Source organism: Neovison vison, chromosome 8 (genome assembly GCF_020171115.1).
Source record: "Neovison vison isolate M4711 chromosome 8, ASM_NN_V1, whole genome shotgun sequence".
NCBI lineage: Eukaryota > Metazoa > Chordata > Mammalia > Carnivora > Mustelidae > Neogale > Neogale vison.
In genome coordinates, this window is record NC_058098.1 from 29347323 (window position 1) to 29418622 (window position 71300).

A 71300-nucleotide genomic window follows, 5' to 3' on the forward strand; every position below is an offset into this window, starting at 1 on the left:
TATCACACCTTCCCCACCCCAGGCTTCATTATTGCCACTCATTGTGGATGCTACTATTGGCTTAGTGACTTTTCTGAACTAACTTTGTCCAGTCTGTGCTCTTTGCTGCGTGTGGCCACTGAATCCCTGTGCTGTTAGCTTAGTGGTCAACCAGCGGCTGGGCAGAGAGGTCACTTGTGTTTCTGAGCTATGGCTACAGATTGGAGGGCACCACAACCTCCTCCTCGGGTTCAAATAGTCTGCTGGAGTGGCTCATGGAATGTAGAGAAACACATTGCTTACTGGATGACCAGTTCATTAAAAGGACAGAACTCAGGACCAGGCAGCTGGAGGCGATGAGCAGGGCAAGGTGTGTAGCAGAGGCTCAGAGCTCCCCTGCTCTCAGAGTGAAAGAGGCCTTTACCCACCTTCACTCTGACCTTCGTCTGTACGTCCTAACTGATGACGTTCCTCCTTCAGGCTCATCTCTTAACTCAAGTCAAAGACCCAGCGGGCACCAAAACAACCCTTCAAGCAATAACCATTGCCTGACAACCAACAAGACCCCACGTGATGGACCTCAAAACAATGATTGGCTGAAACGTTACTGACCTCCTGCACCTGCCCACCAACTTTTGTCCTAGATTTTCCTCCTATAAAAGCTCAGGAGTGTTTTCAACACCTTGAGACCAGGCCAGTCCTCGGCCTTCCGGTGTCAGCTGCACTGAAATACATTCCTTTCCTGTGTCACCACCATTCGTCTCTCTGCCTTTGGATCTGGGACACTGAAGAGTGCAGTGCAGCAAGTCAAATGCCAGTTGTTCCCGTCCCCAGGCTTCACTGCTACTGCTCTCCCTGCAGTTCTGCTGTTGGCTTAGTGACATTTCTGAACTGATTTTGCCAAATCTGTATTCCTTGTTGTGTGTGGTCAAAATAGTGTCTGGTCTGTGAATGCAGCGGTCAATTGTCCACTGGGTGAGATTTCCTTAAACATCTGGAAACTGCCCTCCTTCTTAAAAAAACAAAACCAAAAACAAACAAACAAAAAACCTTCCAGTCTTTGCATATTGGGAGGAGGGCTCTTGGTGTGTGGGTGTCAGGATACACCTTCAGCACCAGCCAGGCCTCTTAGCACTCTGTCTTGGCCTTCACTTCCTACTTACCAAGACTGAGAATCAGCAGAGGGTAGAGCCTAGGGCCTTCTTAGATCAGCCCTGAGCAGGCCCCCAGCCCATGCATGCAGTGTCCCAGGGGCTTGGGAATAGGTCAGAGCCTCCAGGCCCTTCTTCCCTAAAGCTCCTCATCACTCAGTCTTTCTTCCAGTTATTCTGCTTGCTTTCTATTTGCCCCAACTCTTACCCATTGCCCAGGCAGTAGAGACTCGCATATGCCTTTAAATGGTTTGGATATCAAATGTCCTCCAGTAGCCACGTCACTACTGGGAAAGTTGGTGGAGAGCAACAAGTCACAGAGGAATCCAAGGGTCTGGACTTGGTGTTTCCCTCTCCTGAGATGGGGACATCTGTGAGAGGAGCAGGTGGCCAGCTGATTGGGGAGGGGGTGCAGGCACCTGACATGGACAGGACAGATGGGGTAGGTGAAGCCAAGACCCCTGAGGTATGTTCCTGGCATCTGGACTGAACTTGTCATCAAAGCTGCAGATTGCTTGGGATAATCTTCAGGCTGAGGAGGAAAATAAGGGGAGCAGAAGAGACTGAGGAGGCTCATAACAGACACACAAAAAATTGCTCAACATCCCTCAACAGGAGGGAAATACAAATCAAAACTATAATGAGATATCACCTTACCCCAGTTAGAATGGCTAAAATTAACAAGACAGGAAGCAAGTGTTGGCAAGGTTGTGGAGAAAGGGGAACCCTCTTACACTGTTGGTGGGAATGCAAGCTAGTGTAGCCACTCTGGAGAACAGTATGGAGGTTCCTCAAGAAGTTGAAAATAGAGCTACCCTACAACCCAGCAATTGAACTCCTGAGTATTTACCCCAATGATACAGATTTAGTGAAATGAAGGGCCACCTGCACCCCAATATTCATAGCAGCAATGTCCACAACAGCTAAACTGTGGAAAGAGCCTAGATGTATCCCTCGTTGTGTGTGGCCATTGGCCCATTAGCCACGTTGATCTCCATCACCTGGTGACAGGCCAAGGTCAGTCACTGAACCTCCACCACCAACCCCCTAAAAAAGGTCCCCATGTAGTAAAGGTTGCCCTGGTCCCTGGGGATGTGGGCCTGGAACTGTGGCCAGCACTGGTAGCTGAAGTCTTCATGGGACACCTGGTAGAAACTGGGTTGCAGGGTGCCAAAGAGGGGGGACAGGATCTCCATGCCCGCATGGTCACAGAACTTCATGTCCACCTCTGAGCACACCAGGTCGTCCACCTCATGGAGGAAGTGCTGCTCACAGAAGCAGCTGACCATCACCATGTGCTGCATGGACACGTCCTGCCAGTGCAGGGTACCAGGGACCTTCAACAGATGGGATAAAGAAGATATCGCCCATATATACAAGGGAATATTTCACAGCCATCAGAAAGGATGAATACCCACCATTTGCACTAACATGGGTGGAATTGGAGGGGATTATGCTGAATGAAATAAGTAAAGCAGAGAAAGACAATAATCATACGGTTTCACTCATACGTGGAACATAAGGAATAGAGCAAAGGACCATAGGGGAAGGGAGGGAAAACTGAATGGGAAGAAATCAGAGAGGGAGACAAATCATGAGAGACTTTGGACTCTGGGAACCAAACTGAGGGTTACAGAAGGGGGGCTATGGGGTAGCTGGGTGACAGGTATTAAGGAGGGCACATGTTGTGATGAGCATTGGGTGTTACAGGCAACTAATAAATCACTGAACACTTACATTAAAATCTACTGATGTACTATATGTTGGCTAATGAATTTAAATTTTAAAAATTAAATTAAATTAAAAAATAAAAAATAAAATCAAGGCAGAAACCATACATAACTCAGAGGGCTCCATGCTCTTAGAGGCTGAGCTAGTGGCCACAGCCAAGGCCTCTAGTGTTCAGGGGACTGAAGGTCTGGGAGGTGGCTCGGTGCACCCCTGCCCCTGAAGCCCCATGGCCATGGCAAGGCGCAGGGACTAGGAGGGAAGACATGACCAGAGGCCATCCTGGCTCTATGGCCGCTGCAGGACCACTCCCAGCCCCACCAGGCAATGTCTGTCTAGAACCAGGAAGAAAACCTTTTCCCTTGATTGTTCTTTTTAAAGATGGTCGCTCAAGTGGGTCAAAGCCTCTGCCTTCGGCTCAGGTCATGATCTCAGGGTTCTGGGATGGATCCCTACGTCGGGCTCTCTGCTCGGCAGGGAGCCTGCTTCCTCCTCTCTCTCTGCCTGCCTCACTGCCTACTTGTGATCTCTGTCTGTCAAATAAATAAATAAAATCTTAAAAAAGGGGGGGGCGCCTGGGTGGCTCAGTGGGTTAAAGATAGTTGCTCAGCATTGACACAGAAAAACATCTGACATAAAACTGGAGCCGCTCACAGCTGCAAATGACCCAGAAGCTATCAAAATGTAGTGACCACAAAGAGAGGACCTTTTGTCCCCAGGCAGGCCTCCTGTGCGCGGGTTCAGCTGGGGGCCCTGGACATGCCTGTGCAGGCAGGGCTGGGCTCCATAGTCTCCCTCGAGGGGACAGAAGTAGAAACATGCTCTGACAGCTCTGCTCAGGACAGCACCCCCTGATGGAGATGGGGACAGCCCCTTATGAGTCCCAGATGTCCTGGTTGATTCTTGGGCACAGCCTGAATCTCAGCTTCTTCATGAAGAGCGGGGAGGATAGCCCAGCCACTGCAGATCCCATATGTCCTCTAGGGATAGCACCTTGGTGGGCTTGTGGTCCAGCGGGTACCTGTTCAAGTGACTCTCGTCAAACCACACAACCTCGATCCCATTGGCCAGGTTGATCCCCATCACCTGGTGACAGGCCAAGGTCAGTCAGTGAACCTCTACCACCAACCCCCTAAAAAAGGCCCCCATGTAGTAAATGTCACCCTGGACCCTGGGGATGTGGGCCTGGGACTGTGGCCGGCACTGGTAGCTGAAGACTTCATGGGACACCCAGTAGAAACTGGGGTGCAGGGTACCAAAGAGGGGGGACAGGATCTCTATGCCCACATGGTCACAGAACCTCATGTCCACTTCTGAGCACACCAGGTCATCCACTTCATGGAGGAAGTGCTGCTCAGAGAAGCGGCTGACCATCGCCATGTGCTGACACGTCCTGCCAGTGTGGGGTGCCAGGGACTTCGAGGACCACCACCTTCAGCCCTCCCATGGGGGTAGACGGGACTGGCAGCCCACTGGTTGGTGATGACCTAGTAGGCGACCCTGTGTCCTACTATGATGGGCTTCTCTGCCCTCTGCAGGAACAACTCCAGGAAGACCACCTGTCGACAGGGACAAGGGACAAGGCAGGAGGAGGGTCACTGTCAGAGGTGGTGGAAGGACCCCAGAGCTGTGGGCCATGGATGTGTGCACCTTCTTCAAGGGGACAGGCCCTGGGCTGCTTTAAGCAACAGTCTGTCCAGAGCAAGTCTGCTTGTGGGACCTCCTTTCCTTCTGCTCCCAGAGAGGGAGGCCATCAGCACCCCATCATACAAAGGGGCCTGAGGCTTCAGAGGTGGGAAACCAACCCCACAGTCAGAATACTGGAGCTAGGAACACTCCCCCTGTGCCGAGCTCCCAGGCAAACCCAGCAGGTGCCCTCTCCTGGCCAACCCCCTGCAGGTCCTTTCCCCATCTGCAAGGAGTAGAGACCTTCAGGCACAGGCCTCCTTTCTGTGGCCTACAGACTGGCTAGAATTAGCAGGGCAGGCCTTCTGCCCCACTTTGCTTTAAGTGGACTGTCGCTGGTCCCCACAGAGTTGTCTCCAACTCCATAAGGTTCTCCCTTGAAGGCTACTGGGACTCTTGCTGACAAGGTCCATCAGTCAACCCTGCTATTCCTAGGAGTGATCACCCTCGAACTCCCCCAGATCAGGAATCAGGTCCAGCCCATGGGCAAGGAAGGAGAAAGAGGACCGCTGGAAGAAAAGGGGGCTTGCTTAGGCCCCAGCCATGAACTCAAGAGCGTAAGCTTCCAGGTCCAGGTCTACATCTCCTGGGGCCCAAAAAGTTGGAAGTCTTGTCTCTCTGAGGGGACCACCTGTGGGGACAACAGCTCCCCCATTGTCAGCAAGAGTGGTGAGCCCCCTGAGACTGATTTTTTAAAAGATTTTATTTATTTGACAAAGAGAGAGACAGCTAGAGAGGGAACACAAGCAGGGGGACTGGGAGAAGGAGAAGCAGGCTCCCCACTGATCAGGGAGCTCAACATGGTGGGGTTCAATCCCAGGACCCTGGGATCATGACCTGAGCCAGAGGAAGACGTTTAATGACTGAGCCACCCAGGTGCCCTGAGATGGATTTTTTCACAGACATTAAGGCTACTTCCCTGTGCCTGCCCCATACCTGGCAGCTTAGTAAGTTGCTCACACAGGGAAAGTGAGCACTATATTTAAATTGGGAGCAAGGCCAAACACAGCCAGAAGACATGAATCAGGTCACCAGGGGGCAAGTCCAGGTCCAGACAACAGGGTAACAAGCCAGGCATGAAGCAGGGGGAGAGAAGAGTGTTCCTGGCAGAGGGCAGAGAGAATGTAAAGGCCTGGGGTCAGGTCCAAGGCACATGTGGGATGACCACACACCTGGGAGGCCCACAGGGGAGGGGGGATATGGTGGGAGAGGAAAGGCTGGGAAGAACAAGCAGCTGGGGAGTGGATCACATAGAGGTTCAACGTTTATGTCTTGAAAAGATCACTCTACTGTTACTGGAGAAGAATGGGCTCTGTACAGCTGAGGACAGGAAAACCCTAACCATAAGCCCTAACCCTAACCCTAACCCCACCCTAACCCTAATCAAACATCACACTCAATTTTGAGGACTGACAGCTCTACTCTGTCCATCATGCTGGCTTTCACTCCTTGCTCAGTATTGTACTGAGAGTTCTACCCAGAACAATATGGCAAGAAATAAGGAATCCACATGTGAAAGGAAATACTAGAACTAGGTCTATTCAGAGACCAGAGATGGCATCATCTTATATACAGAGCTGCCTAAAGAATCAACAAAAAATGATTACAACCAGTCCCCTAATTCTGCAAAGTTACAGGACAAAATATCAATACACAAAAATCTCTTATTTGTATAAGCTAGCAATGAATCATCCAAAAAGGAATTAAAGAAAATAATTCCATTTTAAGGAATATCAACATTGACAATGTACATAGGAATAGATGTAATCAATGTGTACAGCTTGTACACCAAAAATTACAAAACATTGTGGAAAGAAAGTAAGGGAAACCTAAATAAATCTGAAGACACCCCATGGTAATGAAAAGACATACTACTGATAAGATGGCAGCAGTACACAAAGCAATGTGGAAATTCAATGTGTCCCCAAGAAATTTCACAAAGGCCTTTGGGAAGAAATGCACAAGCTAATCATAACAGTCATATGGAATTTTAAGGGACTGCAAGATAGCCAAAACCATCCTGAAAAAGAAAATCAAAGGTGAAAGGTCACATTTCCAAAGTTCAAATCTTAATACAAAGCAACAGTAAACAAAACATTGTGATACTGTTGTAAAGGTATGCATACACCCTGAAACAAATAATACATTATATGTTAATTAATTGAATTTAAATTAAAAAATTTTTAAATAAATAAAATTTAAAAATGTTTTAAAGTATGCATACAGATCAGTGGAATTTAACTGAGAGCCCAGAAATAAACCCCTTCATCTATGGTCCACTGAATTTTGACAAGGGTGGACAACATTACACTGGGGGACAGAATGGTCTTTTCAACAAAGGGTGGTAGACAATCCACTATCCATGTACAGAGGAACGGCACTGGACCCTTACCTCACACCACATATAAACATTAATTCAAAATAAGTTAAAGGCTTGGGCGCCTGGGTGGCTCAGTGGGTTAAGCCGCTGCCTTCGGCTCAGGTCATGATCTCAGGGTCCTGGGATCGAGTCCCGCATCGGGCTCTCTGCTCTGCAGGGAGCCTGCTTCCTCCTCTCCCTCTCTCTGCCTGCCTCTCTGTCTGCTTGTGATCTCTGTCTGTCAAATAAATAAATAAAATCTTTAAAAAAAAATAAGTTAAAGGCTTAAATGTAAGAGGTAAAATTATAAACTCTAGAAGAAACAAATGGGGATAAATCTTCATAACCTTGGATTTAGCAATGTTTTTAGATCTGACACCAAAGAATAAGAATGGAAAGAAAAAAATAGATAAAACAATATCCTCAAAATTAAAAATCTGTCCCAGGCGCCTGGGTGACTCGTTTAACCATCTGACTCTTAATTTTGGCTCAGATCATGATCTCAGGGTCATAAGATTGAGCCCCACGTCAGGCTCCACACTGAATGTGGGGCCTGCTTAAGATTCTCTTTCCTTCTCCTTCTGCACCTGTCCACTTGCACACTTTCACTCACTCTTAAAAAAGAAATATAAAAAAATTAAAAATATTTGTGCATCAGAAGATACTATCCAGAAAGTGAAAAGACCCCAGAATGGAGGGAAATATTTGTAGATTATTTATCTAATAAGACTCTGTTGCCCAGAATATGTAAAGAGCTTTTACAACTCAACAAAAAGACAATCCCATTTTTTAAATGGACGAAGGACTTGGATAGACCCTTCTCCAGAGAAATCATACAAATGGTGAATAGCACATGAATAGATTTTAAGCATCTTTACTCTTTATGGAAATGAAGATTTAAACCAGTTAGATGCCCTTTTACACAAGTAGAATCACTATGATCAAGAAAACTAAAAATAACAAGAGGATGTTGAGAAACTGAAACCTTTAAACTCACTTGTAAAAAATGGTGCAGTCTACATGTAAAATAGTTTGGCATTTACTCAGATAGATCAAAGCAGAATTACCATATGGCTCAACAATTGTACTCCTAGATATATACTCCCAAAATTGAAAACACTGGTTCAAACAAACAAACAAAAATGTACAGGAATATTCGTAGCAGCAGTGTTCACAATAGGCAAAAACCAGAAATAATGTAAATGTCCATCCATGGGGAAAAGATAAACAAAATGAGGTAGATCCATAAACGGCCATCTTGTTCTGCCCTATGAAGGAATGAAGTAAAATAGTTCATTTGTGGGGAAAAAACATGGTGGTTCCTTAAAATATTAAACACAGAATTCCACTGCAGCCTATATGGCCCCAAAAATTGAAAGTAGAAGTACCCATATTCAAAGCAGCCTTTCTCACAACAGCCAAAAGGTGGAAGCCACCCAAGTGACCACTGATAGATGAATGGATAAACAAAATGTGGTTTATAACCATGGAACATGATTCAGCCTTAAAAATGAAGAGAGTTCTGCGGTGCTTGGGTGGCTCAGTGGGTTAAACCTCTGCCTTCAGCTCGGGCCATGATCTCAGGGTCCTGGGATCAAGTCCCACATCAGGCTCTCTGCTCAGCAGGGAGCCTGCTTCCCTCCCCCCCACCCCACCTGCCTCTCTGCCTACTTGTGATCTCTATCTGTCAAATAAATAAATAAAATCTTATAAAAAAAATGAAGGGAGTTCTGACACAGACTACAACACAGGTTGAACCTGGAAGCCATTACACTGAGTGAAACCAGCCAGTCACAGAAGGAGAGATACTTGTGATTCCACTTGGATGAGGTGTCTGGGACACAAAACTGGATGTGGCTGCAGGAGACCAAGAGGAAAGGACAATAGGGAATTGGTGTTTCACACATACAGGCTCCCCCAGGGAGAATGAGAAAGTTCTGGAGAATGATGTACAACCGTGGGAGCTCAGCTAAGGTCAGAATTGTGTATCTGAAATGTTTTAAGGCATCAATGTTCTTATGTTCAGTCACCGTGAAAAAGTGATTGAAGGACTGACGCACATCACAATGTGGATGGACACTGAAAACAGCCCCAGTGACATAAGCCATATTGAAATACCACTCTAACTGGAGCCATCTGTGCTCCTTAAGTCCATCAAGGTTACCCAAATAAGGGAGAGTCCTGGAAGAAGTTCCAGAAGAAAACTGGATCTGAATGGAGAAGACATTTCAGACCATCCGGGCAGGTGGTAACAGTTGAAGTGGGCCTGTGCTCTGGGTTCAAATGTGGAAACCATCACGATTTCCTCACTTGGGTTTCCATGGTGGTTCCGCAGGACAGTGTCCTTATTTGGGGTAAAATGAACCAAATAACTTGGGCGAAGTGGCAAACGTGGTAAAGAAATGACAGCTGGGGAGTCTGAGTGTGGAGATAAAGCATATTTGTGTTGCTGTGACAAGTTACAGCAGATTTGAAATCACCGCAGAGTAAATGACTCTTCGAAACATCCACATTAGCACCACATTACAGAAGCAGAGAGGACATCAGACTCCAGGATGGAGGCCAAGCCCTCCCAGATCCAGTTCACCCACCATGGACAGGCCACTCGCCCTTGGAGAAGGCCACATGTTAGCAAGAGACTCGTGGAAGGATTAAATCAGGCGCCCCCGTGTCTTGGGTGCAGTGGAAGCAGTGGGATTTGGAATTCCAATTCTCCATAATGCTCAACCACAACCTGGTCAGAACTGTGAAAAAGCAGGAAGGGAAGCCTCAGTAAAGTGGACTGGGGATGCCAGAAGGGGTGGCTATAAGGGGGCACCTGGCGCTCAGTGCCCGTTACAGACCCCACATTAGAATCCCCCAATGGAGAAACTCATCCATTCCCAGGCCCCACAGGGGAAGCTGGAGGGTCCATCTCCTACAAGAAATCCTGCAGCTTGGCCATTGAGAATCCTCCATCACCCCGAGCCCCTGCCTTTCTCCAGTGGACTTTCCTTGCAAGCAACCCTTCCAACTTCCTCCTCCTCCGTGAAATAATGTTCCTCTCCTTTGTTTCTTGCACTTGTCTGTGATGGGACTAGCTTGCTCAGCCCAGATTGCCGTTCTCTGCTATTCCCAAATAAACCCATTTTGCTGGTCAACTAACTGGCAGTTTGAGTTTAAAGTGAACAGAACTAGTAAGTCCAAGAAACTTGCAAGGAATAAAATCAATCTACATGAATCAACTTGCAAGGAACAAAATCAATCTACATGAATCAATTGCATTTCTATGTGCTCCGAAGGAACCATCAGAAAGAGACTATGAGGGCGCCTGGGTGGCTCAGTGGGTTAAAGCCTCTGCCTTTGGCTCAGGTCATGATCTCAGGGTCCTGGGATCAAGCCCCACATTGGGCTCTCTGCTCCACAGGAAGTCGGCTTCCTCCTCTCTCTCTCTCTCTCTCTCTCTCTGCCTGCCTCTCTGCCTACTTGTGATCTCTATCTGTCAAATAAATAAATAAAAATCTTTAAAAAAAAGAAAGAGCCTATGGAGAACAATCCCATTTACTACTGCACCCAAAAGAACAAGATACCTAGGAGTCCCCTGAACCAAGGAGGTGACAGACTTGTCCTCTGACAGCCATGAGACACTGATGACAGACATGGAGGGAGACACACGGAGATGGGAAGACAGTCTGTGCTCAGGGAAGAACCAACACTGGGAAAATACCTGCTCTCCCCAAAGGCGTCTACAGGGTCCACGCTGTTGCTCCCGAACTTCCAGACTCTGGACCAACCCTGAAGCGGGTGTGGACACAGGAAGGACCCTGCAGGGCTGAGGCGAGGGGAGCAGAAACACCCAGCTGGCATCCACTCCCTGACTGCAGACTGTCTGAGGAGCCCCACGAACCGAATCTGCGTGTGTGCACACAAACACAGACGTGGGATTCAGGGCGCACATCCAAGCCCAGAAAGAAGAGACCCCACAGACCCGCTCATAGCACCGTGGGAGGCCACATCGCCACACACAATACCACAGAAGTCCCAGTGTCTACACAGCGTGCCCTTCCTCCGTGGGGTCCTGAGACCATGCACCCCCTCGTCAGTCCCTGCTCAGCCTGCTTCTCCTCACCTTCTCCTCCAGCAGCCAGTCCTGGGGGGGCTGGACTGCTGTCGACGTGGACGCAGCCCCACATCCTCCACAGTAGATCCTGTCAGTGTGGATGTGAACGCACATCCTCCCCAGCTTGTCCTATCAGCGTGGGAGCGACCCCACCTCCTCCAGAAGTCTCCACAGTGGGTCCTGAGGAGGCCAGGCTCCTGCCCCACCTACGGCTGCGCAGGCCAGGCTCAGGGCGGGAGCTGGGGTCTGGCGCCCTCTGCGGGCGGTGGAGACAGTGCAGGACTAGGGGAGCTCACCCTTCAATGGAAGCACCTGCTCCCTCCAGGGGTCCCGCTGAAGCCATTTCATTCTGGAAATTCAAGCTGCATGGAGCCCAGTACCCCCAACTTCTCCAAAAATAGCTAAAGAACAATGAATTTGAAACAATATGGAACAACAACAGTCCCTGGCACAAACGGTGGCTCCGAACATGACCCTGGCTCTGACGCAGACCCACACTCTGACCTCAACTTGTTCTCAAGCCTGGCCCTGTCCCCAGCCCAAGACCCTAACCCTAGCCCCCAACCCAAACGGTGTTCATGAGAATAAAAAGGTAGAAACTGCAAATATCCATCAATAGTGAGCGCATAAACAAAGTGTGGTGAAGGGTTTGAATTTGGGTTCATGTTCAGGTTTCAGTCAGAATTCTAGATCAGTCTTTGGGTTTAGGGTCAGGGTGAGGACTTAGAGTTAGGGGCAAGGGAACAGTTAGAGTTTAGGACTTTAGGTTTATGATTTAGGGTTTAAGACTCAGGGCTTCTGGGATAAAGTTCAAGGTCAAATTTGGGGTTTGGGTTCATGCTGGGATTTGGGTTCAGTCAGGGTTCATGGCTCAGAGCTCTGGTTTAGAGTTTGGGTTCATGCACCAGGGCTTGGATCCAGGGCTCAGGTTCAGAGTCAAGGCTTTAGGTTCAATTTCATATTTGGGATTCAGGGTTCCAGTTTGGGCTTTAAGGTCAGGTTAGGTTTCAGCATTAAAGTTAGAGGTTAAGGTTAGGTTTAGGAATGACACATTCTTTTCAGTTGTCATCATGGATACAAAATTTCTATCGGAAGTTTCTAAATCTGAAATGTATTTCATCTGGGTGTCAGGAACTGGTTTAGAATTTAAGATCTTAGTAACTCCCTACCAACATCATTCTGATCCTAGGGTCTCCCAGTCACCCAGAATTCACTTTTGTCTTGGCTCAAACATACCCTTGGCAAAGAAGGGCGAGCTGCTGCCAAATTTGAGATGATTTCACAGTGGTGGAGGTGAGAAAACAAATATTGTGGAACTGTTCATGGAAAATGAAACAGAAGACAAATAATTGGTTGACTCCTGATTCTTCCACAATAACAAAGACCAAACTTCCAATAGAATCTGATAATCTTCCCTAGGAAGGCCTATGGTACTCATTACCAGTACCAAAAGAGGGCCCCTTCCCCTGCTTTATTATTTTTTTTTTAAAGAAATTTTTTACTTATTTGACAGACAGAGATCACAAGTAGGCAGAGAGAGAAAGGAGGAGGCAAGCTCCCTGCTGAGCAGAGAGCCCAACTCGGGGCTCAATCCCAGGACTGTGGGATCAATACCCAAACCGAAGGCAGAGGCTTTAACCCACTGAGCCACCCAGGTGACCTCCCCTGCTTTAAACTAAGAATCACAGCAGGATACTTCCTACTTTGTGTCGAAAATAAAATTTTATTATTTGGCTGTTCCAGTACAATTTGTGGAAGCACTGACATTTTCCTTCCTCAAATCCTCATCGACACACGGGTAAAATGCAGGCAATGTTGTAATGCATGAATACCAAGTACAAGGAGGGCTATTAGAAGCAATAAAAAGATACTGAATATGAAACTCAGAAAAAGCGCACTTTATGGGCAGTTAATGAGGACCCCTAACCATAAGATCTAACATCTCATCCTATAGAATTCACCCGTAAAAATCATTAATAACTGTGACGCCTGGGTGGCTCAGTCAGTTAACCACTGCCTTCGGCTCGGGTCATGATTACAGGGTTCTAGGATTGAGTCCCGCATCAGGCTCCTTGCGCCGCAGGGAGCCTGCTTCTCTCTCCACCTCTGCCTGCCACTCTCCCTGCTTGTCCACGTGCTCTCGCTCGCTCCTTCTCTCTGATAAATAAATAAAATCTTTTTTTAAAAAACTCATCAATAACAATAGCCTGTGGACCACTGTTACCACCTCACCGGTGACCTCTAGGCTTGTAATACACACTCTAACCGCTAGAGACACACTTCTCAGCAGCAGAATGAGACTTGCCCACGCCGGGTGAACCAACTCTTACAGTAAAGCCAAACACATCCCATTCTTTGGAAATCCCAGCCATTAGGACAAAGTCACAGAAACCACACCCAGAACTCAATAAAGGACAGACACCTCATGAAGCGGATGCTGCAGATTACCACCACTCCCAGGAAGTAACACTACAGTGGATTCCAGATCTTTTCCCTTCCCAGGATTACACGGAACCCTGCTTTCTTCCAATACTCTATCCTCAGAACAAAACCATGAACTGTTCTCATCAGTCCTGTGTGCAGGCTCACAGTGAGCCTGTGAAAGCCAGACACCTTCTTGAGAGCACTCAGCCTCTCACGCCTATCCTAGCAGATGGAGGGTGCTGCTCTCTCCGACTTCCATATCAACTAGAGAATACTTGGAACAAGTCTTGCCATACTCCATGCAATGGGTATATTCTTCTTCTGCAAAATGGCAGATGGTGAAACACCATAGACTCCCCGCACCTTCTTGAACCTAGATAAGCTGGAGATACAGTTTGGCCAGAGCTATTATCCCCAATCACCTACACACACACACACACACACACACACACACCCTTCCCTTGTGCACTCCAGACCAGTTTCCATCCACTTTGTTCATTCTCAGCCATTGTCTCTGCAGAGTAGTACAGTAGTACCGAGGTGCTGGGCTGATGTGCTAGGCGCTAAGCCAGCACCTTGAATCCAATTACTATCAGAAATTAATATTCATTTTATTAACAGATGCATCCTAGAAGATCTTGCCACCATGGCCATTAGAAAAGTCATTACAGGGACGCCTGGGTGGCTCAGTTGGTTGGACGACTGCCTTCGGCTCAGGGCGTGATCCTGGAGTCCCGGGATCGAGTCCCGCATCGGGCTCCCAGCTCCATGGGGAGTCTGCTTCGCTCTCTGACCTTCTCCTCGCTTGTGCTCTCTCTCACTGTCTCTCTCTCTCTCAAATAAATAAATAAAATCTTTAAAAAAAAAAAAAAAAGAAAAGTCATTACACCTGAAAAAATGTTCATCATCATTAGCCATCAGGGAGATTCAAATCAAAACCACATTGACATACCTTACACAAGTTAGAATGGCCAAAATTAACAAGACAGTAAACAACATGTGTTGGAGGGGATGTGGAGAAAGGGGAACCCTCTTACACTGTTGGTGGGAATGCAAGTTGGTGCAGCCACTTTGGAAAACAGTGTGGAGATTCCTTAAGAAATTAAAAATTGAGCTTCCCTATGACCCTGCATTTGCACTATTGGGTATTTACCCCAAAGATACAGATGTCGTGAAAAGACGGGCCATCCATACCCCAATGTTTATAGCAGCAATGGTCACAGTGGCCAAACTGTGGAAAGAACCAAGATGTCCTTGAACGGACAAATGGATAAAGAAGATATGGTCCATTTATACTATGGAGTATTGTGCCTCCATCAGAAAGGATGAATACCCAAGTTTTATATCAACATGGACAAGCCTAGAAGAGATTATGCTGAATGAAATAAGCCAAGCAAAGCGAGTCAGTTATCATATGGTTTCACTTATTTGTGGAGCATAATGAATAACACGGAGGACATAAGGAGATGGAGAGGAGAAGTGAGTTGGGAGAAATTGGTAGGGGAGACAAACCATGAGAGACTGTGGACTCTGAGAAACAAACTGAGGGTTTCGGAAGGAAGGTGGGTATTAAGGAGGGCACGTATTGCATGGAGCACTGGGTGTAGTGCATAAACAATGAATTCTGGAACACTGAAAGGAAATTTTGAAAAAAAGAAAAAAGAAAAGAAGAGTCATTACAACGGAGGTCCTAATAACCTGTGCCAATAACCTGTGGACCACCCAGGCCAGGGGCTTTTCCATTGCCACTGCAGAAGTGGCCTAGGCCAGGCCTGTGCCAGTGCCACAGAGGGTCCAGAAAGCCAGGTGGTCCATAACATTGCTGAGGGCTGTTGGACTCATCTTGAAGCCCGCACATGCTAAATCCTCTGCTAACTCAAGAGAACCCTAAGTATGCTCATGGTCTTGAGCCACAGATGGTCTTGACCATCTGTGTGGTATATAACCGGCAAGATATACCTACCAGCCAATGGGGACATACTCAGCCAAACAATACCTACATGGAATTCAACCACAGACAAACATCTTGTGGTAAGCTCAAGGCATACAGAGAAAGGTGGGAGAATTTCTGAGGCCTTAATTGTTAGCCAATCTCACTATCATCTTTTTTTTCTTTCAAGTGGAGGGGCCAGGGTTAGGCAGGATAGATCCCCGTGAACACCCACCCTGCCATTGGAAAGGAAGAAACCTCTCCCCCATCATCCATTTTGTTGCAGATCTGGGGTGTGGGAAACTACCGCCCATGGGCCAAATAGACCTCCCCGCATATTCTCTTAATCAAGTGTGACTGGAACATGAGTTATGGACAGTCTGTGGCTACTTTCATGCCACAAGGCAAGAGTGGAGTCATTGTTGAGACACCACATGGACTGCAACACCTAACAGAAAATTTTTACAGAAGACTTTACAGAAAAGTCTGTGCCGATCCCTGGTCTCAAAGATCCTAGGATTATATCACTTCTTTGAGTGGAATGGAGTGCCTTCTGGGTAAAATCTATTTTCTTCACCCCAGAGGCAAAGACTTCCATCCTTTTAGCCAGAACTCCATATCTATCCTCCTCCATTTATACCTTGAATGGCACATCTACATGTTTGCAGTCCAACAGGAATTCAGTGTAGTTTACATGGTAGTGATGCCCAGAAATGGAGGTGTAAGTGTGCACTTATGAGTGTGAGTGTGTGTTTTGTCTTTGTTAGCCACAGTGTTGAAGGAGAACACAACACAGTGGCATGCTTTCTGTCCCACAAAAACAGCTACGCAATGTGGTTCCATAAGGATCTCAGAAGGAATCCACCTTCATAGAACAAACTTCATCTGGGAGGACTCCCAAATCCCTTGTTCTGGACACTATATTCCACCAAGGCTGGGGGCCCACAGAGGAACAGAGACTCCCCTTGCTCATCGGGATTTTGAAGGATGCCTGCTGTTCCAGGACAAAAGATGCTAAAACCTTTCATCCACCTGTCATCCAGCCAGGCATCTGTGAGAGAGATCTACTCCAAGCAGAAAAAACAGACCAAGAGACAACAAATGACAGCCTTGTGTGACAAGTGCCATGACAGGGGAAACTCGGGAGGACTGGGGGTGTACAGGGTAGGCCAGATAGGAGGGCAAGGGGACCAGGAGTACTTCAGGAGGATGTCGCAGTTGTGTCCTTGTGTGGCTACACGTGTCAGTGTGACCGGGCATTGGCCAGACTGGAAATGACAGGGTGGGCAAGAGGTGGTGTCCCTAAACTGTCTTCTGCAAGGCAGAAGTTCAGTAATATTTATTTCAGTACAATTTCATTTCACATGCATCTGTGAGTCCCAAAAGCTGATTGTGTAGAACATAAAGTATGTAGTTGGCCATTGCTTTCAAGCCTGAGGTGCCCGGGGCAGAGGACACTTGATATTTCTTTTTGTTGCTTTCAGAGTATGATGACTTTTCACACCATCATCTCTGACCCAAGGACAGGGAACAAAGGCAAGACAGATCTACACTTAGACATGCCAACAGAAATCTTCAAACCCAAGTTCTCTTGGGAGCTAAAGGTTCAGGACCAGGGTGACAAAAAGAGGAGGGAGATAGCAAGGAACTAAAAGATCACGTCCTGTGCATGTGAGCTGGTCCACTCCTCCACCACGTGCTATCTGGAGAGTGGCCACACGGGGGCACCAATGAGTAAACATTGCCACAAATCCTACTGCAAAGCCCATTCTTCCTTCATCCCCTCAAACCTTGTTCATTCAATGTTTATAGACCATTGTTTAGATTATGAAAAATGTGACTTTGCTGAATTTTTTTAAAAACCAAACTAATTCTTTCAACTTTTTAAGCATAGAAGATGTTTTCAAAAATCTCAGAGTTGGCAAGCATATGAAGGCCCAGGGGCCTGGGAAAAGGCTATGACTATCGAATCTATTCAGGTCTACTTAGGAAATAAGGATGACTTCTATTCCACTTCTTTTCAGGAAGAATTTGTGTCAAGTAACAGCACTGAATCCACACAAAATAGTGCAGCTCAGAGGAAAACAAAGGGGAATCAACAGCCTCCAGAAGCAGAGAAAGAGCCACATCCAGGAACAAAGAAGACATACCACAGAGGCTCTGCTCAGGCCAATTTGCAGTCTGCAGATCCTCTGGAGCTAGACTGCCCCCAGTGTCCCTGGGGTCGTGGGCCAGGCAGAGCACAGACCCTGATGCTGCAAAGTTATAACCCATGATGACCCTCCTGGTCCCTTCCTCCACGAGACACACTTACCTCCTGATAACTCTGGCCTGCTTCTTGGAACTCCCATTCCCCTTTCTGACCCCATCATTCACTTCTCCCATCACTGCCAAAGTACAGAGTACATTTAACTACATATTATTCTGTCATTTAAATGTGTTTTTTTTTTGTCATGTTGCTGTGAAACTGTACCTTGCATCAGCTACCCTGATGTAGAATCCCTTGTTGCATTGCATGACTTAACCTTGGACTCCAAGTGCCCTCACAGTGTCATGGGGCTAGTGTCCTGGGCAAGGTCCTCACTAAGCTGGATCAGCTGTTGCAGTGAAGGCCTGATCCAGACACCATTATTTTTGTGCAAAAAATGCAGCATCTGTACCCCAATGTTTATAGCAGCAATGGCCACGGTCGCCAAACTATGGAAAGAACCAAGATGCCCTTCAACGGACGAATGGATAAGGAAGATATGGTCCATATATACTATGGAGTATTATGCCTCCATCAGAAAGGACAAATACCCAACTTTTGTAGCAACATGTACGGGACTGGAAGAGATTATGCTGAGTGAAATAAGTCAAGCAGAGAGAGTCAATTATCATATGGTTTCACTTATTTGTGGAGCATAACAAATATCATGAAGGACAAGGAGTGTTAGAGAGGAGAAGGGAGTTGGGGCAAATTGGAAGGGGAGGTGAACCATGAGAGACTATGGACTCTGAAAAACAATCTGAGGGGTTTGAAGTGGCGGGGGGGTGGGAGGTTGGGATACCGGGTGGTGGGCATTATAGAGGGCACAGATTGCATGGAGCACTGGGTGTGGTGAAAAAATAATGAATACTGTTTTTCTGAAAATAAATAAATCAATTTAATTAAAAAAATAAAAATAATAATAATTTTTTAAAAGGATAACAATTAATTAATGTTATAAAATAAATGTTAATGTTATAAAATAAAATAAGTGTAATAGTATAAAAAAAAATGCAGCACAGCCAAAACCTTGGTTTGGATTCAGAATTGCTCATGGCCCCTCAGCTACATCAGATGGCATGGGGGGCACCCTGAAGACACTTGGTTGTCCAGTGTTGTCCTGGGGACTTCCCCTGGAATAGCCACTGTGTCCAGTGGGGGAGCTCAATAGGAGTGGTGAGGATGGAAGTCAAAACTCCTGAGATAGAATCCATCTTGGAAACTGCCCAGAACTTCCTAGGAGTTCATTCTATAGTCTTGAATGAATCAATTAATCTAAAATCATTTCCTCTTTTTATTTTTATTTTATTTTGTTTTTATTTATTTGACAGAGAGAGATCACAGTAGGCAGAGAGGCAGGCAAAGAGAGAGGGGGAAGCAGGCTCCCCGCCGAGCAGAGAGCGCGATGCGGGGCTCCATCCCAGGACCCTGGGATCATAACCTGAGCCGAAGGCAGTGGCTTAATCCACTGAGCCACCCAGGTGCCCCTCATTTCCTCATTTTAGAAATGATGAGCCTGAAGCTCCAATGAAGTGACTCTCCTAGGTTGTATTGGAAATCAGCTAAAGAGCCAGACTGGGATGGGAGATGGTCCCCAGCATGATACCCCAGAGAGGCTTTAGCTAAAGCTGTAATCACCCATTTATCTTTCCTGGCCTCCCAGACTCTCATGAGACTCTTCATAGGTCATATTCTGGGAATAAAGGTCATTCAGGGTCATGGAAACCTCTGACCCTGGTTATAATGAGACTCTGTGATGTCAGTGGAGTCCCAAGCCATAGGCCATCTCAGAGACTGTCTGCAAAGATACGGCTTGTAGGAAACCCATATGCTGACAGAGGATAGAGGAAGATGGAAGAAGCTAGGGAAAGAGAGGGTGCTCACATCACATCTAGTTCCAAATGACATGGTGATGTCTAGCAGGACAAGCCTCCCAAATGCCTCCTAGCACCTTCACAGAATTCACCCTTAAGTTTTGAAGGTGAGCTTCATACATGCGTCAGGAGTGTTCTGGCTAGCTCAGGGAAGCATGATACAGAACATAATAAAGCCACAACCTTGACAGATGTTTATTCATGGAGCAATAGCTTTCTCCAAATATATTCTGATATGGTAAAAAAAAATTTCACTGATAAAACATGGATATTTTTTATTAAAAAGAAAGCTATACTTGTTCAATTAATACATATTATGGAGTATCTACTTAGTGCAAACATATATCTCTAAGAGCTTGCAAAGATATGGGATATCATCAATGGATCATCAATAGGAAAGAATGTAGGTTAAGGACTAAGAGAGACATTCTATGCAGACATTAAGGAAGCCCACTGAGAAGATGCTTTTAGCCAAGACCAGAAAGACAGGGCCAGTGAATCCATCTGGAAGATTGACCATAGAACATAAATGTCAAGAAATATTGTCTTAAGTATTGCTTTGGTACATTTGGTTTTTCTCGGTAACTATTTGGGTTACATGCTAACCTTTACTCACTGTAAAATACTCTAATAAAATGTCTAATTTAAGCATACACATCTTCTATTAAAGTCAAATAAATTAACCCTAGCAAGCCCCTAAACCCTAACCCTAACCCCTGTCCCTAACCCGTGACCCTAAGCCTGACCCTAGGTTGGGCTCGGAGGGGTCTGCCCCAGAGACCTGGTGCCAAAGCCCTAGGGACTGGGGACACTGAGCAATTCCAGAGGACTCCGCCTGCCTCCCAGAAGTAAACCATGGCATTTGGAACTCGAGAAACAGTTCAGAGCAGGAGAAATCTGCATGCTCACCTGAGGCCACCCCTGCACTCAGTGGCCTGCTGGACAAAAGCCTGAGGCCTGACATGCACCCTGACCCATGCCCTCAACTCAGCCCTCAGGGAGTCTTGCCACACAGCTGGCAGGTTGAACCTGTCATGACTCTAGGTCCCAATCCTAATCCTAGGTTGGCTTTTTAAAGGACCATTCCCAGAAGCCTGGCTCCAAATCCCCAGGGAATGGGGACACCTAAGCAAAACAGAGGACTCATCTTAAAACAAAGTCAGATATCATGCCTTTTAGAACTCCAGAAAGGATTTAGGGCAGTAGAAATCTGAATGAAATCTTGAACCAATCCCTGCTTATTTATACTTTCATACCATACTGAATGCAAACCCTGAGCCTGATACGCTCCTTAACTCTAGCCCTCAATTCAGATGTCTCTGAAATTCTCCACAGCTAAGCAGATCACAACTTCCTTGCTCCTGGGACTACCCTTATCCTAGCTTAAAACATAGGTGAAAACATAAACACGTCTTTCTATCAAAAGGACAAACTAGAGACCAAGAGACATACGAAAAAGTGCTCCACATCAATAGCCATCAGGGAAATACAAATCAAAACAACAATGAGATACCACCTTACAAGAGTTGGCATGCCTAGAATGATCAAGGCAGGGAAAAACAAATGTTGGCAAGGATGTAGTGAAAGGGGAACACTCTTACACTGTTGGCAGGAATGCAAGCTTGTACAGCCACTCTGCCAAATGTTACTGAGTTTCTTCAAGAACTTAAAAATAGAGCTACCCAGGGTACCTGGATGGCTCAGTGGGTTAAGCCTCTGCCTTCAGCTCAGTTCATGGTCTCAGGGTCCTGGGATCAAGCCCTGCATTGGACTCTCTGCTCAGCAGGGAGCCTGCTCCCCACCCCCCAGCCTGCCTCTCTGCCTACTTGTGATCTCTGTCTGTCAATAAATGAAATCTTAAAAAAAAAAAATAGAGCTACCCTATGACCCAGCAATTGCACTACTAGGTACTTATCCCAAAGATACAGATTGAGTGAAAAGTAAAGCCCCCAATGTTCATTGCAGCAACATCCACTCTGGCCAAACTATGGAAAGAGCCCAGATGTCCAAGGACAGATGAATGGCTAAAGAAGATGTGGGTAATATCTACAATGAAATATTATTCAGCCATCAGAGAGGCTGAAGATATACCATCACATCCACCTGGATGGAACTGGAGGATATTACGCTGAGTGAAATAAGTCTGTCAGAGAAAGACAATCAGCACATGGGTTCACTCATATGTGAAATAGAAGAAACACCATAAAGGATCAGAGGGGAAGGGAGGGAAAACTGAACGGGAAGTCATCAGAGAGGGAGAAAAACCATGAGAGACTCTTCATAACAGAAACAAACTGAGGGTTGCTGGAGGGCAGGTGGATGTAGGAAGGGGTAAGTGAGTGATAGGCATTAAGGAGGGCACATAATGCAATGAGCACTAGGTGTTATACACACCTAATCTATTATTGAACACTACATCTGAAACTAATGATGTACTATAAGTTGGCTCATTGAATTTAAGTTAAACAAAAAGAACTCAAGCAAACACTCCTAAACATTTGTATGGAGCCACCAAAGATACTGAATAGCCAACACAATGTTGAGAAGAAAAACAAAGCTGGAGGGTCACAATTCCAGATTTCAAGTTATACTACAAAGCTGTAGTCATCCTAACAGTATGGTATCGGCACAAAAATACACAGTGACCAAGGGAACAGGATAGAAGCTCAGATATAAACTCACAATTATGTGGCCAATTAATCATCCACAGAGCAGGCAAGAATATTGAAAAGGAAAAGGACAGTCTCTACAGCAAACAGTGCAAATAGTGACCATTTGGACACTGGACAGTTACCCACAGAAGAATGATATTCCTCTGCTTCCTTATGCCACACACAAACTCTAAACAGTTTCAAGACCTCAGTGGGGGGTCTTGGGTCCTCTTCTATGGGTAACTGGACAGTTACCCATAGAAGAATGATATTCCTCTGCTTCCTTATGCCATACAGACAAACTCTAAACAGTTTCAAGACCTCAGTGGAAGACCTGATACCATATGGATTGTTACAATAGATGCAGAAAGAACATTTGACAAGATTCAATATGCATTTATGATAAAGACTCTAAACCATCTGGGTATTGAGGGAACATACCTCAACCAAACAAAGGCCCTACATGAAAAGCCACAGCTGACATTATACTTGAGGGTGAAAGGCTGAAAACTTTTCCATTAGCAAGAACAAGATAAAGATGCCCTCTCTTACCACTTTCATTCATCATCGTATTGAAAGCCCTAGCCAAACCATTTAGACCAAAAAAAAAAAAAAGATATGAAATCTAAATAGGAAAAGAAATGGTCACTATTTGCAGATGACATGATCCCTAAAAGGCCACAAAAAATGAATTTTTATTAACAAATAAATAATTTGAATAAATTAGAATAAACAAATTCAATAAAGCTGCAGGATACAAAGTCAATATACAGAGACACGTTGCATCTCTTTTTTTTAAAGAACGTATTTATTTGACACACACACACACACAGAGCCAAAGGAGGGGGAGCAGCAGAGAGTCAGGGAAAAGCAGACTCCTGGCTGAGGAGGGAGCCCAATGCTGGACTCATTCCCAAAACCCCAGGATCATGACCTGACCTGACAGCAGACACTTAACTGACTGAGCCACCCAAGTGCCCCAACTTGTATTTCTATATACTGATGACCAACTTTCACAAAGAGAAATTAAGAAAGCAATGTCACTGACAAGTGCATCAAGCAAAAAAAAAAAAAAAAAAAAAAAGAAAAAAGAAAAAAAGAAAGAAGAAAAAACAAAAACAAAAACAAAAAACCTAGGAATAAAAGTAACCAAGAATGAGATAGACCTGGTATACTGAACACTTGGTGGAAAAGGAAGGAAAAATATGCACGTGTTGATGGGTGAATGTATGGGCCAAAGATTTGGAAGATGACACAAATAAACTGAAACATACGCCATGCTCATTAACTGGAAGAGTTAACAATGTTAACAGGTCCACCGTACCCAAAGAAATCTATGAATGAAATGAAACCCCTATCTGAATTCCAATAGCATTATTCAAAGAATAAAAGTACTAAAATTCATATGGAATCAAAAAAGGTCAGGTTCTTATAAGAACATAGGATGGGAACTCTATGTCAACAAATCAGGCAGTCTTGAAAAAAATGGATGCATTCCCAGAAACATAGAAATCACCAAAATTGAACTGGGAAGAAAGAAAACTGAAGAGACTCATAAATGGCAAGGAAATCAAAGCAGGCATCAAAAATCCCCCAAGAAATAAGAGCCCAGTGCCAGATGGCTTCCCAGGGGAATTCTACCAAACATAAAGAAGATTTAATACCTCTTCTTCTGAAACTTTTCCAAAAAATAGAACTGGAAGGAAAACTTCCAAACCCTTTTGATGAGACCAGTATTGCCTTGATCCCAAAACCAGATAAAGACCCCACCCAAAAGGAGAATTATAGGCCACTATCCTTGATGAATATGGATGCAAAAATTCTCACCAACATACTAGCCAATAGGATCCAACAGCCCATTAAAAGGATGATTCACCACAACCAAATCAAATTTATTCCTGGGCTGCAAGGGTGGTTCGACAACCACAAATCAATCAAAGGAACCCACTACCTTAATAGAAGAAAGAACAAAAACCATAGGATCCTCTCAAAAGATGCAGAAAAAACATTTGACAAATTAATGTGTCCCTTTTTTAAAAAAAATTTATTTATTTATTTGACAGAGAGATCACAAGTGGGCAGAGAGACAGGCAGAGAAAGGAGGAAGCAGGCTCCCTGCTGAGCAGAGAGCCCAATGTAGGGCTCCATCTCAGGACCCTGAGATTATGACCTGAGCCTAAGGCAGAGGCTTAACCCACTGAGCCACCCAGGTGCCCCTAATGTGTCCCTTCTTGATCCAAACTCTTCACCGTGGAGGGATAGAGGGTACATGCCTCCACATCATAAAGGCCATCTATGGGAAACCCAAAAGAACATCATTTCCAATGAGGAAAAGCTGAGACCTTTTCCCTTCAGGTCAGGAACACGACCGAGATGCCCATTCTCACCACTATTGTTGAACATAGTACAGAATTCCTAGTCTCAGCCATCAGACAACAAAAAGAAAAGAAAAGGCATCCGAATCTACAAAGGAGTCAAACTCTCACCCTTTGCATACAATAGGATACTTTCTGTGGAAAACCCAAAGACTCTAACCCAAAATTGCTAAAACTCATCCAGGAATTCCATACAGTGGCAGGATATAAAATTAATACATAGAAATAACTTGGGTTTGTCTACACAACAGTTTGACAGAAGAAAGAGAAATTAAAGAGTCCATCCCATGTATAATTGCACCCAAAACCATAAGATATTTAGGAATCCATCTAAACAGAGGCAAAGGATCTGTACTCAGATAACTATACCATAGCCATGAAAGAAATGGAGGAAGACACAAAGAAATGGAAAAACATTCCATGCTCATGGATTGGAAGAACAAATATTGTGAAAATGTCTATGCTACCCAGAACAATCCACAGATTCAGTCCAATCCCTATCAAAATACCATTCACACTTTTCACAGAACTGGAATAAATAATCCCCAAATTTGTATGGAAGCATAAAAGACTCTGAATAGCCAAAGGGATGTTGAAAAAGAAAGCCAAAGCTGGTGGCAACACAATTGCAGACTTCAGGCTCTATTACTAAGCTGTAATGTCAAGACAGTGTGGTATTGGCACAAAAACAGACACACAGATAGAAAGAAAGAAAGAAAGAAAGAAAGAAAGAAAGAAACCAGAAATGGACCCTCAACTCTAGGGTTAATTAATCTTCCTCAAAGCAAGAAAGAATATCCAATGGGGAGAATAAAATTGTCTTCAATAAATGGTGCTAGGAACATGGGATAGCCATATACAGAAGAATGAAACTGGACCATTTCCTTATACCACACACAAAAAAATAGACTCCAAATGGATGAAAGACCTCAATGTGAGACAGGAATTCATCCAGGTCCTTGAGGAGAACAGAGGCAGGTCCTTGAGGAGAACAGAGGCAGCAACCTCTTTGACCTCAGCCAGAGCAACTTCTTGCTAGACATGTCTCCAAAGGCAAGGGAAACAAAAGCAAAAATGAACTGTTGGGATTTCTTCAAGATAGCAAGCTTTTACACAGCAAAGGTAAGAGTCAGCAAAACCAAAAGACAACAAACAGAACAAGAGAAGATATTTTCAAATAATATATCAGATAAAGGGCTAGTATCCAAAATCTAGAAAGAACTTGCCAAACCCAACACACACAGAACAAATAATCCAATCAAGAAATAGGCCAAAGACATGAACAGACATTTCTCCAAAGAAGACATCCAAATGGCCAACAGACACATAAGAAAGTGCTCAACATCCCTCAATATTAGGAAAATACAAATCAAATCCATAATGAGATACCATCTCACCCCAGTCAGAATGGCTAAAATGAGCAAGTCAGGAAATGACAGGTGTTGGTGAGGGTGTAGAAAAAGGGGAACCCTTTTATACTGTTGGTGGGAATGCAAGCTGGTGAAGCCACCCAGGAAAAGAGTGTGGAGGTTCCTCAAGAAGTTGAAAACAGAGCTACCCTAAACCCTGCAATTACACTACTGGGTATTTACTCCAAAGATACAAATGTAGTGATCAGAAAGGGCACCAGTGCCCCAATGTCTATAGCAGCAATGCCAGAAGAGCCAACGTATGCAAAGAGCCCAGACGTCCATCAACAGATGGATATATACCACTGAATATTATGCAGCCATCAAAAAGTGAAATCTTGCCATTTGCAATGACATGGATGGAACTAGAGGGTATTATGCTAAGCGAAATAAGTCAATCAGAGAAGGACAATTATCATATGATAATTCCACTGATATGTGGAATTTAAGAAACAAGACAGAGGATCATAGGGGAATGGAGGGAAAAAGGAAGTAAGATGACACCAGAGAGGGAGTCAAAGCAAAAGAGACACAATCCAGGAAATAAACTGAGATTTTCTGAAGGAGAGGAGGGTGGGGGAATGGGGTGGCTGGGTGATGGGCACAGGGAGGGGATGTGCTGTGGTAAGCACCGTGTGCAATGTAAAATGGAAGGATCTCGGGGCACCTGGGTGGCTCAGTGGTTAAGCCTCTGCCTTCGGCTCAGGTCATGATCCCAGGGTGCTGGGATCGAGTCCCGCATCGGGCTCCCTGCTCAGCAGGGAAGCCTGCTCTCCCCTCACTCTCTGCCTGCCTCTCTGCCTACTTGTGATCTCTGTCTGTCAAATAAATAAATAAATAAATAAATAATCTTTAAAAAAAAAATGGAAGGATCTCAAACCTGAAACAAATAACACATTATATGATCATAATAAAAAAAGAAGTGAAAGAAAAACATTTAGGATACAAATGTAAACTAAGTAAAAATAAATAAATAATCTAACTGATAGAAAGAAAGAAGGAAAGAAAGAAAACAAGCGACTAAGTGACCTGGAGTCAGCACACTCCAATTTCAAGCTAGATTATAAAGCTGTTGTCATCAAAACAGTATGGGACTGGCATAAAAGCAGACACACAGGTCAATGGAACGAAACAGAAAGCTTGGAAACTGAGGATCATAGTACTTTTGACAAAGTTTATTCATTCATATATTAAAGGAATATTTAAACTTAGCTCTGAAAGAATTATTAACTCTGAATGGGAATTAATATTTAAGTCTTTTTCCAATGTTTGCTTCCAATAAATACATTTTTAAACATGCTGTTTTATATAAATATATATTATAAAATAAGGATTATTTAGAATCCAAACTTCTAGGAAAAATCAAATTCACTTTAATAAACCTCTCACAGAAATGGAAATATAGAAATCCATCATCACAACTGAGAACATCACAAAAGAAGACAACCAAACATAAGAAGTATTATATTCTTCCATCTGGTATCTGATGGAAGAATATAATACTTGGGTCTGCCCAAATGTTCAACCTTTTGAAAGCTATACATCCAGCTACTCATTTACAAAAACACAGATTTAAGAGAAATGTCCTAACAAAGAGTATGAAGACGTCACCAATGAAGTCCACCATGCCTATATTCCGACAAGAATAATACTTTCCCAACAAATAAACTGTAAGATCGGAAGGAAGGAAGGAAGGAAGGAAGGAAGGAAGGAAGGAAAAGAAAAGAAAGAAAGAAAGAAAGAAAGAAAGAAAGAAAGAAAGAAAGAAAAGAAAGAAACCCACACATGTATGGTCTTAACTTATGACAGTAGCAGAAAATATACAATGGGGAAAGGACTGTCTCTTTTGTGAACGGTACTGGGAAAACTGGACACTAAACGCAGAAGAATATAACTGGGTCACTGTCTTACACCGCAGATACAAGTCATGAATGGATGAATGACTTGAACATAAGAACTGAACCCATAAACCTTCAAGAAGAAAACACACGTAGTAAGTTGCTTTCTACTGGTATTGGGAAAGAGACTTTTACATCAGACACTGAAAGCAAAGGCAACAAAAGCAAAAATAAGTGGAAGGACACCAAACTGAAATTTCTGCATGACAAAAGGGACCATCAAACCCTTAAAAGGCAACCCCCCCCAATGAGAAAAAAATATCTGCAAACTGTATGTGTGAGAAGAGGCTAATATCCAAAATACACAAAACACTCCTTCAAATCCAAACAAAAACTGAGTAAAAACTGGGAGAATTTGTGAATAGATACTTTCCAAAGATGGCAGACAGGTGGCCAGCAGACACAGAGAAAGTTGTTGAACATTACTAATTGTTGTCAGGGAAACAGAAGTCAAAACCAGAATGAGCTATCACCTCACAACTGTGGGAATAGCAATCGTCCCAGAGACAGACATCAGGTGTGGTCAAGGGTGTGTACACCCTTGAGCACACCAGGGGACCAGGGGACCTGTGTACACCAGGGGACCCTGTGCACTGCTGGTGGGAATGGAAATTGGTGCAGCCACTGTGACAAAAGCTGTGGAGATTCTGGGAAAAATTAATACAACTGCCACATGGCCCAGTATTGCTCTACTGATTATTTCTTTGGCGAACACAAAAATGCTCCCTCCAAAAGAGTGATGCACTCCCGTGTTCATGGCAACCTTTATCACAATAACCAGACATGGAAACATCAACCTTGGGATCCTTATGCTAAGTAACTCAGACACAGAAAGAAAACATCAGAGGCTCTCATGGACATTCCACATGGAAAAAAAAAAATACTGAATGCATAGATAATGAGAACAGATTGGTGGTTGCCAAATTTGGGCATAGTGGGGGGAAACGGGTAAAGGTAATCCAAGGTGCCATGTGATGAAATCCATAAGTCATGGAATGTTCTGTGCAGCGTGGAGACAAAAGCTAACTCTGCAGAATGGGGTACAGGCTCCCCCACTACTTAAAGGTACAGTGTTCCTAGGAAACCTTTCACAGCAGAAATGGTGTAAATAGAAAAAGGAATAACCATTCATTTCTACAGAAAAGTGACTGAGCATGCTCAGACACCATGAGTTTCTTCTCTTTGGCTTTTCTTATCCCTCAGGACACAACATCCTAATGGATTCCCAAAACAAATGGAGATAAAGCACAGCAGATGCTCACAGACACAGGAACAGTGGAGGGGAGGGGCAGGGGTGGCAGCTGTATGTAAACTTCCCTTCACCAGGGCTCACTTGACTGCCATCTGCCCATAGCCTAACCAAATGGCAGCAGGGACCACTGCCAGCGCCGACATCCAGGGACACACTGGACATCCAGCAGGATGGGGAGCCCCCTAAAGTGCCTGTGGTCCAGGAACTCCCTCTCTAGGAAAAAAGGGCCATGGACTGTGTAGTCTTACCATGCTCCCATCCATGCAGTGGGGCTCGAAGAGCCTACTGCAGGCTGCCTTTGGTGCCGCCCCAGAGACCGCCCCAGGGATGCATTCACTTCTGAATCTGCACCAGTGTGCAGGCTGATCTCCGCACCATAGTGGCAAGCCGAGACTGATTGGTCTAAACTAAGAAGAGTCACTCCCGAGCCATTAGGAGAGAAGGGAGCAGCTGCTCGCTGGGGCTGCTGTGGTTCTTGGTCGCTGAGCGATTTCCAAGGCAGCTTCTGCCTCTTAGACCAAGGTTATGTGGGACACCCACGCGCACCATCTCCAGATCCTCTCTGTCCTGCCCTTCCTCCTGCCACTGCTGGGGGTCCCTGCAGGCCAGCTCCCAACCTGCGCCACCAGGCAGCCCTTCCACTCATGTGGAAGGTGACATTGCTCACCTGTGTTTGGTTTGGTTTTTGAAGATTACTGCCCTATAGCATTCTATTTCTATTTTATCTTTTTTTTTTAAGACTTTATTTTGGGGACACCTGGGTAGCTCAGTTGGTTAAGCAGCTGCCTTTGGCTCAGGTTATGATCCCAGAATCCTGGGATCGAGTCCCACATTGGGCTCCTTACTCAGTGGGGAGCCTGCTTCCCCCCCTCCCTCTGCCTGCTGCTCCTCTGCTTATGCGCTCTCTCTGTCAGATAAATAAATAAAATCCAATGTTTTGGGGAATCTCTACAACCAATGTGGGACTCAAATTCACAACCCCGAGTTCCAGAGTCCCATGCTCCACTGAATGAACCAGCCAGGCACCTTTATTTTTTCTTTATTTTATTCCAGTATAGTTAACATACAGTGCTCTATTAGTTTCAAGTACACTATATAGTCATTCAGTAACTCTACATATTCCTCAGTGCTCCTCATGATAAGTGTCATTTTTATTTCAAGATTTTTATCTATTCCTTTGAGAGAGAGAGAGCACGAGCAGAGGGGAGGGTCTATTCTCTAGATCCAGCCATGTTGTTGCAAACGGCAAGATTTCATTCCTTTTCAGGCCTGAGTAATAGTTTATTGTACATATTCACATTTTTTTATCCATTCATCTCTCAGTGGACACTCAGGCTACTTCTGTAATTTGGCTCTTGTAAATAATGTTGCAATAAACATAGGGGTGCATATATTATTTTGACTTAGTGTTTTCATATTCTTTGGCTAAATATCCAGTAATAGAATTACTGGATCACAGGGTAATTCTATTTTCAATTTTTTAATACTATTTTTTAAAGATTTTATTTATTTATTTGACAGAGAGAGACAGAGGAAGAGAGGGAACACAAGCAGGGGGAGTGGGAGAGGGAGAAGCAGGCTTCCCTCTGTGCAGGGAGCCCAATGCGGGGCTCGATCCCAGGACCCTGGTATCATGTCCTGAGCTGAAGGCAGATGCTTAAATACTGAGCCACCCAAGTGCCCCTCTATTTTCAATTTTTTGAGGAACTTCCATACTGTCTTCCAGAGGGCTGTACCAGTTTGCATTCCCACCAACAGTGCACGCGGGTTCCTTTTTTTCCACATTCTTGCCAAAATCTGATGTTTCTTGGAGTTTTGATTTTAGCCATTCTGACAGATGTGAAGTAATAACTCATTGTGGCTTTGATTTGTATTTCCCTGGTGCTGAGTGATGTTGAGCATCTTTTCATGTGTCTGTTGGCCATCTGGATGTCTTCTTTGGAAAAATGTCTATGTCTTCTGTCCATTTTTAAATTGGATTATTTGGGGTTTTTTGGTGTTGAGTTTGATAAGTTCTTTATATATTTTGGGTACTAACCCTTATCAGATGTGTCATTTGCAAATATCTTCTCTCAGTCAGTAAGTTGTCTTTTAGTTTTGTTGATTGTTTCCTTAGCTCTGCAGAAGCTCTTTATTTTGAAGTAGTCTCAACAGTTTATTTTTGCTTTTGTGTCCCTTGCCTTAGGAGACATATCTAGGAAAATGTTGCTACAGCTGATGTCAGAGAGGTTACTGCCTGTGTTTTCTTCTAAAATTTTTATGGTTTTAGGTCTCACATTTAGGTCTTTAACCCATTTTGAGTTTATTTTGGTGTATGGTGTAAGAAAGTGGTCTAGTTTCATTATTTTTCACATAGCTGTTCAGTTTTTCCACCCATTTGTTGAAGAGACTATCTCTTTCCCATAGCATATTCTTGCCTCCTTTGCAAAAATTAATTGACCATATTATTGTGGGTTTATTTCTGGGCTCTCTATTCTGTTCCATTGATCTACGTATCTGTTTTTTAGGCAGTACCATACTGTATTGATTACTATAGCTTTGTAGTATATCTTTTTTTGTTGTTGTTGTAGTATATCTTGAAATCTGCATTTGTGATACGTTCAGTTTTGTTCTTCTTTTTCATTTTTTAAAAGATTTTATTTATTTATAAATAAATTTATGAATAAATAATAAATATATTTATATTTATAATTATATTATTTATATTATTATATTTTATAATTATGTTAATATATATTGTATTATATATTATTATATAATATTTACAAATAAATAATAAATTTATTTATAAATAAATAAATAAAGAGAGAGAGTGAAAGAGAACATGAGAGGGGAGAAAGTCAGAGGGAGAAGCAGACTCCCCACAGAGCTGGGAGCTTGATGCAGGACTCAATCCTGGGACTCTGGGATCATGACCTGAGCCTAAGGCACACACTTAACCAACTGAGCTGCCCAGGTGCCCTGTTCTTCTTTTTCAAGATTGCTTTGGCTATTAAATGTCTTTTGTATTTCTGTCCATGTTTTATGATTCTTTGTTCTTGTTCTGTGAAAAATGCTATTGATATTTTTATAGGGATTGCACTAAATCTGTAGACTGCTTTGGGGAGTATGGACATTTCAACTATATATTCTTCCAATCCATGAACATGGAATATCCTTTCATTTGTTTGTCATATTCATTTTCTCTTATCAGTGTTTTATAGCACACGCCCCTACCACATGGGTCAAGCCCACTGTCATCTCTTGCGGGAACTGTTTCAGAAGCTTCCTCACAAGCCTCTCTTCTTCCACTTTTGCTTGCAGTCTTTTCATAATAGCCAAAGTTGTCCTATAATGTGTAAGTCAAATCACATCACTTCTCTATGCAGAGCCCTCCTGAGTCCCCATTTCACTTGGTCCTATGTGACCCTGTCCCACATTACCATGCTAACCCCAGGACTTTGATCACTCTGCCCCAGTCCCTGTGACCTCCATGCTGCTCCTTGAACATGGACACACATTTCTGGCTCAGGACCTGTGCACGTGCGATCTCCTCTGTGGAGAATACTCCCCTTTTAGGACAGGCAGAATTCTAAAACAACCCCTATGGTTCTTACTCCTAGGGGCCACACCTTTGTGTGATCTCATTTTGCATATGAATAGGACATGTAACTTTATTTTTTTTTAAGATATTATTTATTTCAGGATGCCTGGGTGGCTCAGTTGATGAAGTGGCTGCCTTTGGCTCAGGTCATGATCCCAGGGTCCTGGATGGAGTCCCATATTGGGCTCCCTGCTCCCTGAGGATCCTGCTTCACCCTCTGCCTACTTCTCTCCCTGCCTGTGTTCTCTCTCTCTCTCTGTCAAATAAAAAATTTTTTTTAAAAAAGATATCATGGGGAGCCTGGGTGGCTCAGTGGGTTAAGCATCTGCCTTCAGCGAGCAGAGAGCCTGCTTCCCCCCTCTCTCTTCACCTGCCTCTCTCCCTACTTGTGATCTCTGTCTGTCAAATAAATAAATAAAATATTTTCTAAAAAGATATCATTTATTTGTTTTAGAGAGAAAGAGCGCATGCACGAGAGTGGGGGGAGGTGCAGAGGGAGAGAGAGAATCCCAAGTCGACTCCTAGCTGAGTGTAGAGTCTGACATGGGGCTCAGTCCCACAACCCATGAAATCAAAATTCGGATGCTCAACTGACTGAGCCACTCAGGAGCCCCAAGGACATGTAACTTCCTTCTAACCAATAGAAGACTATGGCAAAAATGATGAGCTATCACTCCCATGGTTATACTACATCATAAGGTAAAGATGAAGGGATTTTACAGATATACTCAAGGCCCCAGTTACCCAAATTAACCAGTTTCACCTTGAGTTAAAAGACTGGTGGATATTCTACTATGTTGTACACCTGAAACGAACATAACATTGTGTGTCAATTCTACTCAAATAAAAATATTTCAAGCAAAAAAGAAAGAAAAAGGGGAGGAGTCAAGATGGCAGAGGAATAGCAGACTGAGATGACATCAGGTTGCAGGAGTTCAGCTAGATAGTTATCAAACCATTCTAAACACCTACAAACCCAACAGGAGATCAAAGAGAAGAAGAGCAGCAACTCCAGAAACAGAAAATTGACCACTTTCTGAAAGGAGAAGTGACAGGAAGATAGACCGTGGGGGGAGGGGACTGCTTCCGGCAAGCAGTGGAGGAGCAGAGCACAAAAACTGAACTTTTAAGAAGTGTGCTCCACTGAGGGACATCACTCCTGAAGCTAAGCAGGGTGGAGCCTTTGTGGGGACAGTGTGGTCTCATGTCCCGTAGGGTCACAGAAGGATCAGGGGTGTCTGAGTGTAGCAGAGCTCACGGGTATCAGAGTGGAGAAGCTGGCTAGAGATGGAGCCAAGGAGTGAGCTCTCAGCTTAGGGTTACCTTAAACCATGATCTACGACATAGTCACACCACTGCTCTTTGAGCAGAGAACTCACAAGTGCCATATCTGGGGAGACCCCCCTGGAAGACCAGAGCAGCAGGAATCTGCTGGGTTTGGAGATTCCAAACTGTGCTGTGTGCGAGAGAGAAATGCTGGGTCACAAGCTGGGTGAGCTCGGAGCGCAGCCAGAGACCAGGGAGACGGTAGACTGACCACTTTTCTCTGAGGGTGCACTGAGGAGCGGGGCCCCAAGCTCTTGGCTTCTCCGGGCTGGAGACTGGGAGGCCGCCATTTTCATTCCTGTCCTCCAGAACTCTTCAGCGTTCAGGGAACAAAAGACTCCAAGAGTGAACCCTGGCAGATTACTTAGCCTGGCCCCCAGCAAGAGCAGCACAGTTCCACCTTGGGCAAAGACACTTGAGACTCACTACAACAGGCCCCTCCCCTAGAAGATCAGCAAGAACATCCAGCCAAGACCAAGTTTAGTGATCAAGGAGAATAGCGGAATTCCAGAGGTGGGGAAAGCAAAGCATGGAATTCATGGGTTTCTCTCCATGATTCTTTAGTCTTGAAAAGTTAATTAAATTTTTTAAAGTTTATTGTTTTCTTATTCTAATTTTTTAACTCTTCTTCTTTCCTCTTTTAACATTTTTAAACTAGTTTATCTTAACAATACCATTCTAAAAAAATCTTTTTAAACCATCATTATTATAGTCATATTTTATCCATCATTCTAGCTAACTTTATTTTTTTGTATACATACAGTCTTCTAAAAAATTTTGGGACACAATTTCTTCTAATAGATCAAAATATACCCTAAATCTAGCACAGGGCTTTGTTCTAGTTTCCAGCCTGAGCAAATTCTCTCCACTTTCTTTTTCCAACCAACTCATCAAATCAATTCCTTCTTTAGAGTTTTTTAAAAATTTTCATCTTCACAGTCATATTCCATCCCTTCATCGTGCTTACCCTTATTTGTGTGTGTGTGTGTGTGTGTGTATTTTTTTTTCCTTTCTTTAAAATTTTGGGAGGCAGTTTCTTCTAAGAGACCAAAATACACCCAAAATCAAGTGGGTGTCTCTGTTCTATTCACCAGTCTAATATATATATGTTTTTATTTTTTTAATTTCTTTTTACCCTCTTTCTTCTCCTCCTAATTTGGGGTCTCTTCTGATTGGGTTAGCATACACTTCTCTGGGGTCTTCACCACCTTTTTAGTATCTTATTCCTTCATTCATATATTCATATCTAGATAAAATTACAAGGTGAAAAAACTCAACACACACACAAAAAGAACAAGAGGCAGTACCGAAGGCTAGGGACCTAATTAATAGGGACATTGGTAATATGTCAGATCTAGAGTTCAGAATGATGATTCTCAAGGTTCTAGCTGGACTTGAAAAAGGCATGGAAGATATTAGAGAAACCCTGTCTGGAGAAATAAAAGCCCTTCCTGGAGAAATAAAAGAACTAAAATCTAACCAAGCTGAAACAAAAAACTACTAATGAGGTGCAATTCCAGGACAAACAAAAACTAAAAGAATTTGTAAACAACAAACCAGCCCTACAAGAAATCTTGAAAATGGTCCTCTATGCAAAGAGAGAGCCTAAAAGTAGTAGACCAGAAAGGAACAGAGACAATATACAGTAACACTCACATTATAGGCAATATAATGGCACTAAATTAATATCTTTCAATAGTTACCCTGAATGTAAATGGGCTAAATGCCCCAAACAAAAGACACAGGGTATCAGAAGGGATAAAAAACAAAACCCATCAATATGCTGTCTACAAGAAACTCATTTTATTTTTTTTTATTTTTTAAAGATTTTATTTATTTATTTGACAGAGAGGGAGATCACAAGTAGGCAGAGAGAGAGGGGGAAGCAGGCTCCCTGCTGAGTAGAGAGCCCGATGTGGGGCTCTATCTCAGGACCCTGAGATCATGACCTGAGCCGAAGGTAGAGGCTTAACCCACTGAGCCACCCAGGGGCCCCACAAGAAACTCATTTTAGACCCAAAGACACCTCCAGATTTAAAGTGAGGGGGTGGAAAACAATTTACCATGCTAATGGACATCAAAAGAAGGCTGAGATGGCAATCCTTCTGTCAGATAAATTAGATTTTAAGCCAAAGACTATAATAAGAGATGAGAAAGGACACTATATCATACTCAAAGGGTCTGTCCAACAAGAAGATCTAACAATTTTAAATATCTATGCCCCTAACATGGGAGCAGCCGACTATATAAACCAATTAATAACAAAATCAAAGAAACACATCAACAATAATACAATAATAGTAGGGGACTGTAACACCCCACTAAACTGAAAGGGACAGATCACCCAAGCAAAAGATCAACAAGGAAATAAAGGTCCTACATGACACACTGGCCCAGATGGACATCACAGATATATTCAGAACATTCCATCCCAAGGCAACAGAATATACATTCTTCTCTAGTGCACATGGAACATTCTCCAGAATAGATCATGTAAAGTTTTTTCCGGCGAGATAAACACAACACCAGGCAAAGTGGGTGCAAGATTTATTAAAAACGCTCTCCAGCGAAGTTTCAGGGCTCAGGAGAAGGGGAGCCGAGAAAGTTGCACCGGGAGGAGGTGGGCACCCTCGGGCGAGGTTCTGCGACTCTGGAAAGCAGAGTGGCGGAAGTCGCGCCCAAGGCAGGGAGGAGGGGGCTTTTAAGGGGTCTTGGAGGAAGCTCAGGGGTCTTTTGGAAGTTTCCCTTATTTGGATATCTCGCCTGCTCGTCGGGATCCCATTGGTCCACAGGAGCCCGGGGCGGGGGTCTCAGATTCCTGCTTGGGCCTTTGTTCTCCTGTCTGAGCTCAGGTCCTGTGGCGGGAACTTTCGCCACCTTGGACCTTTGTTCTTCAGTCCGAGTTCAGGTCCTGTGGCGGGAACTTTTCGCCATCTTTAGTAGCCCTTCCTGCCAGCCCAACATTCCGACCTTTTGCTTAATATAATGGTGTCAGGGGCATCGACTGGGTTCTGGCTACTTCCTGCTGACAGGGGGCGTCGTCATAGGGGTAGTCGGAAGTGGGCAGGCGAGAGTAGGGCTGGAGGAGGAGTTGATTGACAAACACTCGGGCAAGTTCTTGTAAGCAACCCTGCAAGTATCGGAAAAGACAGGGAGCAACTGAGATTAGGAGGAGGATTATGCATACAGGTCCCGCCAGAGGGAGGAGCCAGGTTACCCAGTTGTAGGGGTCCAGGCCCCAGGAGGACGCGTCTCGCTGCCGTGCTTGGATCCGATCCCTGAGTTCTTTGATCCTGGAGGGAACTATACCTGATTGGTTAACAAAGTAACAACATTCTTCATTTAAGAATAGGCAGGTCCCCCCTTTTTTGGTGGTCAGAAGGTCTAAGGCCCGTCTGTTCTGTAGAGCTAAGGCTGCCAGGCTGGTGATTTGCATCTGTAGGACTGTGAGGGAGTCAGCAACCCGTTCCGTGTCATCATTCAGGGCTTGGGAGAGTTCGTCAAGAAAGTCTATGGAAGTCCCTATCCCTGCTGTTCCAGTTGCCACCCTTGTGGCTACTCCTGCCGTTATGAATGGGAGGAAGGCAGCCCTTCCTGCACGGTTTTTGGGGAATAGGATGGATAGCAACTGGGATTCAGAGTAGATGGTGGTAGAAGAAGATAGTAGAATGAATATACAGCCCAGGGAGTCATTAGTGGTCAGGCAGCGATAGGTTCCCTGAGGGCACGAGAGAAATATTCCCGAGGGAGTACAGTACAGGAGGGAGGAGTTATTGATATGGCAGCTGCTGTGGTAAGGGGGGAGGACACATTAATAATAGGTATGATTCCCCATAGGGCCAATATGGACCGTATTATTTGTGGCCCTGAAGTTGGGGAGTGGCCAGTCAATAGGGAGGGGTATCCCTACAATGTAGAGTGAGGTAAGGTAGATAGGATAAAAGAGGCGGGGAAATGGCCGGAAGGCTATGATTTATAAGAAAGGGTCAGCCGTGTAGTAATTCAAATGGGCTTAAGCCCGAAGGCCCGCGGGGCGTAGCCAGGAGTCTGGTGAGAGCCCTAGGCAGAAGTGTAGGCCAGGAAAGAAAGGGTTTCTAGGGTAGGTTTGGTGAGTTGGGCTTTGAGCAGCCTGTTGGCCTTTTCTACCTTACCGATGACTGTGAGTGGTAAGGGATGTGAAGTTTCCAGTTTATGTTGAGGCTCTCAGCTACCTGTTGGGTTACACTGGAGATGAAGGCGGGTCCGTTGTCCAGCTGGAGGGTCCGGGGCAATCCGAACCTCGGGATGATGTGCTTGATGAGTATTGGAGCCACCACGTCCGCTGGTTCCATCCAGCCTGTGATGTATCAACCAAGGTTAATAGGTGGTGTAGGTTTTATGGCGAGGCACGTGAGTGAAGTCCAGTTGCCAGTCTTCCCCCGGCTGATGACCTCGGAGCTGATGGTTAGGCCCTGGTCTGCGGATTCCTCCTTGTGAATTCACGGAGGAACAGGTTTTGCAAGCCCTGTGAACAACTTCAATTATTTTAGATAAGGAAGGATGATAGAACAATGGCTGAAGAAATTGGTGGAGAGCCTTTGGGCCAATATGGAGCGATAGGTGGATGTTAGTAATTAGGGTGTGAGCCAGATTGCCTAGCAGGGCAATCCTGTCCTGAATGTAAATCCACCCCTTATCTGGCAAGGGTGTAGGCAGTAAAGTTGCAGGGTTTAAGCAGGGGGGGAGGTAGAGAGAGAGAGAGATGTGAGTTTTTTAGGAATAGCAGATGGAATAGCTGGAGACGAGGAGGAGTCAGATGGGCCAGGGATCGGTGGCTAAGGTCTGTGAGTCGGCGGAGAGTAGACCATGATTTGATAGAGGGGGTGACTTGATATCCCTTGGCCCCCCCAGAAAGTTAAGTAGGGTGGAGGTGTCGTCTTGGGAGACCAAGAGGGAGGGGCTACAGAGGAGGAGGTCATTCACATATTGTAGTAGAGTACTGGCCTTAAGGACTCACTGCTCTAAGTCTGTAGTCAAAGCCTGGCCGAAAATGTGAGGGCTGTCCCTGAACCCCTGGGGTAGAACAGTCCAAGTCAGTTGTCCAGAAGCGTGCCTGTCGGGATCCTCCCAGGTGAAGGCAAAGAGAAAATAAGAATCAGGGTGCAGGGGGATAGTGAAAAAGGCGTCTTTTAGATCCAGTACAGTAAAGTGAGAGGTGTTTGGGGAATGCGAGACAATAGGGTGTAGGGGCACGGCCTCGTTGATAAGCCTAAGGTCTGGTACCAGTCGATAAGCCCCTGAGGGCTTGCATACTGGGAGGATGGGGTGTTACAGGGGGAAATTATGGGGATCAGGAGTCCCTGACGTTAAAGCTGTTCTATGATAGGTTTCAGGCCCCGGCAGTGGGCTAAGGAAATAGGAAACTGAGCTCAAGAGGGAAACTTAGAGTTATCCTTAAGCTGTACTTTAACTGGGGTAAGGTGGGAAGCAATGATGGGCTCTGAGATGTCCCACACCTGAGTATCTACAGTAGGTAGGTCATCTGGAGTGAGGGTCGAGGGAGTGGAGAGGTGTAGGATGAGACAGGTTGAGGTGGATAGAGGGGAGGAAGGGGAGAAGCAGATAGTTGCCCTTAGTTTCTGGAGAATTGTCCCTACCCAGTAGAGGGACCGGGCAGGAAGGAATCATAGGAACGAGTGGGGGAAGGGGAACCCATCCAGGCTACAGGTAAGGGGAAGGGTCACCCTAGGATTGGAGGAGGTCCCATCGATCCCCATAACAGTAATTGGTGAGGTTCGAGTAAGTACCGAGTAGGAAGGCAGAACAGAGTAGGTAGCCCCCATGTCCAGCAAAAAGGAGATGGACTTACCCACTACCTGGAGTGTAACCCTGGGCTTGGCCTAGGTGAGAGGGGTGGCCGAGTCTGGGCTTCGTCAGTCGTCCTCCAATCCAAGCAGTTGAAAGGCCGGACTTACTGTCTCGGCGGGTCCCCCACATTGAGGCGCCGAAGATACCCCGAGGTTAGGGCAGTCAGATTTCCAGTGGCCCATCAAATGGCATTGAGGGCAAGGCCGAGTTGGCGGCTTTGGATTGGGGCACTGGCGAGCCCAATGTCCCTCGGCCCCGCATTTGAAACAGGCCCCTGGGGGGGTGCGGTTGGTTGCCCTCTCTCCTGGCTCCCAGAGCCGGCCGGCCGCAGGGCTGCTACCAAGGCTTGGGTCTGCAACTGAACCTTTTGCTGGAATCTGGCTTGTCGTTTAAGCTCAGCCGCCTCCTCACGGGAATTAAAGACCTTAAATGCCATTTTCACCAAGTCAGAAATGGGGGTCTGAGGGCCCTCCTCAGCCTTCTTTAACTTTCTCCGTATATCCGGTGCCGATTGAGATAAAATGAGTAGCCAGTACCGTGGCCTCTGCAGGAGAGGTGGGGTCCAAGCGAGTGTACTGGGTTAAGGCCTCAGTCAATTGGTTAAGAAACATAGCGGGGTTTTCATCAGGGGCCTGGACAATTTCCCTAATCTTGTCGTAATTAACGGCCTTATTAGAGGCTGCCTGCATGCTGGCTATGAGACATTGGACCGTGCGGTTGCGGCGCCGGCGGCCATCTTGGCCATCCTGATAATCCCAACCTGGTTCTACAGCTGGGACTGCCTGGGCTCCAACTGGCATGGCAGCATCAGGAGCTGGACCTGATCCGCGTGCTCCCGGGCAGCAGCCTGGATGCCTTCCCTCTCCTCTGTGGTGAGGGTGGTGGTCTGGACCACATGTAAATCATGCCAGGTGAGGTCATAGGCTTGGGCCAGATATTGGAATTCTTTAATATAGTTATCAGGATTGGCCGAAAAGGAGCCCAAACGTTTCTCAATTTGGGAAAGGTCTTGTAGAGAGAAGGGCTCATGAACTCGAACAACTTCTTCAACTCCCGCAACTCCCTTAGGGGGCAGACTAACTGGGGGGGGGGCTTTTGAGCCCTAGTGCGGATGGAGCCATACAGACACATTCACGCAGTCAGGCACTCTTCAGATTCAAACATATTGGACACCCTCCTCTTTGGGTATCTCTAGCTAATGGGAGGTGATCAGTCTCCCCTTCCATTCTTTATGAAAGGATCTAGCTCAAATAGTAGCCCCAGGGCTGTTACAACAGAATTCAATTAAGCACAAAAGATGTTTACCAACAGATTTCAAAAGCGTAAACCTAGTTCCGGCGACCAGCGCTCTGGTATTTTATCCCATTCTGTTAAAGGTTACCAAAGACTTTGAAAGCTACCTTAAGAATTACCCATTAAAACTCTGAGACACACAATTAACCATCAGTTCTAGTCATCTCTTTGCTAGCAGATTTTAACAAATAACAAGAGTCTATTTGACCTTCAGTAAACTTTGATTGGAGTTTCCCGTTTACTGCAGATAAATTTGTCAAGAGTTCCGAAAGGAGTGGGGAAGGAGAGGGGGAGGGGGTAGACGAGGGCGCCGGTTCAGAAATCCTGAACTTAAGGAACCTTGGGGTAAGGGATCGCGGTAAGGAGGAGGAGGAGGAGGAACCAGGGGCCCCTCTTGTTGGTGGGTGGGTGAAGCTCTCCGGGGGTTCAGAGAGAGGAGACAGGGAGGAGAGGTCTGAGTCTTTGGGAGCAGTGGGTGGCAGGGTAGGGGGAGGGGAGCAGGCCAAGAGGACCTGAGAGGTGGAGCAGTGAGAGCAGAGGAAGGGGCGAGAGTGCAGAGTCCAGAAAACCTGGACATAAGGGACCTTGACCTATTTGCCTTGGTGTCTGCCGAGGTTATTTAGGTCCATGAAAATCTGATAGTTAAACGTGCCTTCCGGAGGCCATTGGGACTGATTGTCTAATCGGTATTGTGGCCAAGCGACAGTACAGTAACATCGTTTTCACAGGTCCTGGTCCAGTTCCAGGGTTTTAAGATTGGCCAGCAGGCCTAAAACACCCCCGGGATGTTTTAGGGTCGAATTTGGATTGGGAGGTCCCCACAATTCGTTGCCGGGCAACCCGAGGGTTGGAGGAAGGCGTCCCCTCGTCCACCACTGGGTTGTGGAAAAACTGTGTTGACTGCCGTAGAGGTTAGGACGTCTCCTAGCCTCTCGGAGTCACGGAGGTCACCTGGTGACCAGCGGGGTCCGCCCTGACGCGGCCGCGATTAGGGCAGGGCTTTCCGGAAGGAGGCGCGGAATCAGGGGAAACTCACCACAGCTTCAGAAGTGGCGTTCTGAAAGGCAGGTCGGGTTCGGCCAGGGAAAGGAGAGAGCCTCCCCACTGTGTGGGTGCTCAATCTCCTTCCCGGTTTCGGCACCAAATGTAAAGTTTTTTCCGGCGAGATAAACACAACACCAGGCAAAGTGGGTGCAAGATTTATTAAAAACGCTCTCCAGCGAAGTTTCAGGGCTCAGGAGAAGGGGAGCTGAGAAAGTTGCACCGGGAGGAGGTAGGCACCCTCGGGCGAGGTTCGCGACTCTGGAAAGCAGAGTGGCGGAAGTCGCGCCCAAGGCAGGGAGGAGGGGGCTTTTAAGGGGTCTTGGAGGAAGCTCAGGGGTCTTTTGGAAGTTTCCTTATTTGGCTATCTCGCCTGCTCGTCGGGATCCCATTGGTCCACAGGAGCCCGGGGCGGGGGTCTCAGATTCCTGCTTGGGCCTTTGTTCTCCTGTCTGAGCTCAGGTCCTGTGGCGGGAACTTTTCGCCATCTTTAGTAGCCCTTCCTGCCAGCCCAACAGATCACATTCTGGGTCACAAATCAGGTCTCAACTGGTACCAAAAGATTGAGATCATTCCCTACATATTTTCAGACCACACTGCTCTGAAGTTAGAACTCAATTACAAGAGGAAAGTTGGGAAGAACCCAAATACATGGAGGCTAAAGAGCATCCCACTAAAGAATGAATGGGTCAACCAGGAAATTAAAGAATTGAAAAAACTCATGGAAACAATTGATAATTAAAACACAACTGTTCAAAATCTGTGGGACACAACAAAGGCAGTCCTGAGAGGAAAATATGTAATGATACAAGTCTTTCTCAAGAAACAAGAAAGGTTTCAAGTATACAACCTAATCCTACACCTAAAGGAGCTGGAGAAAAAAACAGCAAAGAAAGCCTAAACCCAGCAGGAGAAGAGAAATAATAAAGATCAGAGCAGAAATCAATGAAATAGAAACAAACAAACAAACAAACAAAAACAGTAGAACAAATCAACAAAACTAGGAGCTGGTTCCTTGAAAGAATTAATAAGATTGATAAACTCCTGGCCAGACTTATCAAAAAGAAAAGAGAAAGGACCCAAATTAATAAAATCATGAATGAAAGAGGAGAGATCACAACAAACACCAAAGAAATACAAACAATTATAAGAACATACTATGAGCAACTAGACGCCAGCAAATCTGACAATCTGGAAGAAATGGATGCATTCCTAGAGATGTATAAACTACCAAAACTGAACCAGGAAGAAATAGAAAACCTGAACAGACCCATAACCAGTAAGGAGATTGAAGCAGTCATCAAAAATCTCCCAACAAACAAGAGCCCAGGATCAGACGGCTTTCCAGGGGGAATTCTACCAAACATTTAAAGAAGAATTAATACCTATTCTCCTGAAACTGTTCCCAAAAATAGAAATGGAAGGAAAACTTCCAAACTCATTTTATGAGGTCAGCATTACCTTGATCCCAAAGCCAGAAAAAGACCCCATCAAAAAAGAGAATTACAGGGGTGCCTGGGTGTCTCAGTGAGTTAAAGCTTCTGCCTTCGGCTCAGGTCATGATCCCAGGGTCCTCTCTGCCTGGCAGGGAGCCTGCTTCCCTTCCTCTCTCTCTGCCTGCCTCTCTGCCTACTTGTGATCTCTGTGTGTCAAATAAATAAATTAAATCTTTAAAAAATAGAATTACAGACCAATATCCCTGATGAACATGGATGCAAAAATTCTCACCAAAATACTAACAAAAAGATCCAACAGTACATTAAAAGGATTATTCACTACGTCCAAGTGGGATTTATTCCAAGGCCGCAAGGTTGGTTCAAAGCTGCAAATCAATCAACGTGATACAATACATTAATAAAAGAAAGAACAAGAACCATATGATACTCTCAATAGATGCTGAAAAGGGGTTTGACAAAGTACAGCATCCTTTCTTGATCAAAATTCTTCAAAGTGTAGGGATAGAGGGTACATACCTCAATATCTTCAAAGCCATCTATGAAAAACCCACAGCGAAAATCATTCTCAATTGAGAAAAACTGAGAGCTTTTCTGCTAAGATCAGGAACACGGCAGGGATGCCCATTATCACCACTGCTATTCAACATAGTACTAGAAGTCCTAGCCTCAGCAATCAGACAACAAAAAGAAATTAAAGGCATCCAAATCAGCAAAGAAGAAGTCAAACTATCCCTCTTTGCAGATAATATGACACTTTATGTGGAAAACCCAAAAGACTCCACCCAAATCTGCTAGAACTTGTACAGGAATTCAGTAAAGTGTCAGGATATAAAATCAATGCACAGAAATCTGTTGCATTTCTCTACACCAACAACAAGACAGAAGAAAGAGAAATTAAGGAGTCAATCCCATTTACAATTTCACCCAAAATCATAAGATACCTAGGAATAAATCTAACCAAAAAGGCAAAGAATCTGTACTCAGAAAACTATAAAGTACTCATGAAAGAAATTGAGGAAGACACAAAGAAATGGAAAAATGTTCCCTGCTCATGGATTGGAAGAACAAATACTGTGAAAATGTCTATGCTACCTAAAGCTATCTACACGTTTAACACAATCCCTATCAAAATACCATCAATTTTTTTTAAGAAATGGAACAAATAATCCTAAAATTTATATGAAAACAGGAAAGACCTCGAATAGCCAGTGGAATGTTGAAAAAGAAACCCAAAGTTGATGGCATCACAATTCCAGACTTCAAGCTCTATTACAAAGCTGTCATCATCAAGACAGCATGGTACTGGCACAAAAAAGACATATCGATCAATGGAACAGAATAGAGAGCCCAGAAACAGACCCTCAACTCTATGGTCAACTAATCTTTGACAAAGCAGGAAAGAACACCCAGTGGAAAAAAGACAGTCTTTTCAACAAATGGTGTTGGGAAAATTGGACAGCCACATGCAGAAGAATGAAATTGGACCATCTTATACCACATGGAAAAATAACTCCAAATGGATGAAAGACCTCAATGTGAGAAAGGAATCCGTCAAAATCCTTGAGGAGAGCACAGGCAGCAACCTTTTCGACCTCAGCCGCAGCAACTTCTTCCTAGAAACATCACCAAAGGCAAGGGAAGCAAGGGCAAAAATGAACTATTGGGACTTCATCAAGATCAAAAACTTTTTTTTTTTTTAAGATTTTATTTATTTATTTGACAGAGAGAGAGATCACAAGTAGGCAGAGAGGCAGGCAGAGAGAGAGAGAGAGAGAGAGATGAGGAAGCAGGCTCCCTGCAGAGCAGAGAGCCCGATGCGGGACTCGATCCCAGGACCCCGAGATCATGACCTGAGCCGAAGGCAGCGGCTTAACCCACTGAGCCTCCCAGGCGCCCAAGATCAAAAACTTTTGCACAGCAAAGGGAACAGTCAACAAAACCAAAAGACAACTGACAGAATGGGAGAAGATATTTGCAAACTACATATCAGATAAAGGGCTAGTATCCAAATCTATAAAGAACTTATCAAACTAAACACCCAAAGAACAAATAATCCAATCAAGAAATGAGCAGAGGACATGAACAGACGTTTCTGCAAAGAATATATCCAGATGACCAACAGACACATGAAAAAGTGCTCCACATCACTTGGCATCAGGGAAATACAAATCAAAACCACAGTGAGATACCACCTCACACCAATCAGAATGGCTAAAATTAACAAGTCAGGAAACAACAGTTGCTGGCAAGGATGCGGAGAAAGGGGAACCCTCTTACACTGTTGGAAGGAATGCAAGCTGGTGCAGCCACTCTGGAAAACAGCATGGAGGTTCCTCAAAAAGTTGAAAATAGAACTACCCTATGACCCAACAATCGCACTACTGGGTATTTACCCTAAAGATACAAATGTAGTGATCCGAAGGGGCACGTGCACCCAAATGTTTATAGCAGCAATGTCCACAACAGCCAAACTATGGAAAGAACTTAGATGTCCATCAACAGATGAATGAATAAAGAAGATGTGATATAGGGGCGCCTGGGTGGCTCAGTGGGTTAAGTCGCTGCCTTCGGCTCAGGTCATGATCTCAGGGTCCTGGGATCGAGTCCCGCATCGGGCTCTCTGCTCAGCAGGGAGCCTGCTTCCCTCTCTCTCTCTCTCTGCCTGCCTCTCTGTCTAGTTGTGATCTCTGTCTGTCAAATAAACAAATAAAAAAATCTTTAAAAAAAAAAGAAGATGTGACATATATATATATATATATGTATATATATAATGGAATACTATGCGGCCACCAAAAGAAATGAAATCTTGCCATTTGCAATGAAGTGGATGGAACTAGAGGGTATTATGCTGAGCGAAATAAGTCAATCAGAGAAAGACAATTATCTTATGATCTCCCTGATATGAGGAATTTGAGAGGCAAAGTGGGGGACTCGGGGGGACGGAAAAAAATGAAACAAGAGGGGATCAGGAGGGAGACAAACCATAAGAGAATCTTAATCTCACAAAACAAACTGAGGGTTGCCAGGAGGAGAGGGGTATAGAGAAGGTGGTTGGGTTATGGACATTGGGGAGGGTATGTGCTATGGTGAGTGCTGTGAAGTGTGTAAGCCTGACGATTCACAGATCTGTACACCTGGGGCAAATAATACATTATATGTTAATTTACAAAAAAGAAAGAAAATGAACAATAACAAAAATGTTGGTCCAGGTGGGCCTGGCCTAATCAGGTGACCCTTTAAAAGAGGCTTCCATCTACTCAGATACTTGAAGCCCCAAAGTGTCTCTCTCCCTCTGGTGCTGGCCTTGAAGAAGCCAGCCATGCGTTCTACTGCTGCAAGGGATTGAATTCTGCCAACAATCTCCCAGGCTACTGGATGGAATTCAGTCTGGCTGATATCTGGACCTGACCCCTATTGAGACTGTGAGTAGAGGACCCATCTAAGCTGTGCCCAGACCCACAGAAACTGTGGAGTAGTAAGTGGGTGCTGTTTTAAGCTGCCAAACTTGTGATTTGTTATGTAGCAGCAGAAAACAAGTCTGCCTTTCAGATATCCATCTTGTCTCTTTCCTAGGTCCTTCAAGCATCGGCTTAATTTTAAAAAAATTACAACATGCCTCTGCTTTTCTCCATTGCCCTGACTACCTCCTAACCTACTGAGCTAGGTTTACTGTTTGATGCCTCCCCACACTCTACTAGAATATAAGCTGTTGCGAGCAGGGTCTTGTGTCTGTCTGGTTCACTGACATCTCAAGCATCTGTCCCCGGACCCTGTGCATCTTAAGATAAGCAGTCCTTGGACAGCTGTCAGAGCACCAGCCCTGCAGGGTCCATTATGCTAAGGAAATTTTATGTGCATGTATTAACTTGGGTGAGGTCAGGGTGTCCCAAGGATAGGAAGGAGGCCTTGCTGGGGCTGCCTCTAGGGTCAAGGCCTTGGCCTTCTAGTCCAGCAATGCCAATGAGCTGATTTGGGTGAGAAATAAGACGACTCTCTGATGGGTAATCAGGTCAGCCTGAGCAGCCCCTCCGTGCTAGGCAGCTCACATGAGTGTCTCAGGGTCAGCCAGGCCCTGTGACCTGTCCAGCCCCAACACCCGAAGCATTCTCCTGGAGGAGGGTCAACAAGAGGGCTACAGTGACTGGGGCCATGCCAGTCTCCTCTTCCCCGAGGGCAACATCTAGGGCCTGGCTGCACTGAGTCTGTTCCTTCTGACACTGGCCTCCTTTCTTCTGTGCTATTGCAACGTGGGCTACCCCACCCCACCCCCGGGGAGCACTTGGAGATGGGGTTTAACCTGCAGGAGTTATCACCAAGGGTTCTGGGGACCCACAGCTGTGGAAGGGAAGGGGTGGATACAGAATTGGGGAGAGGGAAAAGTTCCATGGGGGCCTCAATTGGCCTGTGCGGAGCTCAGAGCTGAAAGAGTCTTTCACAGTTGCCCACTGTGGGGCTAGATAGGTATTGGAGGTCAGCCTCCTGGGAAGGGTATGATCTTGGGCCAGGCTACTCTCTGCCACTGAGGAAGACCCTGGCTGGTTGCCAGCCAAAGTCTTCCTGCTGGGGGTAAGTCCCCCCTCCTTTTTTTTTTAAATGATTTATTTACTTATTTAAGTAATCTCTACACCCAGTGTGAGGTTCAAACTCATGACCCTGAGATCATGACCTGAGGAGAAACCAAGAGTGGGACTGAGCCACTGGCAAGTCCCTTCTTGAAGGACGATTGGTGCTGAGTTTCTCCCTCTTCATGACATTGACTAACATCCCCTCCACTGAGGCACTCTTTCTTTTATTTGTAATTATTTTCATTTTAAGATACATTAAAGATGCAGGGTGCCTGGGTGGCTCCGTTGGTTAAGGTTTGCGTTCTGCTTAGGTCAGGATCTCAGGGTCCTAGATGGAGCATCAAAATTTCAGGCTCTGCTTCTCCCTCTGCCTGCCACTCCCCCTGCTTATGCATTCTCTCTCTCTCTCTCTCTCTGAAAGTAAATAAATAAAAAAATTTTTTTAAATTTTTTTAAAATTAAAAATAAAAAATTTTTAACAAATTACAAAAAAGGGGCACCTGCGTGGCTCAGTGGGTTAAGCTTCTGCTTTCGGCTCAGGTCATGATCTCAGGGTCCTGAGATAAAGCCCCACATCGGGCTCTCTGCTCAGCGGGGAGCCTGCTTCCCCCCTCTCTCTCTGCCTGCCTTTCTGCCTACTTGTGATCTCTCTGTCAAATAAATAAATAAAATCTTTTTAAAAATTACAAAAGAGGGGCGCCTGGCTGGCTCAGTGGATTAAGCCGATGCCTTCGGCTCAGGTCATGATCTCAGGGTCCTGGAATCAAGCCCCGAGTGGAGCTTTCTGCTCAGCAGGGAGCCTGCTTCCCCCTCTCTCTCTGCCTGCCTCTCTGCCTCCTTGTGATCTCTGTCTGTCAAATAAATAAATAAAATCTTTTTTAAAAAATTACAAAAGAAACCAAGTGTATTTATATTCAGGAATCAAAATGTTAAAACAAATCTGTGAAATATGCTTCTTTACTTAAAACCTTAGATACAAGGGCACCTGGGTGGCTCAGATGGTTAAGTTTCTGCCTTGGGTACAGATCATGATCCCAGGCGCTTGGGATCAAGTCCTGCATCGGGCTCACTGCTCAGGTGGGGAGCCTGCTTCTCCCTCTCCCACTCCCCCTGCTTGTGTTCCCTCTCTCGCCGTGTCTCTCTCTCTCTCTGTCAAATAAATAAATGTCAAATAAATAAATGTCAATAAAGTCTTAAAAATATTTTTAAATAAATAGTAAATAAATAAAACATTAGCTAAGATCTGGTGTCATTAACTGCCATAACGTCAAAGGGATGAGTCTAACAACATTTAGAGACACTTGCCGTAGCTGTGATGTGATGGGAAAATAGCTGTCAGTTGATGTGTGACAAAGCCACAAGGGTTGCAAATTCCACTGTGGCTAGTTGACCACCCCATAGTTGAAGCAAAAGGTTACATTTCAGTTACAGGTTAAAGAAAATAAAGATCTTTCCCTATTCCAGTTCCAGGTGCAGGGGTGTGGGTGTGAGGGTGGAAGGTGGGTCCCAGGAAATTGGGGTTCGAGCCAAGGAAGCTCCCTAACAAAAGAGACAAGACTGCCGCGCAACCAGCCAAGAAGGAGAGATGGGGAGTCCTGCCCACCCTCCTCTGGCCTGGAGGGGTCCAAGTGTCTGCTCTGTAATCCTTCCCCCACCATACTGGGAAGCCAGCTACATAGTTCTGGTTGGGCCGCAGACCCTCATGCTCCCTGCCCCACTCCAGGGGGCCCAGGCCACCCGCCCCCGCACGGCCTTGTCTTCTACCTCCCCTGCCCCCAGTCCATCAGCCGCTGTGGTGACAGTGACCTGGCCAGGCCCCTGCAAATGAGGGGGCGCGCCGGGCGCCCAGGGTCTGACCCGCAGCGACCAGCTGTGACCAGCCATGCGGCGGCCCTCTTAGCCAGCGCTCCGCCCGCACAGCCAGGGCCATTAAAAGGCGGGTCCCCCAGCCACCGCCGCAGCAGCCGCCCCCGACCCAGCGCACCCGCACCATGGCTGGCCCCGGCCTCGCCTGCTGCCTGCTGGGCCTCCTCGCCCTGACCTCCGCCTGCTACATCCAGAACTGCCCCCTGGGCGGCAAGAGGGCTGCGCTGGACCTCGATGTGCGCCAGGTGAGCCCGGGCTGCGTCTCGCCGCCCCTGCCCGCCCCGGGTCCGGGGACTTTAGGGGACCTGCGCCCCCTTCCCGCGACCGCTGCCCCCGACCTCGCTCAGCCCTCGCTCCTCTGCCCCTGCCCTCCCGCCAGTGTCTCCCCTGCGGCCCTGGGGGCAAAGGGCGCTGCTTCGGGCCCAGCATCTGCTGCGGCGACGAGCTGGGCTGCTTCGTGGGCACCGCCGAGGCGCTGCGCTGCCAGGAGGAGAACTACCTGCCATCGCCTTGCCAGTCCGGCCACCAGCCTTGCGGGAGCGGTGGCCGCTGCGCCGCCGCCGGCATCTGCTGCAGCCCGGGTGAGCGCGGGCCGGGGCCGGGGAGCGGAGACCCGGGAGGGGCCGGCACCGGGGACCAGAGACCTGGAGGGGGCCGGGGACCGAGCACTCGGGGATGGGAGCCAGCGGGACCGGCCCTGACTCGGCGTCTCTCCTTCCAGACGGCTGCCGCGCCGACCCCGCCTGCGACCCCGAGGCCGCCTTCTCCCAGGGCTGAGCCGGATGGCCCCGACGGTGGTGCAACACCACGAGAAATCATGAAATAAAATAAAGCAGAGTTTTCCCCCTCTAACTCGACTGGCGTCTTGGTGTCGGAAATGGGAAGGGAGGGCGCTGGGGGAGCCCCGACGGTCGCGCCTGGCGGAAGCCGGCGTCTCTGGCTCTGGGCGTCTGAGCGCGCTGTTCCAGCCCCGCAATCCCGCAGCGGGAGATAAGGGAGGGGGGACAGCAGGACCGGCTTCGAGGGAGAGGGTAATAGACCCCATCTTCCCGCTCCAAACAGAGCTGGGAATCTACAGCAGGTGGATTAAGAGGAACTTTCAAAGAACCGAAAGGATAAGGTGGGTGGGGCCGGACAAGGAACAAGAGGAAGAGGAAGGAGCCCCAGGGACGGGTGAATGACTTCCCTAAGTTTGGAGTGAGGCTTGAGCCCCACCTGAGGGCTGGGTTTGGGGCTCCAGAGGCTGCAGGGCCATCAGGTCTCCAAGGAGAGGGACTCCAGGCCACAGGAGGCCGCCGGGACTCAGAGGCACCCAGCTGTGGCCAGCTCCTTCCTCTGCAGTGGAGGAACTGGGCGGGGCTGGGGACCCTGCAGGACAGGAGTTCCGGAGAGCCCACCGCCACAGAAATGACCACAAAGCATGCTGCCCTTCACTTACTCATGCCACTGGGCAAGCAATTTCAGAAGGTGCAGACCACACTCCCAGGCCTAGTAAAACAGGAACAGATCACTCTCGTGTGAGAAAAAAAGATAATTTCTATGGCTTTCTCTCACACTGGAGGCCGCAGAGCACTGCCCCGTGGCAGTATGTGGAGAGAGAAAAAATGTGCTGAAGAGGACTGTAAGATTTTCTTTAAATAAATTACCAAAACAGGGAAAACTAAGCTATGGTGCTAAGAAGTCTTGAGTAGGGTGGTAACTGAAGGGGGTCCAAGAGCAGCTCAGGGGTGCGGTCATATCCTGCTTCCTGGCCGGCCAGCTGGTGAAACAGGAGTGTTCATTTGTGGAAAATATAACCCAGCATGCTCGTGATTTGACTTTTTATATGTATATAATATGCAAATGAAAGTTTTGAAAAAGGAAAAAAATATCATACTGCTGAAATGTATGGAGAGAATAGAGATGAGGCTTTTGGAGTTTTTTTTTTTTTTTTAAAGTGCTTATCATTTCATTCTTCTAAAGTAATCCATATATCCAATGTGGAGCTCAAACTCATGAACCCGAAATCAGGTCTCATGCTACAAGGACTGAGCCAGCCAGGAGTCCCTGAGATGAGACTTTTGAAAACCCCTGTGGCCTATAGCAACCTGGACTACAGTTTTTTCTCTTTTTTTTTTTGCTTTGAATGTATTGATTTGTTCTTAGATTTCACATATTAGTGAAACCATATGGTGTTTGTCTTTTTCTGTCTGACTTATTTCATTTAGCTTAACACCCTCTGTGTTGGTCCATCTGTGTTGTCACAAATGGCAAACTCTTACCCACCCTTTTTCATGGCTGAGTAATATTTCACCATATAGACCAAGGTTCCTTTTTTTTTTTTTTTTTAAGATTTTTATTTAGGGGTGCCTTGGTGGCCCAGTCTGTTAAGTATCTGCCTTTGGCTCAGGTCATGATCCCAGGATCCTGGGATCAAGGCCCACATTGGGCTCCTTGCTCAGTGGGAAGCCTGCTTCTCCCTCTGCCTGCTGTTTCCCCTGCTTGTACTCACTCTCCCTCTCTCTCTGACAAATAAATAATATCTTTTTAAAAATAATAAAAAGTGGGGCGCCTGGATGGCTCAGTGGGTTAAAGCCTCTGTCTTTGGCTCAGGTCATGATCTCAGGGTCCTGGGATCAAGTCCCGCATCGGGCTCTCTGCTCAGCAGGGAGCTTGCTTCCTCCTCTCCCTCTGCCTGCCTCTCTGCCTCCTTGTGATCTCTGTCTGTCAAATAAATAAATAAAATCTTTTTAAAGAAATAAGATAATAAAAAAATAAAAAATAAATATTTTTATTTATTCATTTGAATATATACTACAGAGTGACAGATCTGTGCTTTGCCAAGCTGGAATGTCCCCCTTCTGCCTTGGCAGGAACTCTGGGATCTCCCCCGCCACCTCTTTCTCTCCCCTGAGTACCTTGGGGTGCCAGCCCAGCTGTCCCCACCCTAGGAGAGAATTGGGGTCCCCTCACCCACTCAGGCACCCACTTCACTGTCCCACTCTTTCCCTAGAATCCAAAGGTGAACAGTGTTTTAGGGCCACAAAACACAGGGTCAGATTGACATGTATTTCCCTGGGTATGTCCCAGAGGTGGCATCAAGCTGGGCCTAGTGGCCAGAAGGGTACAGAAGCAAGCTTGTTACCATTCTTCCTTCTTCTTGCTTTCTCAGTCCCACAGCCTTTGGTCCTTGTTGAATGACTCCTTCAAACCTCCCAAGTGCTTGGGGGCTTGTCCAAGGCGGTGGTTCCCAGCTCCCACTTTGTGTAGCTTTGTTCTTTGTCCTTTTACTACTTGGAAATGAAATTCCTAGAGAATATGCCCACCTACATACAATTTCCAAAAACAAGTAATTAGTCTTAGCAGTAAGATAGAGAAAAGGAAAGTAAAAAGTAATATTACTTTAATATGTGACTAAACAGACAAGCCTATGCTAGGTGACACGCACACAACACAGCAGAGCAAATATAATAAAGAGAGATTGGAACCCATTCCCTACAACAAGTTCAGGCAAACAAAAAGTTGAGAAAAAGGGCAACGAGGATCAATACTCTCTTTTGTGGGGCACCTGGCTGGCTCAGTCAATGGAGCATGAGAATCTTGACCTTGGGGTCATGTGTTTAGTTCAAGTTGCATGTTCGGAGTAGGGCTTCTTTTAAAAAAATTCTTAGGGGTGCCTGGGTGACTCAGTCGGTTTGGCATCTGCCTTCCACTCGAATTATGATCCCAAGGTGCTGGGATTGATTCCTCCTCGGGGTGAGCCTGTTTCTCCCTCTCCTCCCTGTTCCAACTCTTTCTCTACATCTGTCTCTCTCTCAAATAAATAAATAAAATGTTTTAAAAAAAATTTTTTTAATTGTCTTTTGGGACTCCTGGGTGGCTTAGTCAGTTAAGCAGTTAAGGGCCTGCTTCAGTTCAGGTCATGATCCCAGGGTCCTGGGATTGAGCCTCGCTTCCAGCTTCCTGCTCAGCCAGGAGCCTGCTTCTCCCTCTCCCTCGGCCACTTCCCCTGCTTGTGTTCCTTCTCTCCCTATCTCTCTGTTCCCACCCCCCCCAAAAAAGTGTGTTAATTTTAAAATAAATAAATAAATAAAACTAAAAATTCTCTTTTGTGCCACAAGAAATAGACAGACTCCGATATCCATGAATTGCAAAGAGTGCACTCATAAAACACTTGGGGAAATTTGAATAGTCCCTGAATACTTGATGGTACAAATATATTGTTGAGTTTCAGTTTGCAGCTTGTGTATGTGACAACAGTCTGTGGTCATGGGTCTTGTTGTTGTTTTTTTTAAATTAATTATTGTATTATTAAATTATCACATATAAAATTTTAATATAGTATTATAGCATTAAAATTAATTTATGTGGTGCCTGGGTGGCTCAGTGGGTTAAGCCACTGTCTTTGGCTCAGGTCATGGTCTCAGGGTCCTGGGATCAAGCCCCCAGTCAGGCTCTCTATGGTTGAGAGTCTGTTTCTCAGGTGCCTGGGTGGCTCAGTGGGTTAAAGCCTCTGCTTTCAGGTCAGGTAATGATCCCAGGGTCTTGGGATCCAGCCCCGCTTTGGGCTCTCTGCTCCGCAGGGACTCTGCTTCTTCCTCTCTTTCTGCCTGCCTCTCTGCCTACTTGTGATCTCTATCCATCAAATAAATAAGTAAAATCTTTGGGGAAAAAAAAAAAGTCTGTTTCTTGGTTTGTCTCCTTGTTTCCTTTGTTTGTTTGTTTTGTTTCTTAAATTCCACAAATGAGTGAAATCATACGGTATTTGTCTTTCTCTGACTTATTTCGCTTAGCATTATACTCTCTAGTTCCATCCATGTTGTCGCAAATGGCAAGATTTCATTCTTTTTTTATGGCTGAATAATATTGCTCCGTATATACACACCACATCTCCTTTATCCATTCATCAGTATGTGGACATTTGCGCTGCTTCCAAAATTTGGCTATTGTAAATAATGCTGCTATGTGTGGTCACGTTTTTTTTGTTTGTTTGTTTTGTTTTGTTTTGTTTTTTAATTTTTAATTTTTTATAAACATATATTTTTATCCCCAGGGGTACAGGTCTGTGAATCGCCAGGTTTACACACTTCACAGCACTCACCAAAGCACATTGTGGTCACGTTTTTAAGAAGAAATCTTTTTGAGGGGCGCCTGGGTGGCTCACTTGTTAAGCATCTGCCTTCAGCTCAGGTCAAGATCCCCGGGGGTCCTGGGAAGGCCCGAATTGGGCTCCTTGCTCAGCGGAAAGCCTGCTTCTACCTCTTCCTCTGCCTGCTGCTCCCCCTGCTGTGCTGTCTCTCTCTCTGTTAAATAAGTGAATAAAAAAATCTTTAAGAAGAAGGAGGAGAAGAAGAACTCTTTTGAGGTCCACACTGGAATGTTCACAGATGGTTATGCCAGGCAGATTGGCACCAAGATAATTCGGGGGTGGGAGAGTGAGAGGCAAGGATGGGGTAGAGGTGAAACAGGCAACCACATGGTTCATTATTGTTGAAGGTAATTGTCCTGAAGCGGGTGGACCTGAGGGACTTTTGCCTGTTGGGTCTACTTTTTCATACATTTGAAATTTCTCATATAGCAAAAGCTACCAAACAGAAAGACTGTGGTAAAGGTAAATGTTTTGATATGAAAAGATGCCGGAAATTTACTTTGTTAAAAATGATGTAAATTAGGACATATGGATTATGCAAATAATACTAATTTCTAAAACAACAGCTGTGTGAAGCTTTAGGACAGAAGTGTTTCAGTCTGAAAGCAATGGTTGTTGTTTGGTTTGTTTTTAGAGTGTAAACTCTAAGCCCAACAGGGGGCTTGAACTCGAGACCTGGAGATAAAGAGTCACGTGCTCCACTGACTGAGCCGGCCAGGCAGTCCCAGTCTGAAAACTATCAATATCAACTTCATCATTGAACATGTATCACGACGGTTGATTTTCCGTCACACCGTATTAGCGAGGACCTGCAGTACATTTGGAAGGGCAGCAATTTGAGTTTTCTTAAAAAATAAAAAAAAAATAAAAAAAAATAAAAAAGTGGAGTTGTTTTCTTAGTATGGAGTTTTGAGAGATCTTTAGGCATTCTGGATATCAATGCTTGATACGCCTTGTGAGTTGTAAATCTTTCCTTCCAGTCTGTGGTTTGCTTCTTCATTCTTTCAACGAGCAGAAGTTCTTAATTTTGGTGAATTCCAAACGTACCTTCTTTCTGTTTCTAAGATTTTACTTATTTATTTATTTGAGAGAGAGACAGCAAGAGAGGGAACACAAACAGAGGGAGTGGGAGAGGGAGAAGTAGGCAGAAGCTCCCTGAGTAGAGAAGCCCATGCGGGGCTCCACCCCAGGACCCCGAGATCATGACCTGAGCTGAAGGCAGAGACACTTAAGGACTGAGCCACCCAGGCACCCCTCAAATTTCTTCTAACACAGATTCTCCTTTTGATGTCAGAGCTAAGAAACCTTTGCATAGGTCAAGGTCATTAATGACTTCTCTCATAGTTTCTTCAAGATGCTTTAGAGTTTCGGGTTTTACCTTTAGGTATATGATCTATTTTTATTTAACCAGCTGCCTCTGTCTACCTCCCTGTGTCCTGAAGGGTTACTAAGTTCCTATGAGATCTGGCCTGTCCCAGTCCTACGAAGACCTGGGGACTGGCTCTGATGGGCCACACCAGGGCAGAGGTGGGAGTCTATGGCAGGGATAGAAGCCCACAGGGCTCCTGCCCTCTGTTTATACTTAATCACTCTGAGCAAAAGCCAGGTCAGGGGTGATGGCAAACGGAAGAGCTCTAAAACAAGGTAAGAGCCTGACTTCCGCTGAGCACCAGGAAGCTGGTGAGGCTGAGTCACGACACTCTGCCCTAAAGCAGGGTGTGGATCAGGGCTCAGAGGGTCTTCTCTCTGCCTGCCCTCCCTCCTGGCCTCTAAGTCAGTGGAGGATTCCAGAGAAGAAGCCTTTTTTTTTTTTTTTTTTTTTTTGCCCCAAGGCCTGGAGCCAGAAATCCCAAGGACAGGATGTAGAGAACAGATGGAACAGAGCAAGAGGAAGGGAGGGTGGAATGGGACAAGGAAGGAAACGAAAGAGGGCCAAGGAGCTGGGGACCGGGGAAAGAGAGGTGGGTGAGGCACAAATAGGATAAAGGAATAGAGGGGACAAAGAAGGACAGAGGGACACAGAATAGCATTGGCCGAATGCCAGTGGATGTGTGTCCTGAAACTGCATGTGTCAAAGCGTGGGAGGTCCTACAGTGTGTGTGTGTGTGTGTGTGTGTGTGTGTGTGTGTCCCTGCCCATGGTGAGTCTCTTTATATATGTGTTTCTCTGGGTATGTCTGTGGTTCTGATTGTGCATTCAGGGTCTCTACCCATAGCTGAGGTCAAGTACCCCAATGCATGCCCCTACCGGTTGTTTACCCGTCTGTGTTTGGGTTAGTGTGTGTGGTTTGTGTAGCTGTGAGGATGGGCGGGCGGGAGGGACATGTAGCTAGGGTTTCCCTGGGCTCCATCTTCACTCTAGCTGAAGGGGGAGATTTGGCGAGTGCTTAACTTCTTCCTGGAGGGATAGTACTTGGCCCTCTGTCTGCTGGGTCTGGGGTGATTTGCTGCCTCCCGCCTCCAGACTCTCTCTCTCTCTCTCTCTCTCACACACACACACACATACACAAAAACAACGCACAGCCCTGGATGAAATAGGAGACTGGAAATCTGGGGAGTTGGGTGGGACCCTGAAGCCGTGCCTCAGTGTCCGGGAATGTAAATGGGGATAGGAACCCCTGGTCACCCGTCGGTTCCCCTTCGAACTTTCTCACTCTTCCCTCAGAAGCTCTCAACGTCTCTCTCTCCATCCTTTCTCTGTCTTCTCTTGCTGTCTTGTTCAATGTCTTCCGCTCTCCTCACCTTTCCTTCCACCCCTTTGCTGGGGGGGTCCACCCAGCCCCTGCAGCGTCGCTCTTGGCCCCAGCCTTGCCCGCCCCCGCTCCCCAGGTCGCCCTATCCCTAGTTGCCCCTAGCAATTAGCCAAGCCAAGATCGCTTCCCGGAGGCTGGGACAGCGGAGGAAGAAGGGACGGCGCCCCACCGTCTCCTCTGCGCCCCTCCCCACTCCCGGACACCAAGACACACACTCGCGGGTGCATTTTAAAAGGTTTATTTCTCCAGGTTGCGGGGGGACGGGAGAGGGGAATGTGTGAGCGAGCGGCTCAGTAGACGCCGGGCCGGGCGGGCTCCGCGGGCTCGGGCGCCCCCGCCAGCTGCACCAGCCGCAGCAGCAAGGCGCCGGTCGGCCCGTCCAGCTCGGTCGCATTGCTTCGTTCGCTGGCACGGGCACGGCGGTGGAAGCCGGAGTCCCCCCGGCACTCGGGGTCGGTCACGCAGCTCTCTGCGGTGGGGAGGGGGCATAGGGTGAGCGGGAGGCGGGCGGGACCCAGATAGCCCAGGCCCGCCCGCAACCCCACGGGCCACCCCTGCCCAGATCCCCGCCCAGCCCGGGGCTGTCCCAGTCGCGCGCACCATCGTTGCAGCAGATGCCGGCGGCGGCGCAGCGGCCCCCGCTCCCGCATGGCTGGTGGCCGGACTGGCAAGGCGATGGCAGGTAGTTCTCTTCCTGGCAGCGCAGCGCCTCGGCAGTGCCCACGAAGCAGCCCAGCTCGTCGCCGCAGCAGATGCTGGGCCCGAAGCAGCGCCCTTTGCCCCCGGGGCCGCAGGGGAGACACTGACGGGAAGGGCAGGGGTGGGGGGAGGTGACTGAGGGCCAAGCGAGGCCGGGAGGCCACGGGGTCTGGGGAAAGGGCTCACGTCCACTAAAGTCCCTGGGTTTTCAGGTGACAGAGGACCGGCTCTGAGTGACAGCCCTCAGCATCCTCCCTCTTCGTTGAGGGGGGGGGGCTCCGCACCGGGCTGCACGGAAGAGACCCTCCCTCTCAGCTCTGGGGCCATCACTGGTGTGTGCCCCTCTCTCAGCTGCCCACCCTGGCCCAAACTCCAACCTTGCTCCCCTGCTCCCATCGCTCAAACTTGATCTCTAGCACCTGCCCCGCCCACAACACTTCCAGGCCCCTCCTCCCGTTTCCCATCTAGGCTCTACCAGCTGGTGGGCCTCAGTGGGCCTGGACCTGAGCTCACCGCCCAGCGCTAACTGGGGTGGCAGAAGCCTGACCCTAGGGAAGGGCATGGGGCACCTCGCTGACTCAGGTTTCCAAAGGTGCCAAGCAGAGGGAAGGGTAGTCTGGGGGGGCTGCCCACAACCCACTCCAGTCTGTTCAACAGCTCAGAATTGAGCCACCTCTGGTCTCGGTGGGATTGAGCATGGTGATCGGGTTTCCCTCCGCTCTGCTGAAAAGGGCATAAAAGGGAATTGACTGGACATGCAGGGTCGGGGAGAGCTGGGCTAGGTTACCAGCAGAAGTTCCTTGCTGGAGGTGGCACCCTCACCCCAAGGAGCTCAGAGCAATGACCAGCTTCTGTGTGGGGCCCAGGGGAGCTGTGGCTAGGAGAGGCTGAAGACTGGAGGGGAGAGGCCACCCATGCTGGCTAAGACACAGCCTGTTGTGGCCGCGAGGCTCCGAGGAACACAGAGGAGGCCTTACTGTCCAGTTCTCCCTGATGCTCCCCAAGCCCAGTTACTGGGGAAACACCGGCTTGCCTTCGTCCCTTGCCTGGGTGAGGATAGCGTCCCAGAAGTCCCCCAGCTTGTCCTAGTCTGCCTGGCAGTCTGGCAACCCACCCTTGCCCAGCCACGCCAAGCCTCTCTTCTGCTGGGCCCTTCCCCTAGAGTCTGCCTCTCCCACAACTTGTCTCCTTCCCAGCCCCTGCAGGGTAGTGCTGGCCAGCCCAGGGCCTCTGTCCCTTCCAGGCACTCTTGAGATCGCCAGGCTCATACCTGTCTCAGCTCCAAGTCAGACAGGGCCCTTTTGCCTCCCCGAGGGCAGTTCTGGAAGTAGCAGGCGGAGGTGAAGGCCAGCAGGCCCAGGAAGCAGGCAGGGAGCATGGCGACCGGCATCCTGGCGCAGGTGGGCACAGTGTGCAGATCACTGCGCGGACTGTGCAGCACGGCCTTCGCTGGCTGCCTATTTATGTCTGCAGGTGTTCCCCCGGAGACGACGTGGCCGCCAACCCCCCTCCCTGGTGACTCCCCAGGAGCCCACGACCACCAGGTCCCAAGCCGTCAGCAGTGATTCAGACGTCTGGGGACTCACGTGGACCTGTCTGTGGGGGGGCCTGCGGGGGAGGGGCACCGGCCTCCAGGCTGTCACTGGCAGCGCGGCTGCGGTGTGACAGGAGCTGCTGCAAGGGTGACTTGGCTCTCTGCACATGGGGAGAAGGACAAACGGGGGCGGAGGTCTTGCAGAGACCATCCCCAAGCTTTCTGGCTACCCAGAAGAGGCTGGGGGGGTCAGCGGGCCCGTCCCCAGACACAGACACCTGAGAGAGTGGTGAGGGGGGCTTGAAGAACTGGGGTGCAGGGAGCAGGGTTGGCCCCTGCCCAGGAATCGTGGGACAGGGGACAGTCAGGTGTGCAGAACCCCATCAGGAGGGTTGATGGGGTGGGGGGGAAAGACACTCCCATCCCCCACCCCACACACACCCAGAGCAGGATTCAGACCCAGTAAGATTCACAGATGGGGGAAAGGCATCTGCCCCAATTCCTACCCCTACAAGGACCCTAGTTTGTGGAGTTGGGGCAGGTACTGTCTCAGGCCTGGAGTAGAAATGGGGGCACAGGAGGTTTGGTGTTGGGGGGCTGAAGGAGCCACACGGAATGAGTCTAGCCTGAGAAAGCAGACTTTGGTTCACAGCCCCGGGCTGGTAGGAGGAAGGGACTAAAGCTCCCTCTCCCGGGCCACCAGAGTGCCCCTCTGGTCCTTGAACCTGGGCTATCCACCCTACTCCTGTCGGGATCTGTTCGGCCCCTGGCTCTCCCAGCCCCAGGCTCTTTGCCTCCTCTCAAGGGGAGCCAAGAAAGTGCTGGCTGCCTTCTCCCCAGCAAGTGCTGTAAGGGGCTCAGAGTCCCAGGGAGGGACCACCCACACTCAAGACCTTACAGCGGGCTTTTCAGGAACATCCCTTTATGGACTGTGAGGACACTGGAGCCCAAAGGCCTGTCAGAATCTGGCTTCTGTTGCTCAAAACCTCCTGACTCAGGCAGTTTTCTTGATCTTTCTGTGGCTCACTTTCTTCCGGTGTAATGTGGGGAAGACACTAACTAGTATCCACCTCATAGTGTGGTGAGGACTGAAATAATAATATATAAGAGCTTTAGAAAAGTTTCTGCACTACCGGAAAGCCAATTAATAATAGTATTGTATTGTAAATGCCATTATTTTTATTAAGAGCTGAAGTGAGTTTTCCAGAGAGAGCAGCTTCCTGGGGTAACCCAGGAGGAATATTTTCATTCCATTCATGGGGCCTGGAGAGAAGCTGGGTCTGAACTGTTGCTCCCTTGAGACTCTCCGTTGTGACGGAGGCCACAAGGCCTAGTTTAGGCCAGCTGTTGTGGCCCTGGCCTGGCACCTTACCCTCTCTGCACTTCAGGTCCCAGTCATCATCTGAAAATGTACGGAGCTACACTCACTAAAGGGCTCAGGGCCTGGGACAGGCCAGGACACACATGTCCCAACCAGCTGTGTCTACCAAGATCTTCATTCTAAGACTTGCCTCCCACACCAGGGCCCCCTTGAAGACCTCAAACACCACGGCCATTGAGATGCTAGAGGGTCTGCTCCTCCAATACCCACCTTCTTGGAACATGCATGGGCTAGAAAAGTCATGTTACTGTGATGTCATGTCAAATATATCACCTCATGTGTGAGGATATCACCTCATGGATCTTTTGGACACACTATGCTCCTACACTTCCCTCACATGTTCCCTTTTCAGATCTACTTTTTCACACCTCCTCTATCCTTACATCCCCTACACCCAGGCTCATGGATCTTTAGTCACGTCATCTTAAAAGAGAGGACTTAGGGGCACCTGGGTGGCTCAGTCGTTAAGTGTCTGCCTTTGGCTCAGGTCATGATTCCAGGGTCCTGGGATTGAGTCCCATGGTAGGGAGGCTACTATTGTCTCTCTCTCTCTGCCTACCTCTCTGCCTACTTGTGATCTCTGTCTGTCAAATAAATAAATAAAATCTTTTTTTTTTAAAGGGAGGACTTAGGTCTTTCACCAGTCCCTCTCCACCCCACCCCCTACACATGCTTTCCCACCCACCATTAATTTGTTATAATGACATCATAATAGTTAGATGAGTACTGAGTTAGACTTCAGATAATCTCTCCAAGCTAAGCCATATGGTAGATTATGATGACCTTTCCATCCTTAAACAGCTTTCCGTGTTCTCTGGAGTTAGAGATTGCCTCGGGTTTTCACTGTGGTCTCTGTACTATTTTCATCCTGAAGTCAATATTTACTCTTCAACCCTCTGCACCTAGTCTTCCACCCAAACCAGTGCACCGAAACTCCTGTTATTGAGGTCATGAATGACCTCTACCTTGCCAGATTTTGTGGTCATGTCTATGTCCTCATTTTACACAATTCCCTAGCAGCATTGGACCTGGTTGAGCACTTATCCTTTTTAAAACTACACTTCAGGGGGCACCTGGCCACTCAGGTGGTAGAGCATGCAACTCTTGATCTTGGGGTTATGCGTTCAAGCCCCACATTGGGTGTAGAGATTACTTAGAATAAAATCTTTAAAATAAAATAAAATAAAACTATGTATCCTTTTTTTTTTTCCTACCATACTTGATGTTCTATCTCAGTCTCCTTTTCTGCTTCTTCCTCTTTGACTTTGACTTCTAAATATCGGAGAATCCCAGGGCTCATTCATGCATCTTTTCTCTTCTCCTCTTTCTACACATCTACTTCTAACCCCATGACTTTATGTACTTTCTATAAATTCAAGATTCCCAACGTCATAACCCCATCTTGGGCCTCTCCCCTGAGTTCCAGATTTGGAGTTTCAACCTACCTAATGACACCGCTCCTTGAAAATGCAACCAGCCTCTCCAACTCATCATGCTCAGACTCAACTCCTGATTCTCAGCCATTCCCCTGCTCGCTCCTACGGTTTCCTAACTGTAGTCATACCACCAGCCAGCCAGCTGCTCCTCAAAGAACCCAAGACTCACCTTGGTCCTTCTCTTTTCCCCACCTCTTTAGTAATCCTCCCTTGAAAATATATCTCAAATCTATGCCTTCCTTTTGCTCCTGCTTTGAAGTCTCAGAGCATGTCTTCCATGTTTTTTGGTCCTAGAAGGTTCCCCTACTCTCCCCTCAGTAGGATTCCCTTGGCCACTTCGGTGTCATCTCCTAAGAGGACACTTCTCTGGCCGCCCACCTGGTGAATCCCTCCCTCGGACCCACCTCGGTCACTTTCTAACTTGAGTCAGTGTTGAAGGATTAATAGTACAAACGACAAACTGCAATTCATTTACTTGTCTGTTTATCTGTTGTGTGTGATGGCTGGACCCCTCTAGAGTGAAACCCCAGCGCAGAAAGGACTTAAGCTTTCTGTTCAGTCCCATAGCCTGGTACAGTGTCTGCCACACAGTGGGTTTTGAATAAATTATGCAAAGGAGGAAGGGAGGTAGAGAAGTCCAGGGTTCCAGCCTCAACTTTCCCAGGAGTTACTCCACGACCTTGGGTAAGTCACACCTGTTCCCAAGGTTTCTTCTTTAATGCACTAACTTCCCTTCCTATCTCCCTGAGGACTTCAGGGAATCAGATGAAGGTGATATAAAGGTTAAGATTTTCTGAAATATTTACAGAACAAAGAGTTGCAAGCCTCCAGATTAAGCCTCAAATCTCAGATACCCTTGAAAGTACTTCCTTACTGCTAGAGCGTCTTTTCTGAGAGCAGGTGATAGTTAGCTGCCCAGGGCCATCCATCCCTGTTTCTTATTCTCCTTTTCTCAGGATCAGCCCTGGGACTGCACCACAGGACACCGCAGGCTTCTTGTCCGAAGGGGGTTGGACGCATTGTCCAAGGGCCTCTGCGGCCACAGTAAGCCCACCTTCTGCCCTCCTCACCTGTGGTCCACTAATGACCCCCAGGACCCTCGGCAGGGTAGACACACAAATGGCCTGTCTGCTGTGAAGAGATGAACTGCAGTGAGCAAAGTTGTAGGATCCCCGAACTGCTCACTGAATTGAATCAAAAAGGATCCACAGAGCAAGGATCACAAGCGTGAGAAAATGCGGGGCTTTCAGGCGGACACACGAGGAGCTGAGAAGGATCCACAGCAGGCGTGAGAGAGGACAAACCTTAGCTTCTTCACCTCCTAGGGGGAGCTCAGGGTGAGGAACCTTTAGAACTCTACAGGGCATTACATTAAGCTTAAAAGAATCAGGAATGAAAAGGCCTCATAAAAGGTCTTACTTGCAAAAAACACCTAACTAAAAAGCAAAACAAACCGGGACAGCATCTTTTGGACACGGTCTTCCTGTTAACACCTTAGGCGGCAGGATGGGTGAAGTCGCATGTGGGGGTCTCAGCGCCTGCTGGGACCGCGTGCCGAGCCTGGTGTCCCCGCAGGGCTGGGGCCAGAGCTGCTGCCCTCCCACTCCGGGCCCTCTGAGGCTGCCCCCTCCCTGCGCTGGGCCTGGAGAGCCAGGGTGTCAGGGGGCCTCCACCACGCCATCCATCCGCCCCCGCACCACGCAGCGCAGCGCAGGGCAGGGTCAGGCTTCAGGGCGGCTGGAGCAGGCGCCCAGGGACCATAGCAAAGACAGGAAGAGGCTCTGAGGACCTCGGGGGACCGGGGCGGTGGCTCGAGCCGTGCCCTGACTGCCGAGAGCCGCATGAGCGCGGCGCCCGCGTCACTTGCCGCCCCTGGGGACCTGGCCCGGCCGCGCTCCCATCCAAGAAAGGGGTGCACCCCAGCGCCCGGGCCCCGCAGCAGAGCAGGGAGCCGAGGCTAAGACGCGGAGAGGGCTTCTCGAATATTCCTTTGGAGCCTGTTATTTGGGTACTGAAGGTTAAATGGAGAGTTCTGGGAAGAAGGCTGGGGAGTGCACACCTAAGCCAGGTGAAGGAGAAGGATGCAAGCCAATGTGTGTGCCTGTGTGTGTGTGTGTGTGTCTGTCTGTCTGTCTCTGTGTGTGTGTCTCTATATGTGTGTCTCTATGTGTGTCTGTGTGCATGTGTATGTGTGTTTGTATCTGTGTGTCTGTGTGATTCTGTCTCTGTGTGTGTGTCTGTGTCTGTGTCTGTCTCTGTGTGTGTGTCTCTATATGTGTGTCTCTATGTGTGTCTGTGTGCATGTGTATGTGTGTTTGTATCTGTGTGTCTGTGTGATTCTGTCTCTGTGTGTGTGTCTGTGTCTGTGTCTGTCTCTGTGTGTGTGTCTGTGTGCGTGTGTTGGTATGTTTGTGTCTGTGTGTTTCTGTCTCCGTGTGTGTCTGTGTATGGCTGTGTGTGTGTGTCTGTCTGTGTCTGTGGTGGGGGTAAGGGCACAGCCGGGCACACAGGTTCTGGAGTATGTTGACCCACAGACAACAGCAAGGACTTCCCCTGGGTCAAACTGTTCACGCGCATTTCCTTCTTGAGTCTGCATGAAACCCTAAGAAGGAGAAAGTATTTTTTAAAATATTTTATTTATTTATTTGACAGAGAGGGAGAGTGCACAAGCGGGGGGTGGACAGCAGGCAGAGGGAGAAGGAGACTCCCCACTGAGCAGGGAGCCTAATTCGGGGCTTGATCCCAGGACCCCGAGATCAGGACCTGACCTGAAGGCAGGCATTTAGCTCACTGAGCCACCCAGTTGCACCAGGAGAAAATATGTCTCATTGACACATGCAAACAGGAATCAGGGACAGAGAAGTTGAGGTGCTTGCCCAAGGAGGCTCAGGTAAAAACCAGTGAAACTGGGCCACAGGGTCTGTATTCTCCGGCACTCCTCTGCCTCATAGCCAGTGGGGACTAAACTCCCAAGATATTAATATTTTCTAGGATTCAGAGCTAGAGGTTGGTGGTCTTGTGGCTGTGACTCAGGGTTCAGGGGTGTTCCCCGGGGCTTCCTTACTCCCTCGGGCACCCTCCACATGTCTGGGTATCTGTCCTCATGGTGAGGCTATAGCCACAAAATGGTTCCTTCCTCTGAGGCTTTCCCTTCTCGGGGACCCTCACCTTGGCCCAAGCTCCGCCAGGCTGGGTGAGCACCTGACTGTGTGTTAGATCAGCCAAGGTTGACTCCAGGGCTGGGGTATCTGCAGGCCCCTTCTAAATGGGGTTCTCTTAGTGAGGCACAGGAGGGACTGGCTGCTGGCCAGTAACAGGGGTTGCTGCAGACCCCAGGCTGGGAGGACTTGGAGGATCCTATAGATCGCTTCAAGTGGGAGGACCCTGCGGCACAGAGAAGCTCATTTTCTTGTCCGGGGTCACACAGCTAGGCAGTAATAGCTACTGGGTGAGGAACACTCAGTCCCCCATTCCTGCACCTCCCCAGGCTACACCTGGTCTCAGCTCTGGCTGGATCGCCTGCAGAGCCCAGGCTCCTGTCCGCCAGCTGCCCAGACTGACCACACCGCTTTCCTCGTGTTTCACTTCAGGACCCTCCATGGCTCCCCACTGCCCGCCAGATGATGCCCAAACATTTTTACGTCACCTCTGTCCACGGTGCCCTCAACCCCCCAAGATTATGCTTCTCCCAGCCAGGACTGCAGGGTGTCTTCTCTTAGCGCCTTTTATTCCATTTTTCCAAGAACCAACCTCTGCTCTTATTGAATCTCCAATTTGCTTCATTAATTTATGCTGTTATCTTCATTAATTTCATTTTATCTTCTGTCTTTGAGTTAATTCTGTACTTCTTTTCGGACTGTGTTGAGTGCTTGGCTCATACATTTTCCATCTTTCTCCTTTTTATTTTTTAACTTTTTATCTATTCAAGTAATCTCTACATCCAATGTGGGGTGCAAAATCAAACCCTGAGATCAAGGGTCACAAGCTTCATCAACTGAGCCAGCCAGGCATCCTCCTCCTCCTCTTCCTTCTTCTTCTTCTTCTTTTTTATTTATTTGACAGACAGAGATCACAAGTAGGCAGAGAGGCAGACAGAGAGAGAGGGAGAAGCAGACTCCCTGCTGAGCAGAAAACCCGATGCACAGCTCGATCCCAGAACCCTGGGATCATGACCTGAGCCAGAGGTAGAGGCTTAACCCAATGAGCCACCCAGGCACCCCGTTTTTCTTTTTAGACAATATATTTTAAGGTTGTAAAACTTCCTTTGTTAAATGAATTTTTATTTGTAATCCCCTTATTTTCATTGGGTTCTATACATTTCGTGATGTCCACACTGATTTGTCCTTTTGCTTTCTAGTTATTTCCAAGTGTGCCACATTTTTGTTTTGTTTTGTTTTGCTGTTGTTTTCATTTTCCATAAGTATGGCAAATGCGTTATTTTATCATTGATTTTTACTGTTTCTGTAGTCAGGTAATGTAGCCTGTGTTCCATTGATTATCTGGAATGTGTGGAGACTCGACGCATTGTGGCAAAGCGGACGGTCCTGTTGGACTATCTTAAGCGTCTGGTAATGTTACACAAATCCGTGAAAAGTAATTGTATTGATGCAGCCGTCGGGTGAGCAAGATTGTGATGCCAGTGGTTCCTAGCTTCTCTGCCTTCCCAGACAGTGTGTGCCTAGCTGTCCTCCCTAGGACAGGTCCGCTGACACTTCTCTGCAATCCTGGCTCGTCCACCTCTCCCACGTTGAGGATATGCTATTCGGTGCACACAGGTTTCCGGCTGCTGTGTGTTCTCGATGCATTATTTCTGTTATCATTAAACACAATCTCCTTATCCTTAATGGTATTTTTGCTTTAAATTCTATTTGACTCATATTACTGTTGAGACATTCTCCTTCTTTTCCCTCTCCTTTCCCATCCTACTTCTGTGCTTTAGTGATGTCTGCTGCAACAGTACATGGCGGGATTTGGTTTTTTACTGAGTGTTCCTGTTTTGTTTTATTTTGTTTCACAAGGGGGCCTTAATCTGTTGACATCCGTGGTGATTGCTCAGGCTCATTTGTGCACCTTTCGCTTCTGTTTTCAATTTATTATGACATCTGCTCACTTCTTTTCCTTTCTTTCTTGTCTTCTAAAAGATTGGCTAACTTTTTTTTTTTTTTTTTTAAGATCTTATGCTTGGAGGAGCACCTGGGTGGCTCAGTGGGTTAAGCCTCTGCCTTCAGCTCAGGTCATGATCTCAGGGTCCTGGAATCAAGCCCCATTCAGGCTCTCTGCTCTGCCGAGAGCTTGCTCCCCCCCACTCTCTGCTTGCCTCTCTGCCTACTTGTGATCTTTCTCTCTGTCAAATAAATAAAAATCTTTAAAAAATAAAAAATAAAGATCTGGGCACCTGGGTGGCTCAGTGGATTAAGCCGCTGCCTTCAGCTCAGGTCATGATCTCAGGGTCCTGGGATCGAGTCCCGCATCGGGCTCTCTGCTCAGCGGGGAGCCTGCTTCCCACTCTCTCTCTCTCTGCCTGCCTCTCTGCCTACTTGTGATCTCTATCTGTCAAATAAATAAATGAAATATTTTAAAATAAATAAAAAAAATAAAGATCTTATGTTTAAGTAATCTCTACACCCGGATGCCTGGGTGGCTCATTCCGTTGGGCATCTGAGTTTCGGTTGTCTCAGGCTGTGATCTCAGGGTTGTGGGATTCAAAAGAAAAATCTCTGTGTCCAAAATGGGTAGGGCTTGAACTCACAATCCCAAGATCAAGAGTTGCAGGCCTTTCTGACTAAGCCAGCCAGGGGCCCCCTAATAGATTGGCTACCTTAATTTATTTTTTTTTAAGTAGGCTACACACCCAGCATGGAGCCCATTGCAGGGCTTGAACTCATGACCCTGAGATCAAGACCTAAGCTGAGATCAAAAGTTGGATGCCTGACTGACTGGGCCACCCAAGTGCCCCAGATTGCTTATCTTTAAATTTTATTTCTATTCTTTTAGTAGTTGACCTAAACAATGCCTGAGGCTGTCCATCTCCCTTTTGTCCTCCCGAGCAAGATGAATTCCCTAGAATATTTAACCAGTAACTCCTTCATTCTCATCCTCCTTTACATTGTTGTCCATATGTTAGGGTTACCTTGATTTTAAGACTCCTCACTACTCATTATTTTAAAAAATGATATTGATGGAAACTCCACTCACCATTCCTCTGAGAGGAATCTCTGCTAGAGATTCTGTACCTCCCTCCCACAGTGAAGAGAAGAAAAAGACTGTTTCCCAGATGGAGAGGGGCATAGGCAGCTCGGGGCTGTGCTGATATACTCCTGGGGGGGAAGACTATATTTGGAGCTGGTCTCCTGGAGATGTGTCCGGATTCAATTCTGTAAAATCCCTCATTTTCCTAGACCTGTCTTCTGCACCAAACGGCACATGGAATGATCTAGAATTAGCTAACATTTACTGCATACTCATAGTGAGTTCTCGACTCATACACTATAAACCTTATGTCTTGAGATATGACATGACAGCCATCACCATTTTGTTGGTGAGGAAACTGAGGCACCTGGGGGTTAAGCAACTGTCCTGAAGAGCCATAGCAGGCAAGGAGAGGGGACAGGATCCCAACTAGCCCCAAGCTTCCAGAGCAGCCCCAAGAGGGCTCGCCACCTGCCAGCTTCCGAGGCTCTGTTGGGTTCACCCAGCTTCCGATCTGCCGTTTCGATGAGAAGAGAGGACTCCAGGAGCTCCCACCATCGTGTCCTCAACTTGTTCATCTGGTGCTACCCTAACTTGTTGCAAAATAATCTGAGAAGGTCGAGATGGGCGAACGTAAGCGTGGAAGAAATGAGACTAGCCATGAGGTGAGTGCTGATTCAGGGCTGAGGGGCACACAGAGTTGATTTTACTAACGCAGATTTTTGTGTCAGTGTGAACTTTTCATAGTAAAAAGCTGGGGGTTTTTTGCTTTTGTTTTAGTTTTTTTCAAGTCTCAGCCCCCCCTTTTGTGGGGCCTGCGGTCAAATATGATCAAATACTTAGAAGTTTTTAGGTCAAGCTAACAAAACGTTAAATGAAATATGTTCTATCCTCTTACCTTCACAAATACGTGTTCAACATGACAAGCCCAGAGGTGCCTGGGTGGCTCAGTGGGTTAAAGCCTCTGCTTTCGGGTTAGGTCATGATTCCAGGGTCCTGGGATCCAGCCCCGCATCAGGCTCTGTGCTCCGCAGGGACTCTGCTTCCTCCTCTCTCTCTGCCTCTATCTGCCTACTTGTGATCTCTATCCGTCAAATAAATCAGTAAAATCTTTGGGAAAAAAAAAAAAGTCTGTTTCTTGGTTTGTCTCCTTGTTTCCTTTGTTTGTTTGTTTTGTTTCTTAAATTCCACAAATGAGTGAAATCATACGGTATTTGTCTTTCTCTGACTTATTTCGCTTAGCATTATACTCTCCAGCTCCATCCATGTTGTCGCAAATGGCAAGATTTCATTCTTTTTTTATGGCTGAATAATATTGCTCTGTATATACACACCACATCTCCTTTATCCATTCATCAGTTAGTGGACATTTGTGCTGCTTCCAAAATTTGGCTATTGTAAATAATGCTGCTATGTGTGGTCACGTTTTTTGTTTGTTTGTTTGTTTTGTTTTTAATTTTTAATTTTTTATAAACATATATTTTTATCCCCAGGGGTACAGGTCTGTGAATCGCCAGGTTTACACACTTCACAGCACTCACCAAAGCACATTGTGGTCACGTTTTTAAGAAGAAATCTTTTTGAGGGGCGCCTGGGTGGCTCACTTGTTAAGCATCTGCCTTCAGCTCAGGTCAAGATCCCCGGGGGTCCTGGGAAGGCCCGAATTGGGCTCCTTGCTCAGCAGAAAGCCTGCTTCTCCCTCTTCCTCTGCCTGCTGCTCCCCCTGCTGTGCTGTCTCTCTCTCTGTTAAATAAGTGAATAAAAAAATCTTTAAGAAGAAGGAGGAGAAGAAGAACTCTTTTGAGGTCCACACTGGAATGTTCACAGATGGTTATGCCAGGCAGATTGGCACCAAGATAATTCGGGGGTGGGAGAGTGAGAGGCAAGGATGGGGTAGAGGTGAAACAGGCAACCACATGGTTCATTATTGTTGAAGGTAATTGTCCTGAAGCGGGTGGACCTGAGGGACTTTTGCCTGTTGGGTCTACTTTTTCATACATTTGAAATTTCTCATATAGCAAAAGCTACCAAACAGAAAGACTGTGGTAAAGGTAAATGTTTTGATATGAAAAGATGCCGGAAATTTACTTTGTTAAAAATGATGTAAATTAGGACATATGGATTATGCAAATAATACTAA

General features: G+C 46.8%; 2 protein-coding genes and 1 pseudogene across 2 annotated transcripts; 1 reads left to right on the plus strand and 2 right to left on the minus strand.

The window, feature by feature from the left end:
• Positions 1 to 3732: 3732 nt before the first annotated feature.
• On the minus strand, positions 3733 to 50168 carry LOC122915389 (annotated as a pseudogene).
• OXT (oxytocin/neurophysin I prepropeptide) lies at positions 50167 to 50818 on the plus strand. The gene is made up of 3 exons (XM_044262205.1): positions 50167 to 50286; positions 50421 to 50622; positions 50763 to 50818. The coding sequence occupies exons 1-3, from the start codon at positions 50167 to 50169 to the stop codon at positions 50816 to 50818; spliced, it is 378 nt and encodes a 125-aa protein (XP_044118140.1).
• Positions 50819 to 58211: 7393 nt separating this feature from the next.
• LOC122915625 (vasopressin-neurophysin 2-copeptin-like) lies at positions 58212 to 60010 on the minus strand. Its single transcript, XM_044262388.1, has 3 exons — positions 59891 to 60010; positions 58522 to 58723; positions 58212 to 58390 (listed from the first exon to the last, which is right to left on the minus strand). Exons 1-3 carry the CDS (start codon positions 60008 to 60010, stop codon positions 58212 to 58214), a joined length of 501 nt encoding a protein of 166 aa, XP_044118323.1.
• Between the last annotated feature and the right edge of the window lie 11290 nt (positions 60011 to 71300).

What these genes read in the sequence shown, in the direction of transcription:
- LOC122915625 (XM_044262388.1), bottom strand. Translation starts at nt 60,010, where the DNA reads ATGCCGGTCGCCATGCTCCCTGCCTGCTTCCTGGGCCTGCTGGCCTTC. An exon ending in CTGACTTGGAGCTGAGACAG is followed by an intron (nt 58,724 to 59,890) that starts GTATGAGCCTGG and finishes CCTTCCCGTCAG; the next exon opens with TGTCTCCCCTGCGGCCCCGG. An exon ending in CGGCATCTGCTGCAACGATG is followed by an intron (nt 58,391 to 58,521) that starts GTGCGCGCGACT and finishes TCCCCACCGCAG; the next exon opens with AGAGCTGCGTGACCGACCCC.
- OXT (XM_044262205.1), top strand. Translation starts at nt 50,167, where the DNA reads ATGGCTGGCCCCGGCCTCGCCTGCTGCCTGCTGGGCCTCCTCGCCCTG. An exon ending in TGGACCTCGATGTGCGCCAG is followed by an intron (nt 50,287 to 50,420) that starts GTGAGCCCGGGC and finishes CCCTCCCGCCAG; the next exon opens with TGTCTCCCCTGCGGCCCTGG. An exon ending in CGGCATCTGCTGCAGCCCGG is followed by an intron (nt 50,623 to 50,762) that starts GTGAGCGCGGGC and finishes CTCTCCTTCCAG; the next exon opens with ACGGCTGCCGCGCCGACCCC.